Source organism: Musa acuminata, chromosome BXJ2-5 (assembly GCF_036884655.1).
Source record: "Musa acuminata AAA Group cultivar baxijiao chromosome BXJ2-5, Cavendish_Baxijiao_AAA, whole genome shotgun sequence".
NCBI lineage: Eukaryota > Viridiplantae > Streptophyta > Magnoliopsida > Zingiberales > Musaceae > Musa > Musa acuminata.
In genome coordinates this window covers 38481520-38550743 of record NC_088342.1, presented here as the reverse complement: position 1 = coordinate 38550743, position 69224 = coordinate 38481520, and the positions used below count along the sequence as shown (strand labels likewise).

Below are 69224 nucleotides of genomic sequence, written 5' to 3'. Positions count from 1 at the left end.
ATTATCCACACCTCGAATCTTGTTGGTGAATTGGGTGACGAAAAGTCCGAGAGTGTCTCCTCCTTGCCTTGTCTGAGCTCGAGAAGCATCGTTGTCGATGGCCTCGAGCACACATTCCCGAGGAAGTGGAGCTCGAACTCTTTTGTAAGTTGAGCAAAGCAGCTAATGGAGAGCAATTTTAGACGAGCGTACCACTTTCTTGCCAGGTCTCTTAAGGTGGTCGAGAAGTTACAGCTCATTAGGGCATTCGAAGTGTCATATAGTGACATTTGTGCCCAGGAGGCAACGACGTGCTCCACTAGGCCAGTAACATCGTCAAATGGGAGGTGAAAGTTTGTTGGGATCGGCTCCTCCTAGATGTCCTAGATAAATGGTGAACGACACGAGGTGGGGTAGACTTGCCCCTCACTCCTGGATAAATGGTGACCAACGTATCTCTTCCAAACGCTAGTCCATTTGCTATTGTTGGATCCTCAAAGAGTTGTCTATTAAATCGGTTGAGTGGGTCTCGGTTTCGAGTGGAGTAGGCCAGTGGTGGGGCGGTCTACTGAATTCCATCGTCAGGGAGCAAGGCGCTCCCTTGACCGGTGGTTCGGTGGGCCTCAAATGCCCATAGGATGTTGGCAACTCGTCGGGTGGGGGACCCCAACGTGGATGCATCCACGTAGCGAAGGAGTGGTTGCTGCCCTGTTTGAACAAAAGTGCTGTGAGTTGGGGGTGGAGCCTCCTCACCCGAGCGTTCATTGACAGGGTCGACTCACAGACTCTCCTATGATATCGGGCCCTTCCTCTAATGCCAAAATATTTGGGAAAAATATCGTTGACGTATTTGTCAACCCATCGTGGCCCTAATTCTTATGTGTAGGATTGTTCAATCTTGCACAAAGATCGAAGTTAGGAGAGGCTTCTCGAGCTAGTCCCTCCGACACTCAAGTTAGTTCTGAGGTCATTTTTTGTGGATCTATGTTCTTGATTTCAACGCCCCTCTACTTGGAGTTGAGGGTGTGTTTTTATACTTGACATTGGAGAGATAAAATATTCCCATGAATATTTTATAGGAGAGGCAATTTGTAACTGCCCGAGCTACTCATGGACCCATGAAGAATATTCCATTTGAGAGGTGGTTTGTAACCATTTCGAGTTGTCCCTTGGACTCCTGTCCATTCGGACAAGTGGGTGGCAGGCCGTCTAGGCTTTTTCCTTCCATGGGCCTTATGTGGCGCTTGTGTGGTGAGTGTTGATTGACTGATTGTGTGATGGGTGTTGATTGACTTATTGTATATCCACAACAATTCATATGGCATCACCCAATGGCAGCAATGAGACCAATGCACATCACAATGTTTCCTATAAGCAAAAGAAACAAAGACGCATCATATCTTCATGTTTCCAAAAATGAAAATGATTGTTCAATCCACCATTCTTTTCATGCCAATTGTAACAATGATCGTCCTTTCTGACCTTACTCCTCTCCTTTCTCCCATGCCCAACAAACAAAAAGGAACTCTTATGTGACAAGAAATAACTTCTTAAGAGATCAAATAAGTTCAAGGAATTGCAGGACATAAAACAAAACATGCATTGTGTGTGAAGCATCAACTGGTGTCTTGCGAAGCCCTGGTAATAAGATTCTCTACCATAGTGACATCAAGCTGCTACAAACTATGCTAGAAAAAGGACCAAATCTAAAGTTTTCAGCCAAGAGATACCTAAAGGCAGACTGTAAAGCAATTAAGGTTTTCTTGGCAGTAATATTTTCATCAGTGCATGCTAATCGTTTGTGATGATTTGCTGACATGATAATTGATCCACTAAGCGTTGCTAGCATGGTTGTTGATGTTAAGAAGGTTTGGGAGGTGCAGATAAGGAAGATTGACCCTTCTCCCTCGGGAAGCAAAGCATTGTTATCGACATCGAAGGTCACTCTGTTATGCTATCGACAAGCGCCTCATTCCGTCGAGGACTATGCAGAGACTATCAAGAAGTATGCGAAGCTGTAATCCATGTCACTAATTCTAAGTATGCCATGCTCCTGTCATCCAACATGTGTACCCTTTGTATGAAAACATTATATTTTTAGAGAGAATATGTTAGATGATCATCACAAGCAGCTTTCAATATTTTCTGTTTCCTGCTTACATTTTCCACTGAAGATTTAGTCCAACATCGAAGTACTCTTATAGATACCTTAATCAGCAAAAGAAAGATTGGGTAAAACACCAAAGAACTCTTACAGTGATGGTATTCCCCCCAAAAGACGACATGTTGACCTGTTCCTCTAGAGTCACCGAACAGAGAAGAGAACATTTCCATTGGTCTACATCCTTGGGGTCCACGATTCACGATCGCTAATCGAAAATACGTTTCCAGATTGGTGGCGTGAACCGAGGCACAGGATCCCGAACAGGTACCACGAGGCAGTCCTGGGAGTGGGCACTTCGGCCTTCCCCAAAGGTGTCTACGTGTCGCTTGGTTAGCGGAGGGTGTGGTTTACCTGGAGTTTGTGGTGTGCAGCTGATCCGGTCCCCCCGTCCCGCTTCCATGGAAATCTACTGGTGGTGCGTAAGAGTTCATCACCTCACTACCTTATCCACCTCTTTCTCCTCTCTCTCTCTCTCTCTCTCTCTCTCTCTCTCTTCCACTGAAGCATAGAGCATATGCTTGCAATGGATTCCCCTGTCCCTTCGAGAATTCTCTCCTCAATCCTTTGATCAAACAAATTCAGACAGAGAAGAGACGAGAGACAAAAGAAGAAGAAATGGCTTCAGCAACAGCAAGACTGGCCTTCCCTTTCCACCACCTCCACAGCCTCCACTCCTCCAAGCCCACCAAAACCAGCCTTCCTCTTCCCTGCCTCACTTCCAAGGTTTCCGCCTACCCCATTAAACCTTCGCCACACCTACACTTTGCCGTGTCCTCCGTCGATGTCTCGAAGGAGGACAAGCCCCTCTCCTCCCAACCAGACGACACCAGCAGCTCCCCTGAGCCGTCACCCCCAGAAGACGAGAAGAAGCTCGACCCTCGCCGCCTCGAGGAGCGCTTCGCGGTCCTCAACACCGGCATCTACGAGTGCCGCTCTTGCGGGTACCGCTACGACGAGGCCGCCGGCGATCCGTCGTACCCGATCCCGCCGGGGTTCCAGTTCGAGAAGCTCCCCGACGACTGGCGCTGCCCCACCTGCGGAGCCGCCAAGTCCTTCTTCGAGAGCAAGAGCGTGGAGATCGCCGGGTTCGCGCAGAACCAGCAGTTCGGGCTAGGAGGCAACTCCCTTACCTCGGGGCAGAAGGCGTTGCTGATATATGGCGGCCTCTTACTGGGCTTTCTCTTCTTCATTTCGGGTTACTTCCTGCAGTGACAAAGTTATCCGATACATTTGCCTTCATGTAATCTATTCTTTAGCTTCCCTAAATGCTGAGTGAAAATTAATGCATGTGGATGACAATTATGCCTTGTTTTATATATTGGCAAAACGTACTCAATAAGACGATGAAGAAAATTAAGTGTTATATTTAGAAGATCAAACTTTTATTTGGCCAATTAATGAATACCTCATTCCATCAAAATTAAGGTTTGTTATTTAATTGATTTTTTAATGTATAATGTTTCTTCTTTTGTTTCTTGTTATATATTTTTAATTGATTTTTGAATCAATTAATGAATCAATTGATTTTTTTAATTGATTCAGTGATATTCTCAGTTAATATATTTTATTGGCAGCTTCATCCGTCTAATATATATGTGTTTGAAAACTAATTCAAGAACATTCGCCTAAGTTTCTTGCCGCTTTTGTTTTCCACCCCACCCCCCGGCTTTAACCTCGCTCTCGTCCTCTCCCTTCGCCCGCCTCTCCGATCGAAGCCTTAGGACTCCGATCGCACTGCCCATGCCGGAGTATTCGGAGGCACACCGCCCCTTGCCGCCTCCGACACCTTATCCGTGCACTCCAGAGGGACGTCCGACCCTCTTCGCGGATGAAGTGAGGGATTCGAGGTTTAATCTGGTCGGTGCTTTGTGATCCTTGTGGCAGTTAAGGAATTTAGTGCGCTCTTATTTGTGTGGATTTCTTTGTTAGGGTTACGTCTTCGCTTTCATTGCTAAAGATAGTGGAGTAGATGAAGAACGGGCATTTGGTATGACTGGTTGCATTTTCTCTTGGAAAATCAAGATTCTATATTAGTGTTTGATGGGCAAATTTATTTGATCCTTCAATACTTCTGCGTATTGCCCTGTTTATTTGCAATAGTTTATTTTGAATTCCCTGGTGGTGCAGATTACACGATTGCTATGGTCATTAGGAATGTGCAGGTTGAAATTATAGTACAGAAGTTCAAGGTTCTCCATAAGGTTCTAAGCAGACTTTGGATAAACGATTTGTAGTATCTTATTATATTTCCTGATTGAAGCTTCCTATGATTTTGTTGTTATCTCAAGGAAATGTCAACGAGGATGATCTTGTTACAACTTTATCTGCAGGTGAATAATAAAGTTATGGTAATCTGACTTATTTTGTTCTATGGGTTTGGACATCTCACTTGGAATCAGTGAATCGTACATGCAAAGGATGTGCCCTCTTTTTTCCGAGGCCAGTTAACATTTTTCTCGAAGGTGGAAGTGCTATATCAACAGTCTTTTATATTTTTTTTTCTTCCATATAAATATAAAAATGGCTATGGTATCAATTTAATAGTTAAAATCAAGCAGCATTGCTACACAGATTTGCAGAAAAGTTGATCTCAGAGGTTCCTTCTTTGTATTTTGTTATATAGGACAAAGTTATAGTTGCTCTTCGTCACCTTCTCTGGACAATGTGACAACCTTTGTCACCCATTTCTGATGTGCAATTTTATGATCTTTCTAGCTCTTGTCTATGCAAAGTTGCCATTTATGAACATTATATGTGTAGGCTCTTTAAAATTTGAGTTGTCTCTTTCAAGAAAATATTCGTCTCAGGCACTTCTGCTATCAGTTTGTTTATCTATCTTCTTTGGATTACCTGGTCACTGAATGACTTAAATCTTTTCCATTTTCATTCCTTGTTTTACTTAAGATGGATAAGTATACTTGCCACCATTTTGATCATGGTGGTAACAGATGATTTAAATTATAGTAATTTGTATTTTCTTGTCCATTATATCTGCTTTTGTTCCAAAATTTTCTGGATTCTAGACAATGTTGAGAACAAAAGGTATCTGACTGTTCAAATGTAATTTGAGCTTTTGCTTGTGCTGGTATTGCTACCACAATTTTGGGCATTTCCTGTTGATATTCATTTGAAGTCCACAATGTGTCCCTTTTTTGGTACTTGCACCAGATATTATACATGTTGAGTTCTTCTTTGTAAATGCTATTCTCATGTTACATATATATGCTTGAGCTCCTGCTGTTGCATTAAAATAATGCTAGCTGGCGGTTATTACATAGAGCGACAATCACAAACAACGCTTTTATTATCTGGTTCACTATTTTGTAAATATGAAAACCATATTTGTTGCTAGTTTTTTTTTTTTTTTTCTGTACATTGGTCTTTAATAGAGATATTTCATGTTTTTTGCACAAACACTTTACGTTTTGTATATATTTTCCATCTGAATTGATCGATTAGTACCTCCAAGTTGAAGTCCTCACGCTTTTCTTATTGTACCAACCTTTATCTGCTGAACATTGGTCCCATGACTATAATCCTAGGTTGGCTTTGATACTGTCTTTCATGTTCTAGTCAGAAATCACTTAAGCTTTGCCTCTAGAAAGGAGCAGTTGGGTGTCACATTTTGGGCCAGGTGATAACTTATGTGCCATCTGGTATCAGTGTACCATAGGCCAAATCTGATATAGAATTACAAGAATTATCATAATTGATGTATCTTCATTTGGTACGCCATGCTTATTAATTATAACTGAAGTAACATATCATTGCATGACAGCAAAAGCAGAAATTTGAGTGCCTTTTAGACCTTAACTCCATTTACTAACAGGCTTGACATGGTGTTGAAGTCAATATCGAATCTGCGGTGAGTTACACCATGGTATATCTCAAAGCTTACTATCCGGATTATATACAAGTATTGCTAGGACCTTTGGATCTGGTTACTACTTGGATATTCGAAATTGTTTACATTGCTGAAAGTTAACTGATTCTGTATGTATGTTTTTATCCATTCCTTACTTAGCAGTTTCCAGGTATCCAATAGCATTACCTTCTAATTCCAGCTGTCATGTTTTTATACCTTTGCTATTTTAATGGCAAGAACTGAACCTTTGCTATTCTAATGGCAGGAATCAAACTGCTTTCTTATTTTCCTTGGTAAAATCACTAAAAAATTTTATACTCATATAGTGCAGTAACTTGCTTGGTATTTATGACCTTTGACTTTACAAGGAAAACTGAACAACTAAGAAGTCCAGAGAAGTTTCATTGTTTGGATAGGCATTGTATGTCTGATGGTGAAATTTACTTGTGTTTCATGGCTTATGGAATATTGATTTTTTGAAATATTATATCACAGTTATTCTTTTATTTGGATGTTTTAATTCATCATTTGCAAAGGAAAATAGTACATAACAACTACACAAACAACAAAAGAAACAATCACACAAGCATTTTGATAGGACCCCTAGGGTTTTATTATAAAAGAAGAGGAAAAAAAATGGATGATCACTTCGAGAGGATCGACCTCGTTGATCACTTTGAAGCGATCGACCTCTTAGGGTTTGCCAAAGATTGGAATACTATTTCATAGATTATGAAAAGAAACAGATACATCCATATTTATAGAGTTTTATTATGAAGTCCGTCAGGACTTGGACTCTTAATAAAATAAATTAATCTTAAATAAGCCATTATTCGACTTTTACTGGATTAGAAAAACTTAGAAAATAAAGGGGATCATAATAATTTCTCCCCTTTCAAATCAGCCTTGTCCTCAAGGCTGAGTAGCATCAAACTCTAGGAGCTTCTCTTTTAGCATTTTAGTCACAGGATATCTATGATGCATAATAACCTGTTGATTAAGTAGGGTCTTCATTTCGTGATAATATAAGCAATGGGTCGGCTTTCCGGTGTAGTAGTCATTGCAGTCTTCCGAAGAACTCTATCCATCCGATGGCTAGTGCTAGTTGTGATCTTACTTCCAGTTCTTCCCTTTAGGATCATCTGCTTTTCATTAATAAAAAAACTTCATGATTAGTTTAAAAAAATTCCAAGAAACATCACCCGGTGTTGATAGTCATTCAATTCCAAGCATCACTTCGAAGTCTTCCAAGGGTAGCAAAAATAAATCTACAAGCAATTCTTGGCCCTGTATAATTAGTTTTATCTTCGAACACTTGCTATCATAAGTTAAAATATATCCATCAGCGACCTTTACTTCGAATTTGTTACAACCTTCAATGTGTTAGGCTAATCGGTCAGCAACCTTACTATTCATAAAATTGTTAGTGCTATCAGTATCAATCAAAATCGTAACAGGTTGATGTTTCAAAGTTCTCTAACTTTCATAATTTGCGGGTTAGAGTAGTTGGCTAATGCATGCATTGTATATGTGATAGGTCCAACATCTTCATTAGAATCCATACCTTCATGATCGAAGTTCACATTGTCAACTTTCGGTTCCTCCCCAATTGGTTCAATCATCAAAAGTTGCCCTTGTTTACATTGGTGCTTCTTACTCCACTTTTCATCACAATGTAGCACAAACCCTTCGCTGATCTTTTCTTGAGTTTTTCTCGTGTTAGTCTTCGGGTATTAGGGTTTCGGTTGAGAGTAGATAGGGCGGGTGGTTTGTTGTTATCTATTTATTATCACTTTTGTTTCGACGATTCTCCCTACTTATTTTTTCCTCATGCAAACGTGCAAATAAGATCATAGCTATCATAGTACAGGGTTGGCGAGCTTTGACTTCACACCGGATATCTGGATTAAGTTATTTGATAAATGTTCCCACCAGTTATCGTTCGGACCAGTCTTTGGCTTGATTTGATAATCGTTCAAATTTGCTCTAATATTCTTGCACCGTAGAAGTCTGACGAATTTGGATGAACTGCCCATCAACATTCTTGTATTCAGATGGTCTAAAGCGAACAAGAAGTCCTCTCTTGAATTGCTCCCACGAGAGGACCCCGTGATAGGTTTCGTATTAATCATACCATTGGATTGCATCTTCATCTTGTAGGATTGAAGCTATTTCTACTTTGGATTCTTTTGGAGTTCTGTGAAAACGAAAGAATTTTTCTGCTATAGAGATCCAACTGGTTGGATCTCCATCTTCCCATCTTGGGAATTCCACCTTCATGTGTGGGTAGCAAGGTCTGTCATATCGAATCGTACCACCCGGTACGGGCGGTACGTACCGGTCCGACAGACTACCGGTACACGGACCGCCCGCTACCAGGCGGTACGCTTAAAAAAACCCCGTATCGGACGATACGGGGTAATATCGGGCGGTAACGGTCAAAATTTCGACCGTTATCGCCCGGCACCACTCGATATCGCCCGGTACCACTCGGTAACAGTCGATTTCGATCGTTACCATACTGTAGCAGTGCTACAGTTCTCCAACGGTCAATTTGACTGTTGGAGCCCTTTCTCCTCCTATTTAAACCATTCTTCTCTCCCCTATTTCATTATTCTCTCTTAAACTCTCTCTCAAACTTTTTTTTTCTCTCTTTAACTCTATAAAACAATGATTTGTGAATTCAATCGAGGCTAATTTAGGAAGATTAAGAGGAAGAACTTTCTGATCAAGAGGTATATATTCGTTTTCTTTAATTAGATAGTAATTAAGATATTTAAGATTATGATTAGTGTGTTTCATACATAGTAAATATTGAATAATATTTATGATAGTAAAATAAGTTTTATTAAAGTTATTTAATGCTGAGAATAGTCATTTTAATGATGATTTAATCGAAATTTATTCGATTTTATATCAATTCAATGCCTTTAATACCTATTAGGGTATTTGTCATGTTTATAGTGGTGAAAAAGAAGTAATTAGTGAAAAATTAGTTATATTAATCGTATAATTAGTGTAGATAAATGATGATTTTATCATAATTTGAATCATATTGGATTAAAATTACATATTTAATGTTTCTTTTATGTGTTCAACATATATATGATGGTAAAATAAGTTTAATTATGTTTTATTAAAGTTATTTAATACCGCGATTAGTTATTTTAATGATGATTTAATCGAAATTTGTTCGATTTTATGTCAATCCAATATCTTTAATACCTATTAGGGTGTTTGTCATGTTTATAGTGTTGAAAGAGAAGTAATTAGTGAAAAATTAACTATGTTAATCGCATAATTAATGTATCTAATGATTTTAATACTTCTTTTATGTATGTAACATATTTATGATGATAAAATATGATTAGTTATGTTTTAATAAAATTACTTAATGTTGCGATTAGTGATTTATGATCGATATTTGGTTAATTTAATATGTTTATACTTTATAGTTTATTTGATTTAAATTTGGTAGGATCATGGCACCAAAGGAACAGCCACATGATGATGCATGGGTTCATGCCAGAAAGCTAGATGGAAACCATCATCATTGGCAATGTATTTATTGTGAATACATTGGCAAGGGTGGAAGAATAACACGAGTGAAATCGCATTTGGCTGGTGGGTATCCTGATGTTGCAAAATGCAAAAATGTTCCAACGGAGATCTATAAATTATTTCAAAGCAAGCTTAAACAAGCAAAGGAAGATACATTAAAAAAGAAGGCAAGAGTTGAGGAAGAATATCATAGAGCTACACAGGAACCAGTTTATGATCAGTATGAGTATGAGGATTGAGGCGATGAAGTCGACCCAGATCTCACAGTTGGGATTCGTGCATCATTGGAGCATCAGTATACGGTCGATGAAGCAATGAGGCATCGACGACCTGACTCATAATTGGAGCATGGCAGTGGCAGTGGAATCCAGAGGTCAACCAGCATGAGGCAACCAACTGCTCCTCAGTTAGGTCGAACTAGTAGCATAAGGTATGGTGGACTCTGTGGTTTTATGAGAGGTCTTGGCAGGAGGTCCGCACCAGATATTGTTGATATTGATCCGCAAGCCTATCCCCCACAAACAGCGAAACAAACACGGATTGATGATGCATACACAAAAGAAAAAAAAAGGGATATTAGGAAGGCAATCTCAAAATGGTTCAACTTTCAGAGCATGGTCTCTTCTATTCAAAAGTCTGGCACGGGGATCCAACCTCCAACACCGAAAGAGATTTACGGCGTGTACTTAGATGAGGAGGTGGCAGAACTAAAGGATTGGATCAAATCCTTCAAGAGGCAATGGGACGAATATGGGGTGACATTGATGTATGACAGTTGGACAGGACCAACAAGAATGAGTATCATCAACTTTCTTGTTTATTGCAATAGAAGAGTGGTGTTTCATAAGTCCGTTAATGCTTCTGAAAAGATCCAAGATGCAAACTACATTGAGAGCTTGATGGACACTATGGTAGAGGAGATTGGACCACAGTATGTTGTCCAAATAATAACCGACAATGGAGCGAATTTCAAAAAGGTCGGTTTGCAATTGATAGTAAAAAGAAAAACTTTGTTTTGGACTCCATGTGCAGCTCATTGCATAGATCTAATGCTAAAGGATATTGGAGAGTTGGATACGGTCAAGAAATGTGTAGCTCGAGCACAATCAATTACAAAGTTTATATATAATCATCATTGGGTCCATGCATTAATGCAAAAGTATGTAAACTGTGAAATACTTCGACTTGGAATTACTCGGTTTTCTACCAATTTTATTGCATTAAAGTCATTACAACAAAAAAGGCATGGCTTGAAGGCAATGGCTAGCTCACAAGAGTGGTCTGAATCCATATATTCGAAATTGAGCGATGGAAAGAAGATAGAAAAGGCTATTCTTTCCTCTAGATTTTGGGAGACTATAGCAGAAATCATAAAAGGTGTGGAACTATTTTATATTGTCCTTCGTAAGGTCGATATGGACAAGCATCCACAGATATCGTATCTTAAATATATGCTGATTTCAGCAAGAGAGGATGTCAGGAAAGCATTCAAAGATGATTTTAAAGCCGACCAATACATACGAATCATTGATCGTCGGACCGAAGTTCATATGGATCATGATATCCATAATGCAGGTAAATTCATATTCAAAATAATTTAATTTATTATTATTTAGATAATAAAAAATCATACTAACAAAATTATGTTTTGCAACGTATTATTTAAACCCGGCAATTCAATATCGATATGCTCTCGGAACGCAAAATAATTTCCTAACGACACTACGAAATATTATATATTGGCTCTTGCCAAACACTACCGAGGCAACTGATGCTTTTATGGAGGGTCAATTATTTCGAGAAACAGTTGGTTCATTCTCCGACATTGTAGCTGTATTGTGTAGTTACACTATGGATCCTAGTGAGGAAAAGTTATGTATATTGATTATCAATTATATTTAATGTTAATTATTTGTTATGTTAATAAAATATTATTTATATCTTTTTGCAGTTGAGTGGTGGCTATAATTTGGAGGCGATGCACCACATTTAAGGAAGGTTGTTGTTCGTGTACTTTCACAGACAACAACATCTAGTGGTTGCGAACGTAATTGGTTAACGTTTGTATTGATTTATACGAAGGTCCGCAACAGACTCTCCTACAGACGGTTAGAGAAACTAGTATATATCCATTATAACATGCGGCTAAAATTACTATGTGCTGAGTTGGATAAGGAGCCAGAGGAATAAGATATTGATCCCATTGACCTCCAATTCTACAACGAAGATTCAGAACCAATGTTAGATTGGGTTGAAGCAGTAGAGAACCAAGAGGATCCTCTACTTGATGAGGCGGGAGATCCTCAGCGTCCTTCACGTTTTATCACCGAGGTAATAAAAGAAGAAGCACAACCCCAACAAGTGGAAAATCCCCCTCGATTACAACATGGTAGGAGTCAAACTGCTTGAGAAACTTCCGACACCCAACGATCACACTCGTCCGCCCAACGTGCAAAGGCAAAGGGGAAGACAGTAGCATCAGTTGCATCGTTGGAAAGAATCGAGTCGAGCGACAAGACACCTTTATAATCACATTCTCTTTCTCGCTCGGTCCAGAGACATGACAGCAACACGGACAATAGTGCCTCAACAGATGATTCATGACAATCAATCTACGATCAGCATCACAATAATGCATCAATGGCATACGGTGTATCAATACACTATGTCATGGGATCAATTTCATGATTGGGTCTTACAAACGTATTATATTGATATGTATCGGATCGAGGACCCCGATCCACCACCCGTGGAGGCCCGTCGTTCGTTTTGGTAGTAGAATCAACAATCAGGTATATCTAGATATGTGATTATTTAATTCATTTGAATTTTAGAGTTTATATTGTAACAAAATAGTCTAACAATTCAATTGATTTTTTTGTAGATATTTTAATCATAACACTATAACGGGTTGAAATACGAACCTCAAACAAATCTACCTCAAAGCCCGAAAAAGATATGTGATACTATTCTTACCTAATTTATATTGATTTTGCTAAACTTATACTATTACTATATTTATTCATAACTTGAAAACCCTATCCTAACTTTTTTTTTAATTTTCAGGTATTTTCGGAGGGTTAAATCGGTGAAATCAGGTGTACCGCTCGGTACACCGTATCGTACCAAGCCCGGGTTGAAACATCGGTACGGTACGGTATGGCGAACCTGTAGCGGTGTACCGCGTCGCTGAGGGTTGGGAGCAAGGATGGTAGTGCAGTTGGGAGTAGGGACGGTGGCGTGAGGAGTTGCTATGGATATGTCGACGATCGTGGTTGGGAGTTGGGACGGTGGCATGAGTAGGAGGCAGCGACAATCAGCGTGGGGAGTTGCCATGCTTCTGTCATTGTGATGAGGAAATGCTGAGTGATTAAGGGCTGAGGCTGTAGCGGTTATTGTCGATGCCGATGGCGAATGAGGGAAATTACAGTGATCAGCGGTTGTGACAAAAGGTGTGATGAGGCGATGGGGGTTTGCCATGTTTCTGTAGCTGCGTGGGGTGGGACGTTGGCGGCACCGAAGGATCGCGAACGATTGAGGGCTGAGGCTGTTGTTATATACTTAGCTGAAATTGCCTAAGTTGTGAGGCACCCTTGCGGCAAAGTCACGGACTTAGCTGGAGTTGCCTAAGTCGTGAAGCACCCTTGCGCCAACTCTTCGGACTTAGTTGGGATTGCCTAAGTCATGAGGCGCCCTTGTGACATATGCATCCGCAAAGGGTCAGCCTAGTTGCAAACTCGTACAGATCCTGAATGACCTACGAAACAAAAAGTTGATTAGTTTGAAAACGAGCGACGAATAAGTCCCGACGTCTCGCGAAGAGGGAAGCTTTACAAGCAATTCAGTGAGCACCTTGAGTGCAAGAGAGAATAGAGAGGAAGGAGAAAACAAAGATTTTAGAAAGTAGAACGAACAATTGTAAGTTTGCAAATAATTGTTCATCGAGTGCCAGGCGCGAAAGCAAGTTCCCATCAAATTAACATGCGAACTTGTGAAGATTGTTCAACGCCCGACACTACTTGGAAGCCTCATCCCCCCGGTGCCACCCGGGGTTCCAAGGTGCTGAGATGGTTGACGTTTTGCGTGAGCCTGCAGTCTGCAAAAAATAGGCTATGGTACGCGAAAACGAAGCCATTTTGGGCCAGTTTGGCCTAGCGCAGCGAGTGGTCGCACTGCAGCACTACGAACTATCGTTGCTTACATTTTTCAAACAAAAATACACAAAACCAAATGGAAACATGCTACCATGTATTTGTACAAGCATGCAAAAGCGATGAATGGTTCGTTGAACGAAGTTGTTGCGAGTGCGCGATGACTATTCGTGACATTCTCCCCTACTTAAACTGTCGACACCCTCGTCGACGCTTGTTGGTAGTTTTTTATGACTGTTTTTTCATGTTGTAGGGCGTCTTCGAGTTCCCAACTGGCTTCAGTTTGAGGAAGCTTTCGTCACTTCATTAAGTACTCAGTCTGCTCAGCTCCATTAGATAGCTTATCTTACGATCCGCTACAATGGTTTCAACTCGCTTCTCGTCGGAGACTCTGGTGGGGGATAATCGAGTTGAAACACTTCGGGAAGCATCTTGCGGATCTGAGTGGTAGGCTTTCACGTTGCTGGCATGAAAAACATTGTGAATTTTGAGCCACGTCGGTAGCTGCAACTTGTAGGAGACGTTGCCCACTCTACTGATAATTGGGAAGGGCCATTTATACTTGCGCACCAATCCTTTGTGTATTGGTTCGAGCTTCACTAACACCAAATCGTCGACTTTGAACTCCTATGATCGTCTGCCCAAGTTTGCCCACTTCTTCATCTTTTTGGCCGCCTTCTCCAAGTAAGCCCACACAATATCTGCATTTCAGTGCCATTCTTTTGCAAAGTGACATGCTGACGGACTACTCCTAGTATACCCGATAGCCAAGGTGTGAGGAGTCAATGATTGTTGTCCACTCTTGTTGGATGCAGAGCTTCGTTGCAAGTTGTAGGAGAATTATGCTATGTTCAATAGCTTCACGAACTGTTCCACCACGATCCACTGTACCATGTCGCCTCCTGGTGACATCTCTATTGCATTCTAATCCTTGTGGGATGAACTCGAATTGTGATCCCTCCATATGTGGCCTCTGCCAATACATCGCAGGGTCTCTTCCACCTTCGATTTTGTTCGCTCCTTTGGCAATCGACCTTCATCCACCCACTCTTGGGTCACACCTAGATGAAGCACCGCTTTGGGACAGTTCGTCGCTTAGTAGCTCCCGAAGTCCCCCGACTTCGCTGTAATTAGTGGACAATTGTCTGGATCCTGGGCCTCTACCCCTACCAGCACAGTTAGTGACTGGATCGTGGGCCTCTACCTCTACCCCTTCGCTGCAATTACTACCCACTCGGTGACCGGATCCCTTTCTGGCCTGCAGCACCACGAGGGTATAGGGTAAGAGCATGCCGTTTACAGGGTCTTAAAATGAAGTGGTGCTATAAATAGCTCAGAGGACTGAAAAAACTTTTGGTGTTAAGAGCTGGGAAAGAATGGGGAAGTATGCAACACAAGTCAGGAAAATAGCCCTGCTATTGATGGATGCCATACTGGAGAGTCTGGGTTTGGGTCCAGCGGTATGAAGGACAAACTCGAGGAAGGCATGCAGGTGACCGGCCGTGGACGGCTACTCCGAGGGCTCCCAACCAGATGTCCTGCTTGGACTTGCTCCGCATTCCGACTATGGATGCATCACCATCTTGCACCAGAGCTGCAAAAGCCTACACATCTTTGACAAGGAGAATCCTTGAGAGAGATGGCTCGTGTACCAGATACCCTGCATCGGGCAGTTGTCAATTCCCAGACGAGTATATCCATAGCCAGCATCCATTGGCCTTTTCATGAATGCGAAAGGTCACAGCTGCAAAAGAGCTGATCGATGGGCAGCACCACAAAAGATACACGGAGGGCAGCTTTCACGACTTCCTCGACTTCATATCCCCAACGAGCAAGACCGCTGGAAGGAATTTATAAACAGCCTTAAGATAACGGCAGTCTATATTTCCTTGGAGTAATGCTTATATTATTCTAAGACTAGAACGTAAAAGCTAAATAAGTTTTAGACGTTCGCTATCATGACAAGACATCGCATCAAACATGTCATTAACAGATATCAATAGCAGAAGATTGAATGCAACTGCCATTCAAAAGAAAAATTAAAAGCAGATATCAATACTTCGAGTACCTTTAAAAGTGGTGGTATTAAGAACCATTAGACCTTCGTTAATACTTCGAGTATGGCCAGAAAAGTAACACTGCCTTCTCAGCAACCATCAGACCTTACATCCAGGAGCCTGTTAAGAGGTAGGTGTCTGTAGAAGTATTTTGACAAACAAGCGTGCTAATTCAGTAAAAGAGAGTAAGTTCACGAGTAAAATTATCTTACAAAAAGCAAGTCTATTTATTTAGTTCTTTTTTTGACCTGAAAGAGAAAAAAAAAAATAGAATTCAGTATCCCCTTATGCTACCGGATGAACCTGAGGCAAAGACATGGTCCATGGTCAGAAATAATTGTAATAAGACATCTGAAACTGTGATATCAAACTCTAATGTATGATAAAGAAACACTAAAAAAAGACGTACACTAATGCTCCCACCAATAAAAGATTTGGAGAGAATCAACCTACACAATCTTATCTTTAAATATTTTTTCGAACCTTGCCCTCAGATAATCTTACTGTTATACCATGGTAAAAAAAACTCAATATTTAAAATAAATTCCCTTATGGAAGAGCATCTAATTTATGAAAAACTCTAACATCAGCACCAACTTGGCTTAAGCCACTCATCATAGCGTCTTAATGTACGATAGCACTTAGAATGAACAAACAAGTTAAAAGGATACTTTTGAGGTTTGGCTCCATGAAGCCCTCAGTTACTCAAGAATTCCTAAATAAGACTTGGACAAGGCATATTCATGATGAATTCTCTCTAACTAAAAGTCTAGCATAAGCATTTCTTTAGCTAATTAAAGCACATTTCTAACCATTCTGTGTCCTCCAGAATATAGGTATCCACATCGTTTATATAGTTTGCATGAGTGACCAGATGCACTTCAGGAATTCTATTAGAAGAACAATGATGGTTAACTCCAAGCAACCAAAGGATGACTTTATTAAACACACACAAATAAATAATCGTTCTTGGCAACAGAATATATCAAAATCACATAATCATGAATGTTCAGTAATAACCAAAGTTTATAATACCAAGTTTTAATGCTAGTATTTAATTATATTCAAAGAAATTGAAGTTTCCAGAAAAATATGTTAGGATCCCTTTTATTTTCTAAGTTTTTCTAGTCTAGTAAAAGTCGAATAGGGACTTATTTGAGATTTATTTATTTTATTAAGAATCCAAGTCCTGATGAATTCAAGGGTGGAACCCTATAAATATGGATGTATCTGTTTCTTTTCATCAGTTGTGAAATAGTATTCCAGTCTTTGGCAAACCCTAGGAGGTCGATCCCCTCGAAGTGATCATTTCATTTTTTTCCTCTTCTTCTATGATAAAACCCTAGGGGTCTAATCATCTGGTATCAGAGCAGAGCAGCGATCCTTGACATTCCCACTGCAATTGCTCACATCACTTCGCCGTAGCCATCATCAGCCTTTTCCTCAAAACAGCAGCCAACAACAACGCCCCATCCCGCTAGCGTGAGAAAGGGCCACCACCGTTGACCACCCCCACGTCGATCGCCATTGTTTCCCAGCCAATAGACCACCCTCTTGTTGCTCCTAGCCCTTGATGACGTTGCTCCCAATAGCGCCACCACCACTGCCTCTTAACCTCGGCAGCAACCTTTCCTCCATGCAACGACCAAAACAGGGCAACTCGAACGCTCGGCTACCTCATCCTGTTGTTTCCTTATTCTCCACCAACATCAACAATAGCCACAGCAGTTTGGTTGTCGCGCACCCGTAGCAACTTCGTTTAATGAACCGTTCGTCGCTTTTGCATGCTTGTATAGATACATGGTAGCATGCTTTGCCTTGGTTTTGTGTGTTTTTGCTTGAAAAATGTAAGCAACGATAGTTCGTAGCACTGCAGTACGATCGCTCACTGAGCCTAGCCAAACTACCCAAAAATGGATCTGTTTTCGCATGCCATGACCTGTTTTCTACAGACCACAAGCTCACGCAAAACGTCAGCCATCTCAACACCCTGGAACCCCCCGGGTGGCACCAGGTGGGATGGGGCTTCGGGATAGCATCGGGTGTTGAATAATCTTCACAAGTTCGCATGTTAACTTGACGAGAACTTGCCTTCACGCTCGACACCTAGTGAGTAGTTGTTTGCTTACTTGCAACTGTTCGTTCTACCTTCTAAAGTCATTGTTTTCTCCTTCCTCTCTTTTCTCTCTTGCACTCAAGGTGCTCACTGAATTGCTTATAAAGCTTCCCTCTTCACGAGATGTTGGGACTTGTCCGTCGCTTATTTTCAAACTAATCAACTTTCTGTTTCGTAGGTCCTTCAGGACCTGTACGAAATTGCAACTAGGCTGACCATATGTCGCAAGGACACCTCATGACTTAGGTAATCCCAGCTAAGTTCGAGGAGTTGGTGCAAGGGTGCTTAACAACTTAGGCAACTCCAGCTAAGTCTGCGACTTTGCCGCAAGGGTGTTATGACTTAGGCAATTCCAACTAAGTCTATGACATTGTGGTATTAGAGCAGGCAAGCAATTCGAGCAAGCATCGAAGAAACTTCGCAATCTCGTCACATGGCAAAGCATCGTGACGAATCGAGCAAGACGAGGCAAGTCGGACCATTGCCTCAAGCATCTGAAGGTGGGCTACAAGTGCAAACTCGCTCTCATGCTGTTATAGCCGCATTGAGGAGCGTGGCAACGAACATGATGAGCGAGAAGTTGACTATTCTCCGCGTGTGGAGGAGGCGTAATCTAGAGCGCCAACCGGGAAAAGGAGCCATAAGGAGAGATTCACAGTGGTGGAAACTCGCCTGGATGTTCTTGAAGCGAGCTTAGAGAAACTCTACTAAGGCCAACGAAAGCTTCTTGGGGTAGAGAGCTCGGAAGAAGTTGAATCCTGAATCGACAAGGTTGAGGCCCTAATCGATCGACTAACAGACGATACCAAAGACTCCGTGCAACATTTGCACAAAGTCGTGGCGGAACTCACTTCCAGAGTCATAGTGCTCATAAGGGCACTAAATGCGGGAGGGAGCAACACCCGCGTTGTGCCACCACAAAACTTAAGGGCACCTGAGCCTTATTGCTATGGAGGTACTAGGGACGCAAAGGAGCTCGAGAATTTCTTATTTGACATGGAACAGTACTTTCGAGCTACAAGGCCCGATTTTGAAGATATTAAAATTTCAATAGCAACCATGTATCTGAATGGGGATGCAAAACTTTTGTGGCGAACCCATTGGGAGGAGATCCAACAAGGTCGATGCCGAGCGAACACATGAGAAGACTTGAAGCGAGAGTTCGTTGCGAGGAAGCTGAGACAACTTCGCTAAAGTAATTCCATTCGAGACTACGTGAAGCAATTTTCTGCACTAATGCTGGACATACAAGATATGTCCGAGAAGGATAAGCTATTCAGCTTCCTTGATGGCCTGAAGCCATGGGCTCAATAGGAACTACATTGAAGGAATGTCACCGATGTGATCAGGGCAATTACGTCCGCAGAAAGGCTCACCGACTTTGTTTCCTCGGAGGACCCAGGGAAAAGGAAACAATCTTCAGGAAATCGCCCTCCAAAATATTCTCGAGGGAAGGAACCCGAGGGCGAGCAAAGGAAGTAGAGTTCCCACAAAGTGCCAAGCTAAAAAAACAAGGCCCCAAAACCTAGCGGATGCTTCTTGTGAAGAGGACCGCACATGATGAGGGAGAAACCACAAAAACAAGCACTCAACGCCTTAACAACTTCAATCCACCCCCCCAAATCGGACAAGGGCAAAACCGTCACTCTTAGTTCGTGTAGTTTGAAATCCAATAGCGACAATAAGGAGTCACAAGGACCCTGAATGGGAGCAATACATTTGTTAAATGCTTGCGAGGTCAAGTGGGGAAGAACATGAAGACAAAGCCACATAAAGCAGGGAGCAATGAGCTAATGTACGTGGACATCAAGCTCAATAGCCAAACAACCCGTGCAATGGTGGACACGAGCGTTATCCACAACTTTATTGCCGATCGAAAAGCAAAGAGACTTGGGTTGCTCTTGGAGAAGAACCCAAGTTGGATGAAGGCGATGAACTCGGAGGCCAAGCGGATCTCCGGGTTGGCAAAGGGAATCCCCCATCAAGATCGGAACATGGAGCGGGAGCACAAACATGATGGCAGTGCCACTGGACGACTTCCAAGTGATTCTTGGAATAAAGTTCATGCACGTGGCAAAGTTGATGCCAATATCGTTCCTGAACTCCCTATGTTTGATGGGAGGCGATGACCCCTATGTGATTCCCGTCTCTCGAAGTGGAACCAAGGACCCCCATATCGACATTACAATTAAAGAAAGGGGTACAAAAAAGAGAATTAACCTTCGTGACCGCTGTGAAGCTAGAGCCACTCGATGAGGAGGTCATTTATGAACCTGCTATGGTGACGAACATTCTGAAAGAGTTCACAGACGTTATGTCACCTGAGTTGTTGAAAACTCTACCACCACGCAGAGGTGTGGATCATCATATTGAGTTAGAGACAAGAGTGAAGGCTCCAACGAGACCACTATATCACATGTCCCCTCAGAGTTGGCAGAGCTCAGAAAGCAATTAGACGAACTGCTAAGCGATGGTCTCATCCGTAATTCCAAAGCACCATTCGAAGCTCCAGTTCTCTTCCAAAAGAAACAAAATGAGAGCCTCCGACTATGCGTCGACTATCGAGCCATCAATAAGGTGACAGTGAAGAACAAGTATCCCATCCCGCTCATCGCGGACTTGTTCGACCAATTGGGCAAAGCAAAATATTTCTCCAAACTCGACCTCCGGTCAGGGTATTGGTAGGTGGGCATTGCTGAAGGCGACAAAGCGAAGACTACCTGCGTGACCAGGTATGGAGCGTTTGAGTTCATAGTGATGCCTTTCAGCTTAACCAACGACCCGACCACATTTTGCACTCTTATGAACAAACTATTCAAGGAGTATTTGGATAAGTTTGTGATTGTCTACTTGGACGATATCGTCGTTTACAACCAAACGCTCGAGGAGCATGTCGAGCACCTTCGAACAATTTTCAGTGTTCTTAGAGAGAATACTTTGTTCGTGAAAAGGGAGAAGTGTCTTTGTTTAGACAAAGATCTTATTCTTGAGGTATCGAATCGGTGATGGTTCCATTCGAATGGACAAATCAAATGTACAAGCTATTGCGGAATGACGAACTCCAAAGAAGGTGCCGGAGTTGAGATTCTTCCTTGGCTTTGTCAACTACTATCGACGCTTCATAGTTGGGTATTCAAAGCGCACAGCTCCACTAACGGAGTTGCTAAAGGAGCAACCTTGGAGATGGCTCGACAAATGTGAAGCGGCATTCCAAGATCTAAAGGCTGCTGCTGTGTTGGAAGAACCGATGCTCAAATTGTCGGACTATGGGGAGCCCTTCGAAGTCCATATAGATGCTTCAGACTTCGCTATTGGAGAGTACTCATGCAGGAGGGTCACCCGGTGGCCTACAAGAGCCGTAAGCTCGACGAGACCGAGCGATGGTATCCGGTGCACGAGAAGGAGATGACAGTGGTGGTCCACTGTCTACGAGTTTGGCAACACTACCTTCTCGGATCGCGATTTGTATTGAGGACGAACAACATCGCTTTGAGTTACTTCCAAACTCAAAAGAAACTCTCTCTAAAGCAAGCACGATGGCAGGACTTCCTAGTCGAATTTGATATGGCAATGAAGTACAAGCCCGGAAGAGCAAATGTCGTAGCTGATTTGTTGAGCCGGAAGGTGGAGCGAGTGAATGCCATATAGTTGGAGAGCAGAGTCCAAGCAAGTCAACTACACTCAAACTTTCTTTCCAAGATCAGGGATGGACTGTACAGTGATCCCCAAGCGGTAACCCTGATGCAACTAATCAAAGAAAACAAGACACAATGATTTTGGGTCCAGGAGGGACTCGTATACACAAAAGGAAATAGGGTTTATGTTCCTTAAGTGGACAATTTGAAGCGCGAACTCTTGAGAGATTATCACGATTCCCTTAGAGCAGGACATTCAGACATTCATCGAAGGTGGGGACTGATATGAAGGAATATGTTCGAACGTGCCTTACTTGCCAACAAGATAAGGTGGAGCAGCGGAAGCCAATGAGACTTTTGGAGCCATTGCCCGTACCAAAAAGGTCGTAGGAGAGTATTTCCTTGGACTTCATATCGAGCTTATCGGTAATATGTCACGGACAAACTTCGAAACAGGATATTTGATGTAATGCTTATGTATATCCGTGTCTTTTGGTATGTTCATGCTTTGTACAACATGTAGAGGGACGGCCGAAGGCTTAATAGTCTCATTTTAGTTGGGTTGGTGGCCGCTTTAGGCTTGTAAATAAAAGTTGTGTCATCTAGACACGTGTGAGAGATTTTCGGTCTATAGTGGACCATTTTACTCTTTGTTGTGCAACTGTTCAGAGCTTGTAAAGTCTGTTTGTAATTTGCATTATCTATGAAGTGTTTTCGGAAATGTTTACTTGTGGATCTCGAATGAGGCATTTTCTTTAACCCGTTCTCTCTTTTGTGGGTCCTAAGGGACATGGGAGGCTTCGGAGAGGCTGACCTTTGCGGACGGACACGCAAGGGTGCCGCACGACTTAGGTAAAACCAACTAAGTCCGTGACAGATTGTATCAGAGCGGGACAAGCACTCATAGAAACACTTAGCATGCAAACGTGGGGGACCTAGCGGGGCAGCGTTGAGGGCAGTTAGCACACGCCCGACCGTTTGGGGGAAAACGGGCATAGAGATGTAGGGAAAAGGAGTCGCTCGGAGGAGCGGGCATCTGAGATTGGCATTCAGAGAAATGGCCAACCCTTCGAGCAAGAGGCACCACGAGAACAGGCAAGCTTGGAAGAATGTGGAGCGCACAAAGGTTGGGATGGTTGAGTTTGAGCTACGACTCAACGTTGACAACTATACTTGATGGTACTCAAGGCAAGCGAGGCGCTTGGTAAAGGATGAGACCATGCAAGGTGGAATGAGTTATTCAGTGACCGTAAGAGTTGTGCAAAGCTCACAAAGGTGAGGGGAATTGCTAACTCAAAGAATTCGGTACTCATACATGGGCTTGTATGCGGACGATGGAATGTTCGCGGCCATCCCAAGGTGACCGAAACTTGACGCCATGGAGCATTGAAACTTTCTCTTCGGCATGTGAAGGATACGTCCGTAGGAGGCTGAAGTGTGCAACGATTTCAGCATGTTGCTAGGCCTTGAGTGATGCAACGAGGGCTGTATTGACGTGGAGTCGCAATCTAGCAAGTGCGTTTGCAGGAGGCAGATCAATACACAGTTTGTTCAGCAAATCGGAGTAGTCCAAGGGGATGGTGGTCTCCGAAACGAAGAGAGATGTTGCTCCAACGGGACAGTTATCCAGGAGGGATAAGTCCCGGCCCTCCAGAGGGAGAATCATGTGGGATGGACCTCACATGTTGAGGAGGAGTACCTCAACAAACAACAACTCCACGAAGCGCAATGGACCGAGTAAGCGGCGAGGAGTCATCGCATGATCTCGCTCGAGAGAATGCATTGGTGGATGCATTGCGAGATCAAGTGGGGGAGCGATATAAAGCAACACAAATGAAGGCACACTTGGAGTCGATATGGAGATCGGACTCAAGGGAGGGCTGACCCGTGGAATGGTGGAAGCGAGGGCCACCATCAACTCAATGCAAAAACGAGGAGCGAAGTAACTTGGGTGTAACTAGGCAAAATACCCAAGCTGCATGAAGGGAGCCAGCATAGAAGATGGAACATGGAGTGGAGGCATAGTGCTTTCCTTGGACATAAGTCAAGGACATGAACTCTTGTAGAGGCAAGAGCAGGATCATGTTGTTCCATGGGTCATTCATTCTGACGGAGCGGACTCATCTTGCATGGTGCCAAAGACGAAGGGAGCTTCTGGGCATATGCACCTTATCTCGGAGAAACATTTGATGGAGGAACTAAGGCGACTCAACTTGCAGAGGCAAAGTTAGGTTCATAAGGCCTTAGCACGGGGCAAGAGGACGCGGAGGCAGGTACTCTTGAAGAATATGCCACAATGTTGTCATTCAAGTTGCCATGAAGAAAGCGGTGCACAACGGAAATTGTGCTGGTAGGGGTAGAGGCCCAGGATCCAGACAATGGTGCACTAATTGCAGCAAATTCGGGAGACTTCGGGAGCTACTATGTGACGGACTGTCCTAGAGCGGTGCTTCATCTAGGTGTGACCCAAGAGTGGGTGGATGAAGGTCGATTGCCAAAGGAGCGAACAAAATCGAAGGTGGAAGAGACCCCGCGATGTATTGGCAAAGGCCACATATGGAGGAATCACAATTTGAGTTCATCCCACAAGGATCAGAATGCAATAGAGATGTCACCAGGAGGCGACGTGGTGCAGTGGATCGTGGTGGAACAGTTCGTGACAATGCGATACACATGAATGAGTCCCGTGAGGGACTAGCTCATACGGAGGTATGATCGGGAGCTACTAGAAGCTCCACTTTGGTGAACAACACGACGACAAGAAGGGCTATGGATTCAAGGAGTGAAGGCCATGGTACCGTAGAGGTGGGTCTTCCGTGCGTGCATCGAATTTTACATCGGATGAAAGCTTTGGTCATCAGCATATGGGGGTTGTGTTCCACCAAGGGAAAAGTTCGAATGCAAGTACCAGTGAGTCCCATGGGAGGGACTTGATCATATAGAGGTATAATCGAAGCAACTAGAGAGTTGGACTGCTCCAGAGCTCATATTCGCTTAAGGGAGCCCGGTAAGTCAGAGGACAAGGTCGAGTAAGCAAACGTTGCTACCAAGGAAGCTAAGGAGAACAGAATCGGTGCAAACTCTACAATGTGATGGCAGAGGCCATGCATAGGAGTTGCAATCTGTCTTTCCATCGACCAAAAGGGAGCTGCTTGGAGAACATAGAGGTGTTGAAGCAGAGGGTCGAAAGGGACGAGGAAACGACGACGAGTCTAGAGGGACTTAGCTACCCAAAATCAAGTATCAGTTAGAATGGAGGTGGACTCAGAGGAGTGCCACAGAGACATATCTACTGATCGTGAAGAAAAGGGATGTAGATGCGAGGCGACGGATAGTAGGGCCATGGGCATGGCAGCGCCATGGTACCGCAGAGGCGGGACTTCCGTGAAAGTCATTGATCCCTTGCTCTCATGGAGGGAGAGCGCTTGGTCGTGAAAGGGGCCGAGGAGGTGGAGCATGCAGAGGTAATCTCCAAGTACCGAGACAAGGCTGAAGGGCAAAGGCCGAGGAACTTCGTAAGACCGGTGTCAATGAGCTTCTCATCAAGATAGCCGAAAGTGAAGGACTTCGAGTCATGCAAGAGTGCATAACCAAGGAACGAAGCAGGCAATATGCGGTGTTGTACCTTTGCTACTCAGTGGAGTAGGAAGCAGGGTTGATGGAGAAGACGGTACAATCCCAGAGGCGACCAAACCTATGAGAGAATTACTCCAAGTTCGGGTGAAAACTTCCTGCATTCCAGAAGTTCGATGGCATTGAGAAGGTGAATCACAGTAACTAACTCAACGCAAGGAGTGCAAACACTTCAAGTGCTTCAGAAGTGTGAGCAAAGAGCAGGCGAAGGCCAGTAACCAGCTCGATGCATGGAGTACAACCTCGAGGAGGCGGGCAAAGTCAAGTAACTTTTGCCTTCTCAACCCTTAAGAGAATGGGCGAAACCGAGTATCCCAATTCTCTTAGCTATCCAGCAGAGGAGCTCTGCACAAGTTCAAAGACCCTTCGAAGATAATGGAAGACAATAGTTATCAAATCCTCACCAACGGTGATCAGTGCTACTGAGAGTAATTGTCCGCTTCATTTCCCAACGAAATGCCAATCGAAAGCGGAAGTGATGCAAACCTACTTGGATGTGACAACTAAGTGAAAGAAGAGTCAATGAGCAAATTTTGTGGAGGAAGAACCCAAAACTTCAGAAGTTTGCGAGACGATGCTCGTTAAAGCTCCAACAAGCATCCACCCAATTCAAGCAGCATGAGGAATTTGAGAGACTGGCGTAGTAAGGATGGTCTTTTCCTTCATCTGGTGGATCCGCAGGAATCAACAAGGATCAACACAACTCAGCCAACCCCACACCAGAGTCAGAGTCATTGGTGAGTTGAAGCAGCATAGCGGATCAAAGGTTCGACTACTCAAAAAACAACAGCGGAGAGCAGCAAGGAGCCAAGAGGCGCATTGTAGCTGGAGCAGAGGATTGAAGACTCAAAGGCGAGGAGTTGCAGTGTCAACAAAGGCTTCAACGAGGACGTCGAAGGAATAAGTGGGGGAGAATGTCACGGACAAACTTCGAAACAGGATGTTTGATGTAATGCTTATGTCTGCCCGTGTCTTTTGGCATGTTCATGCCTTGTACAGCATGTAGAGGGGCGGCCGAAGGCTTAATAGTCCCATTTTAGTTGGGTTGGTGGCCTCTCTAGGCTTGTAAATAAAGGTTGTGTCATGTGGACACGTGCGAGAGATTTTCGGTTTGTAATGGATCATTTTACCCTTTGTTGTGCCACTGTTCAGAGCTTGTAAAGTCTGTTTGTAATTTACATTGTATATGAAGTGTTTTTCGGAGATGTTTGCTTGTGAATCCCGATTGAGACGTTCTCTCTAACCCGTTCTCTCTTTTGTTGGTCCTAAGGGACAATAAGAGGCTGACCTTTGCGGACGGACACGCAAGGGTGCCGCACGACTTAGGCAAAACCAGCTAAGTCCGTAACAGAGTGGGAGCGTGGTGTTTGAGCTTCGAGGGAGTATAATATAACTTGGACTCATCATCTCGTGCGGTCCGAATGGAAAATTTAGGGAAATAATTTTCTTATAATGTTTTTGAGTTTCACAGGATGATGAGTACCATTTGTAAAGTAGAGTTTTCTGCACTCCACTTCCCGGAGGATGTCATGGACTCGAGTTTGTAAACTAGAGTTTTCTGTGCCGTTTGTAGCCATCCGTTCAAGGTCGGTCACGTCGGACTGTTTTCGGTCCATGGAAAACGGAGGAGACAAAGGGGGGTATCCATCCGTTTTAGTTGTAACTTTATTTTCGATGATAATGCATTTTGAAGTTGCTTAAACTGAAAGGGAACTTACTAACCTGGGAACAGCCGAGCGTCTGACACGCGTTACAGAATTATAATATTAAGATTTGTGTTGAGATTTCCAGGGGAAGAAGCGCAATGCTTTGACAAAATTCGTTTAAAAATTGCAGTTGTCGAAATGACACAGAATTATGATATTAAGACCCTTTAGGAAGACTACCCGGATATTAAAATAACAAAAACATCCCCTTTAGAAGCGTATTATGGCATCAAAGACCCACCCGTCCATGTTACATGCACCATACTATTTCAAAAGGAAAGAATATTAAAATAACTTGTATGATTTGCAGGCGTCACCGCGACAGACGATTGGCAACAGTAAGCAATTTGGCCAAGGTCAGAAATCTACAAGTTGCAATCTAGATAAGAGTGGATCGTCCACGTTCTTTTTGTCTAGGCTCATACGTGTCTCTATCATCAACAGCAGCAGCTGCGCAGCGCAGCGCAGCGCAGCTAAAAAAATAGAAGATGGTAGGCGTTATTGCCCACTGTAATAAAAGAATCAACAGCTAAAAATTAAGAATAGCATGTAATAAATGCCTCAAATTGAATTTATTACAATGTTAATTATGGGTATGAATTTGTAGTGTTTTATTTACCAAGGTACCTTGGTTTTCGCTTCTCAGCGAATGCAGCAAGTCCCTCAAGGCGGTCTTGTGTGTCAAGAAGTTGCTCGTAACATTCTTCTTCCGCATCCAGCGCTGAGGGCATATCTACCTCCAAACCTTTGTTGATAGCTTGCTTAGCCATCCTTATAGCCAAAGGACCCTTGTTTGAGAGATAATGTCAGTAACAGATAGGTAAAATACATAATAAGTTGTGTGGCACGCTAAAACCTTAACAACCGTAAATTTTGCTGAAGCAAAAAATTTTCGTGGAAAAAAAAAAGAGAGAATTGAAACATTTTACTCTTGTACCTTCTGGTTAATGTCTCGGGCAATCTCAAGTGCTTTGTGATGTGCCTCTCCAGCAGGAACACAGTAATTGACAAGTCCTGCCACAGATAAACCTAATATGTTGATAAAGTGATGTCAAAATATTAAAAAACACAAATGTGGTCAAGTAGTAATATATCGTACCCATAGACACAGCTTCTTTGCCACTAATCCTTCTACCGGTGAATATTAGCTCCTTTGCTGCTGATCTTCCCACTATTCTAGGAAGACGTTGGGTCCCGCCAGCTCTGTTAGCATCAAGATTTGGCAAAAAAAAAAAAAATAGGACTGCCGATCAAGTTCTCTAAAACAATCTTGTTCCAAGGAGAATTTACTATTCAATAAGTTCCAAAATACAATCAATAGCAAGCTGATTGTCCACTATTCAACAAGGCAACGACATGCACTAATTCCTGATGTACATAACAATGATCATGCAGCATGCCTAGTGAAACATTATAAGTAGGCAGAACCCTTCATATGAAACATGAACAAGTAAAACTGAAAATTTTATCATATTAATGTTTGCCATTTTTTTGCTTTTTTCATATAACCCATTTAGCATACTTAGAACTAAACAAATCATATATTATCCGTAATTGGCCAAATATTTCTCAGTGAAGCATATAATATTTTTGACTACATAAGTATCAACGAAGAGATCATAGCCATCTCAGACATATATTAGAGAGAGAAACCCCTCCTTCAAGATCCAATTTCATGATCTTAGTTTCACATACCAATCTTCAATTACTATTGCAGGCATAAACTAAAGAGTTTTTTATTCATAAATTATATTACGCAAATATTCAAAGAGCCTCTATTTTAATATTCTGACCTGCAATGCAATATAAGAATTATCATTACCCTTCTTAAGGGTTCAACGTACCATTCTTTATATAATGACCAGCTAGAACACATACCCAGGAATAATTGCAAGTCCAGTCTCTGGCAAGCTAAATGTTGATTGTTCTCCTACAAGATACATATTGAAACAACTTCCAAAGTCGGTTCCCAAATGAGTAACTATATAACAAAACTGTGGCATGTTTTGTATGGATTTTGACTATTAGGCATACCACACACACGGAGATCACATGAAAGAGCCATTTCCAGCCCGCCACCTAATGCTGCTCCTTCAATAACGGCAACCGTAGGAACAGAGAGTTCCTGTGGAGATTGATTAATGCATTATATCAAATTATTTTTGCACTAGGGACACGCTAAACACAAATCTAAACAATAATTAATAGAAAAGGTAGCAAATAGTTAAAGGAAAAGAAAGAATACATTATATTGCACTTACTCAGCATTATATGTCTATTAAGTTGCTCTTCATTGGCATTGATATTAAATACATCAACACTAGCTTTATGTATTTTCAAATTCATTAGTCAGCATAAGTGAAAGCACTTTGATTGCTACAATTGTTGACCATGTCTCTAAAGTAGCAACCAGCAAGCATTTATTAATAGGATTGACTAGCTAAACATTAAAATACCAATTCTCTAACAATGTCAAAAGTGTAAGCAGACTGCAAAATAGTTGGGTAAACATGAACCTCCAAGGATGAGAATGTTGATCGTAAAGAGTTAACAAATTGCTGGACTTCAGAAGCACTCATCAGCTTTCTTTCCTGTCAAAAGATATTAAAATTTACCAATGTAAGTAGAAGAGAGATTGCTGGAGTGTAATTTAGTACAGATGAAATTTAAAGAACAAAAGAAAAAACAAGCTTATATCGTGAACGTAAGCTTTTAGGTGCCTTTTCCTATAAAAAACAAGGCACATATCTTGAACAAAAAAAGAACATTTCAAAAGTATCATAATGTGAATCGATAAATTCATTCCATTACAATTCATTATATATCTTCTATGTTCTTATATACAAGTAGCAAAATACTTTTCTCAATAATGGAGCCCTTTCTTAATTCTAAACATCCATACCACAAAAAGGACAGCTTGGGTATCACCAAGATACACAATTCATCTTCAAGCTATTGTTTCCTTGACCAAGTTTCTTTTAATTAAGCACATGCTTTTCAGCCATGTCTGTGTTTTTGCTCATTTGCTCAAAACCTAGATCTGGTTTTTGCATCGTGACAGTAGATAGCCAAATTTCTATATCCGTTTTATGTTTTATTAAACATGATGTTTCCTTCCATGTTTAGCACCCAACTTGCTGTAGGAATCTCCATGCACATAGTTGTATCAACTTCTTTAGATTCATTACATATATTTCAACTTTCTTGATATTTATCTTTGCATGGATATAAACACATTATATGCTTTTCTTTAATTGAATGGATGTGTGACTATGGCTTTGATTCCAGGGTCGAAACGAGCCCCTTCATTGGTGGCTCCATACACCATTTGTTACTTTGGTAGCCCAAAACCTAGAAGACGACTATTTTGTTACTATGTTTGCAGATCTGTGATCGTTTTGAGAGATAAAGAAGATAGTATGAATAGGAACAACCGAACAAAGAGATGTTTCAGTGCTATTACGAAAGCAATCTTAATGTTGAGACAGGAACAAGGCTGTTAGTTGCACGGTCTCCAAATGGTTGCGTTCTAGATGAAGATGAGGTGGATGATTATATCACTAGTGGCCCAAGAAAATTTCACAAATTCAGAAAATAGTTGTGTCAACTCAAACACTTGATAATCAAGTAATAGATCAAGATTCAAGTAAATTTGACATCTTCGAATTATGATTGAATTTATTAGTCTGTTGCATTTATGTATATGACCAACTTTCTCAGGAACTAGAAAATAGCTTATTGATGTCGAGATGGAGATGAAATAAATGAAAAATGAAGAAAATAACAGGTTGGATCCACTAGATAGAATCAGATAAAGAGATACAAAGTTGTAGGAGAATGTAGGAGGACAGTATTTCTCAACAAACATGACTTGGATCCAAAACCTCCAAGGCTTTTAAGACATGGTATGGTGATAGGTTTGAAACAACCCTCCAAGCATGGATAATTAATTCTACACCATTTTTCAGATCAAAATAGTGAAAACTTAATTAACCTCTCATACAATAACTAAAAGTCATCTAGGAACTCTAAAAGCAGAACTTTTTTCCAATCTTGATAGAGCAACCACCATGACTTTCAAGAGGACTAACTTTCCATAGAAAATCTAAAATTGAATTCGGTAAAATGCTTTAGATTCCTAACTAAATAAGCTTTCTAATGGCGTATGATTAATCAAACAAATAACTCATAATTCATCTTGGAATTAATGTAATATAAGTATTAAAATTTTGATTTATTGAAAATTAAAGAGCACTATCTTGACTCCTCTTGATTGAATATATGATTGGCATCTAAGCCTGTTATATGCCCTCCAAAAGTGGCAAACTCCTACATCGGGACATTTCAGGGCTAACGGATACTAACAGCAAGATATCAATAATAAGACATCTAGGAAAATTGGTCCTACGCAAGGCCTAATGTCACCAAGTTACACATGACTATGTGGAAATTGTATTCACAATAAATAAATGTAAGAGTGCAACCTTCACGACAGAACAGTGCAGACTACCTCCAACAAGAGTTCATCATGACTCAGTATTCAAGACCAACACGAATTCTTACTTTGAGGTGAAAAATCGAGCCAAAGAAGATCATAATAACTGTCAAACATGAGGGAGGGAAAAACTTACCTTAAGATCGGCTCCGGCGCAGAAAACTTTTGGAACCGAACTTGACACCACGACCACATTGGCCGACGAGTCATTGCCGATCGTTTCGATAGCGTTCTGCAGTCCTCGCAGCATCTCCTTCCCGATCGCGTTCTTCGCCTCCGGCCTGTCCAACTTCAGCTCGATAATCCCTGGACAGCACCGCCGATAAAGATTAGTAAAAGATCGTAAAAGGTAGTAGCGAGCGAACAAGATTCAAGCACAAAATTCAAGATCACCGGAATCGGAGTCGGAGAGCCGCTCTATCCTCACTGGCCCGGAAAGAGTTTGGATGATTAGGGCCCGTCGGGATCCGAAGCGGTGGAGGAGCGGTGGCGCCGCCACCACGCCGGCGGTTAGGTGGGTGGAGCGAAGGGCATGGGAAGAGGAGCGGAAGATGGAACGGCCGACGAGGGCAGGAAAACCAGGCATCGCCGCGTCTGGTTACAGGTCGGAAGATGGGTTGGGATGTTCGAAAGGGTTCCAAAAGGATGCCCGGTAAGACTGGTTCTGGGCACCGAGCCGGGCTGATTCAACCCTGAAAACTGCCAGGGTGTGATGTCACTTTTCACAGATTTATTGAGCTTTTGAGAGGCCACATCACCCCTGAGACATTTCATAGTACTACAACATGGCAGAGTGTGAACAGATTACCCCGGCGTCATGCTGCTCTAAGATGACCCTTATCCGATGAAGGGCATTCTCCGTAATCAGGAGCCGAACTCACGACCAGTCCCACGAATTTGCCTTCGCCTATGTACCACCACCACCACCGTCCATCACGTCAGAGCCGCAAAATGGAAGAGGATCAGATGCTCCAAGATTCGTGCTTGGAAGCAGCAGCGAATATCTACAAACTAAATGCAGATAGAGAAAGCTAATTAACATAAGAGTAACAATGGGTGCCGATTCGGTTGGATGCAATTTCATCAATGGGTGTCTGCTCTGATAAAGGAAATAGCATCAGATGATATATTTCAATATTAGATTAGAAAAATAATCAAATACTATGTGAAGCAAAAATGAAGATTCACAGCCTAAAAGATAGAAACTAAAATCAAACGAGGCACAAGCGAGAAAGATAAAGCAATACTAAAATTGAAGAAGAATACACATTAAACTCCTCGATTCTAGGCGACAGAGACTGACTGCATGCTGGCACCGAAGCATACATTAAGCAACATCCATCGGTGATCAACAAGAGAAGCTCAAGTTCACTACAGGGAGGCCTTATCGACGGCAACAACCAAGAGAAAATGGAAGACTTATCGTATGAACTTGCAACAAATTCCACTCGACAATCTTGTATAGTCCATGAACCAAAAAAACCAATAATCTTCGAATTCTAGCAACAAAGAAATTGTTATTTCACGTAGAAATTCCAGATTCAGTTTGAAACATTCATCAAATTGGGTCATCATTTCGTAAAGAAGAGATCCTAAAATCAAAGCTAATGCATCAAAATTTAACCTAAGACCGCGAAATCGATCGAGCCCCCTAGACGGAGGATCTTGGCGTATCACGATAACCAGAACTCGGGCCACTCCGCTAGATCTGATACATACAACTGTTCGGCATCACCGATCCAGAATTCAAACTCGTGATCAAGAACCAAACCCTGTTGCTAGACAACCAAAGGATCTTGATCTATCGGAAACTCGTTACCCCACCGCACCCGGTGAGATCATACCATAAGCCCCAGGCGCTGGATCCAAGAGATTGAGGCATTTGAAATTAAGAGACTGGGGCTTACAAACTCCGGAGAGGAAGAAGGCGCTAAGACGGCGGGTACGCTCTTTCCGAAGGTTTCTTGAAGAGAATTCACCGGCAAACGGAAGAAAACTCAGGATCGAAGGCGACGGATCTCTCCTTCTCCCCACTGGGGTCTCCGAAACTCCAAAAGAACGAGCAAAAGGATCGAATCGAGAGAGAGAGAGAGAGAGAGAGAGAGAGAGAGAGAGAGAGAGAGAGAGAACCAAGAACGGGGGACGGGGTTGAGGCGTGTAAAACGGGGACGACGAAGGGCGCGAAAGCCGACACTACGGTGTGACTAGCGCCTGAGATCGTGTCCAGTTCATCAATCCGCTCCCGCATCTCAACCGTCGAACAGTGTGAATGTCATCACAAGCTCGCGATGGACGATTAGGATACGAGGAAATCACCAAAGAAGATATCTGAGGCTCCATTTTTTTTCTTTTTTCTATAATTAAAAATTTGGAAGGATTTTAAATTTAAATGCTTATTCTTCAACAGAGAAGCTTATTTTATGATAGTTCTTTCTTTTTATTTTTAGAGGGTTTTTTTATAGTGATGAAATACAAATACTCTATCTCATGTAGGATCATGAAATATAAATACTCTTTGAGGGTTGATAAGAGTCATAAATCTTATAAATGTTTTCAGGTCATTATTAAGAAATTTGACCTTCAAACATTTTGAGCATGTTAGCTATTTAGATTGGATTGAATCAGTCAGCTATCTCATTGGATTAAATCATGATAAACATTTTATTCTTAAGTGTACAATAATGCCCTTTGAAATTAAATTCTTTCATCATATCTCTCTGTGTAATGTTGTCTTTAGAATCTTTGCTAAAGTAAATGAGTCACCTTCAACAATCATTTAGATTAAAATATTGAAGAATATAAGCTCTGTTGTGGTCATGTTGAAAGGGATTGGTGTCCATCTTCCTATTATCTCTGGATTCAAATTCCAAGTTGTCAACCATTTCCTTGTGATCAATTAGCCAAAGATTGTTATATAATATTTTGCGCTAATAAATAAGTGACAGTGATTGTTTTAAACACAAAGAAGATTGTTGAATTACTGTACTATTTCAGTCTTTTTCCTAATCATAAATTTTAAAATTGGAGACATTCAAATATACGTTTATGATTAAACATAGGGTGAATTCTTGAAAAAAAAATTATATAACATCTCAATTTTAAAAAATTCTTACAGTATGCGTCTGATTATACAAAAAATTTTTTTTATCTTTATCTTGTTCAATCTGTCATCGCTTTCATCATGTACCATTGCTTGTAACCCTTGCAAAAGAGTTGTTGTTGCCTCCACTGATATTGTTGGCTCTACACTTATACATCTCACTCATAACCCTCTTATAAGAAAAGAGGGGGCGCAAAAGTCACCACTGTCACTTGTAATCTTCATCATCATTGCTCGTAACTCTCATGTAAGGAAAAAGAGGGTACCAGACCCGTTGTCATCTCCCTGAATATCGTTAATTCCAATTGTACTTATCATCACTTTCATACATGCATTAACAATGACTCTCACACCTCCTTCTTTTTTATATTATAGTCGTCAAAGAACAAAATAAAGGTGATGAAAAAATTACTAATAGGGTAATTAATAATTTGAATCATAAAACCAGAAGAGAATGCTATATTTCCAAAATCGAAGGTATCAAAGTACATATGAGATTTGAAGAAATAATTTATAAAGCTAAAACATAAAAATTGATGTTATTAATAGGATGATCTTTCTAGAAAATATTCATATTGTAGGTATTCTTTAATCGATATTCTTCATTTTTATATTTTTAAATAGTATCCATAATTTAAAACATATCCAAATTATTCCTTAATTTTTTTACCACTTATAATTTTTTTATCCATTACACTGTTTTGATCATCATAATAAAAACACTATAAAGTTTACTTAAAAATATTATAAATGATATAAATAAACTCTTGATCTCAACCAAATTAATTAAAATCATAAAAATGTTATATTATAATAATCTATGAGCAATGACAACCAATAAGGTACGCTATGATATCATTTTTAGTGTTTTTTAATAACGTTTACAATATTTTCGGTACATCAATAAAACACTATAAATACTATAAAAAATTATTATAGACAAACTAAAGGAAAACACTATAATAATTAAAAATTAATTAAAATAGATAAAAAATTAACAAAAAATATTTGAGAAATATTTTAGATATTTTTTTAAATTAAGTTATATTTAGAAAAATATAAAAAGAGGAAGTAATTAAAAAAATAAAAATATGGAGTATTTTATAACAAAATCGTCCTTATAAATATGGGTAGAAATAATAATTTGAGGGTTGGTATATAATTAAATCAACGTCGCCCCGTCCTAGTCGGCCTGTAGTGAACTACAAGCCTTTCCAATCTTCCCCCTTTCTCTCTCTCTCTCTCTCTCTCTCGCCAATCCAACCAAAGGTTTCCCTCAAAGCTCCTCTGTGTTCCTTGTACCTTCCCTTGTCGTGCCCAAACGAAAAAGCTCCGCCTTTGGTTCCTTCTTGGGCTTTGGTTGGATCTCTTCCTCTCGTGTTTCAGCTTCCATTACAGCCATGAGTGTCGGCGGCCAGATGATCTCCGTTCACCCGGAAGAGCTCACATTCGAACGTAAGCCGATGCGATCTCCATCTCCTCTTTCTTATTTCCTCCCTTAAAGATGAAAACTTGTGTTGTGCAATGATGGAAAGTTGCCTTCTTGAGGAACAATAGTTGAGTTGGAGAAGCCGTCTTACTGCAATATCAAGGTCGCCAACAACACCGAACACCATGTCGCCTTCAAGGTATCGGAAACAATAGGTTCATTGTTCGTCTTCCCCCCCTTGATTTCCCTGCCACAGGGATTTGTTTGTGTTGTCTCTTTGACGGGAGGGGCGTGATTTGTGGTGTGGGGTTCTTTTCGGTTCAGTATCTCAGCTGGGTCGTCATAAAAATTGGAATTTTGGGTAATTGGATAGGTGAAGACGACGTCTCCCACAAAGTATTTTGTTCGGCCCAACGCGAGCGTGGTGCAGCCATGGGATTCATGTACTGTAACAGGTATCTCTGTGGATAATTTTGGTTTGATCGACAACCTTTGATGTTACATATCATGTGGAAAACTTGGTAATTCTTTTTCAGTCAGCCATCAAGCCCAAAAGGAGTACCCTCCTGACATGCAATGCAAGGATAAATTCCTCATTCAGAGTGCCAAGGTGCCCCCTAGCAGTGATATGGATGAGATCCCTTCTGACACGGTGAGCTATTGGTGATGTCATCTTGCTCATTGCTTATCAAGAATGTTACATGGTTAATTCTTGGATGTGTCTACTGACTCTGGTCCATGCAGTTCAATAAAGACAGCGCTAAGGTGATAGAAGAACTCAAACTCAGGGTTGTTTACACTTTTCCGTCACAATCTGGCCATGCAAATTCAGAAGAGGAGTCTGGTCTTGCTTCTTCAGCTTCCGGGAGACGAGGATCTGATGTAAGATATCGTACTTCTTCTGCATCATGAGCCAATTGGTTTTTCTATTTAGCTGTTTGTCATTTGTGAATTTTTTGGTTGTATTTGTCAATGCCTTTTTAATGGTTGTAATGGATAATTCATTTTCTGTGAGTTGTAGATGTTCAAGAACTCAAGCATCGAGGAGGTCAGCTACAATTTGACCAAGTTCTTTCCCCTCTTCTTTTACTCTAGAAGATCTCTTAACAAAATTACCTTGTGTTTTCGGCATTCACTCAGTTCTTTCTAAAAGCACTTTCCCCTGCATTAATGTAAATGAAAATAATCTTATATCCTTACCTGATTTAGACATTTTCTAGCTATGCATATAATTGAAATGATGAATTGAGACCTATAGGTTGGTCTAGGATAACAAAACACATGAAATAATGTCTCTGCATGTTATGTTGTCAGCACATACCCTGTATCTGGTGGTCTTCATGGTGTTTAAGATTATGTAGCATGTTTAATTTTCTGTTCTTTAGCACAAGGAACACAGACAGCTGATAAAGTTGTAAGTCTCTACCACCGAGGACCATTATATCCGTTGTGGTGAGGGTTCTTGTTCTTTTTTTTTTTCTTTACTTCTGATTTATTTTTCTCTTCTTTAGATCCAGACGTTACAACGTTTGAAGGAAGAAAGGGATGCCATTCTTCAACAAAATCATCAGTTTCAGAGGGAGTTGGTTTGTATTTAACCTCCAATCATTTCTTTTTAAATTCTTTTAGAAGCTTAAGTAATATTTTGCTGCCTTCCCTTTGTGAAGTCTATTCCATGCATGTGCAATGTTCATGTATATCTTGGTAAATGATTTGACAATTTAGTTAGTGTAGATGGCTACTTACTGTGCAAGCAAGATCATTCGGTCTGTGTTATCGATACAACCTATCGGTTGATACTGTCGATTTGCTTGCCAGTATCATACTGTATGTGCATAGTGATCACGGAGGAAGGATTAATCACTGAACGCCCAAATGTAACGACATTAAGAAGGCTTCGTCTTTGTTAAGCATGTGATGTTAAAGCTTTTTGTGTAGCTATAAGTTCATTGATGATGAAGCATTCTTCTATAGAAAAAGCTACCAGCATTTGTTCTTTAATGTAGTTCGCTAGAAGGTTAATTCCCCTATGCATCAACCCGGTTTTGTTTGGAAACTCATATGAATATCATTTCAGGACATTCTGAAGAGGCGAAGAAACCGCAAAAGTGATACTGGGTTTTCATTAACGTTTGCCGCATTTGCTGGTCTAGTGGGTATAATGGTTGGGTTCATCTTAAACCTTATATTATCGACACCACCAGCCACCGCCTAATCTACATTTGCAAACTTCAGTTGATGTGGATCTTCAACTCTTGCAAAGCATGCTATTTTTCTCAGCATTTGTTTCAGAAAGTTGTTTGTGTTGGAAGTTTCTTCAGCCTCAAATGGTGCTGTCAAGGATGTTTCTCAGCATTTTCTTGTTTAGTTCAGCGGCTTGTCGGGGTGTGTATTCTTTTGTTGTTTAACTTGTAACTATGAAAAAAAGAAACTTTGGAGGGTCTGAACTGCTTCTTTCCAGATTGTTTTGATTGTACTTTTCCTCTTCATGTATCAGATAATGGATTTGCTTAAGAATTACTTGTCACAATGATAACTTAAGAGTGGAAAGTTCATCCTCAGAAGGTTTACCCTCTTATATATCACTGTTTATATTTTAAATTTTCTTTTAACAATAAAAAATATTATTCATAATCTGAACTAAAATTTGCAATTTATATGGGGTCATGCAGTAAACAAATGGGATATAATGACACATTCGTACAAACTTTTCTTGGGGGAAAATGTAGGTTTGTGATATGATTTATCCTCCAAATATTTATTTTCCTCTTACATAGTTTTATTTTCCTTATGAAACAAAATTATCCAACATTGCGGAAAATAGATATCTAATAAACAAAAAAAAATGCGGTAAATACTCGTTCATAATGATAAAGAATTCATCATCATCATCATCATCAAGGAGACAAGAATCGTACGTGGCAGAGATTCATATGACGATCCGGTGTGTTTGCTGTTTTAGACATACACAGCGACATCCGAAGCATGATGCCATCTTGGCTTGCACGTGACACGTGGCCCGTTTAGAGGCCATAATTGAGCAAACTCCGGCCCAAGCCTCCCACCTGGAATTTCCACGCGTCTCTCGACAATTGGATACACGCATCCGATCTCCTTGCTATGCTTGTCCGTTTCTCGTTAACTGCTATCGGCTTACCAAGGTGGAACATTGCTTGTTAATCACGTCACCGTCACCACGATGCCCTTCCTTATCTTTAACCCCTCTGTCGCCGATGCGCCCCTCGTAGTGCTCGCCTACCACCGTCTCCCTAAATTTCCCATAAAGCCCCTCCTGTTTTCCCCTTGTTTCGAACCCTCGTCGTTCCCCTCCTCCGCGCCCTCCTGCATCAACCTCATGAGCTGGTTCGGCAAGTTAGGGTTCGTTCTCGGCGGCCGGGGGGCAGCGCCGCTGGCATCGTCGGCGATCGCGCAGGGGCGTGATGACGACGTGCCTGCGACCGGTCAGGAGTTCGCGCAGTTCGGCGCTGGTTGCTTCTGGGGCGTCGAGCTCGCCTTCCAGCGCGTGCCCGGGGTGACCAGGACCGAGGTCGGATACAGCCAGGGCAATCTCCACGAGCCGACCTACGAGGACGTCTGCTCCGGGACGACCAACCACTCCGAGATCGTCCGAGTGCAGTACGACCCTCGGGGGTGCAGCTATGGCGACCTGCTCAACGTCTTCTGGGCTCGGCATGACCCCACCACCGTCAATCGCCAGGTAAAACCTTTGACGCCTTGAAGAACTTTGATCTGATCGATATTTCTCTTATTACATGTTGGTACTTGATATTATTCTAGTTCTTTTGTGTTCGATTGGTACTTGATCGAACTGATAGCTTATCGGTACAACTTTTCTGGTTCTTCTCTCTATCAAGCACCTTTTGTTTTCAGATGTGACTTGACTTCTTTGCCAAGTCTTCTCGATCACTAGCAATTCCTTGTTAGATCGATCTGAAATGCAATAATAGTTCTGTTGGATGTGTAAGATGAATTGATTTGATACAACCACATACGATAGGATGTCATAGCGATAGGTTGGATATTGTTGGTGAATCTGAAAATTGAATTTCGATCGGCATATGGTGTACCTCTCATATGGGATTGCTTGATAGATGATCAAAGAAATAAGGTAACAGGGATGAGTTTCTGGATTTCTAAAAAAATCGTGCTTCTTCGAATACATGAAAGTTCTATAGGGTTTATGGTTGAGTTGCAGAGCTTTGGATAAGCTTATTACTTTAGAGAGTTTGGCATGTGTTTTTGTGGTGTATCTGTATCTTGTAGAAGCGCTGGTGAAGATTGTGTAGTCTTAAAGTGTTATTTATCTTTTGAACTCAAAACCTTGGCTTCTCGATTAGAACACAAGCACAGTGAGGGAGCATTTGGCTTTCTATGAAATCTATGAAACCCAGAGAGAGAGAGAGAGAGAGCAGTCAGGTTCAAGATAAAGGAAGTGCATTTGGCTCCTTTAGGATCTGATTTATGATCAAAGAAGCTTCAAAAAGCTTCATCAGCCTGGTCTATCTGTGTAGTAACAAGAAACCCTGTTCTCGTTTGAAAATTTTAGCCTATATGGCAAAACATCATTGATAGTTGAATTTTTTGGCTGGTATCACCATGAAGAGAATGCACGGCATGAAGAATATAACATGGCAATCAAGAACGGGCTGAAGTTTATGAAACAAAGCATGTTGAGAATGAAGTAGATACATATAGAAGGAGATATTCTATGAATAATCTTGATAAGGATTCAATTGTATCTTTGGTATTAAGAGGCAAATGAAAGCCACCATAAGTTGTAAAGGCATCCAAATAAATTTAAGAATTTAGGATCAAGTTTGACGCTGGAACTTGGAACAGGGCTAGATCTCCAAGAGTTTATTATTATATTGAACTAGTTAGGTTCCATTTAGTTTGAATCAATTAAAACAGCATAAACTTGTGCAATTAATTTGAACTCGCCACAACAAGCCTGGGATTGGTCAAAATCAAATGGAAGTGGCTGGACTAGTTGAAACTTGTCCTGTTGGAATGTGTCCCTCTGTGTTTGTTGCAATCAATTGATTTCAGTTTATTCAGATGACCATGGTTGATTTTCTATTGAACTTGACCTGATTTCACTTTCTTGAGTCCTTTGTGATTGGCTAAGACCAGTGGCAGTTGTTGGATTGTAATTCTTTAGGCATCAGTTAGTTTCATTCCAATCCTTTCCGTGGCAAGTGTCCATTTCCCTTGTGGTTGTGAATGATTCTCTCTCTCTCTCTCTCTCTCTCTCTCTCTCTCTCTCTCTCTCTCTCTCTCTCTCTCCTTCCATGGTTTTTGCAGGAAGTAACCCAGATCTTTTTCCCTGGATCTACCAAATTATACACTGAAAAAAAGTGAATTTCATTCAGTAAAGAACCAAAGTCAATATGATCCCATGATTTGTTTGGCATTCTTGTTGACGTTATGCATTAAGATATGTAAATTAAGGGCAAGTTGATGGGCCTATTTATTGTTTTGTTTACATATAACATTATAAGGTTAGGTTATGAAAGGTTTCATTGTTCTCATTTGTGCATTGCTACCTAGTGCATGACGCTCCTGCCAATACGGGGTCCGAGAAAAGTCAATGTTTGTAGTCTTATCTTTCAATAATTAAAGAGGCTGGTTTCGTGACTCGAACCGAGGCTCCCACTAATGCAGGGTTTGGAGAGGGTCAATGGGAATCAAATAGATTTACTGATGAAACCCAATAATACATGACTAATGTGTATACCTGTCGCAGTTTCTTCATTGATTGTTTAGAGATGTAGAAAATTTGAGAATTAATGATCACATGGACCATATGTCTCAGGCCTTGTTTCCAGAGTTACAAATCCAATAACTTGTGACTATGATGATGTATCGTCGTGCAAAAACATTAAGAAGTAGATTAGTTTAGATGCATGATACTGTATAACCTTGAAAAAAAAGAAAAGAGAGAAAAGGATGAACTCAGGATATGAGGTTTCAGCTAATAGTAGTTTGAGGAGAATCAACATATGCAACATTACCCTTACAAAAAGGAAAAACTATTTCCTAACTCAAACCAAACCATAGTTGTCCATACCGAAGCTTGCCCTCTACCATACAATTGGCATTCAAGTATCAACAACCTTAAAAGAATGTATACCTAGCGATTGGCATTCAAATTGTTAAAAGTCTGGTGGTGTTTACATTTGCATGCAGGGAAATGATGTTGGGACCCAGTATCGCTCTGGAATATATTTCTACACAGCAGAACAAGAAAAAGCTGCCCGAGAATCTATGGAGAGGCACCAGAAGGCCTTGAGCAGGAAGATTGTGACGGAAATCCTTCCTGCAAAGAAATTCTACAAGGCAGAGGAGTATCATCAGCAGTATCTCGAGAAAGGTGGGCGCTTTGGGCACAAACAGTCTGCATCCAAAGGTTGCTCTGACCCTATCCGCTGCTACGGATAAAAAAAAAAGGCTAGTGATAATAACAATCCCAAAACTGCAGCATAGTTTGTTCTTCCATAAAGATATGATATATATAGATAGTGTTGTGATATGAGCTCCATATATTCTGATTTGAGATCTTGAAACTGTCGATATGATATATTTAAGCTTAAAGGAAACTATTATATGTCTTGTTAGGTAGAGCCAGCAGTCATCATATTTTTCTGGCACTTATAGCTTGCATTGTGATGGGGCACACAGAGCATCTATTTCTTTTTTGATATGGTATGATGCTGGATTGCTTTGTGATTGTCCAAGTTATCTTCAGATTCATACCTGGAAACTCTCGGAACATGTTAAAAACCAAGCTGACCGGTGGTTCTGTGTTGCAGTCCATTGTTTAGCAAGTCATTTTGCCTCCTTGCTTTTTATTTTTGAAGCTCGAGTTTTCATCTCCGTGTTTCCTCGGTTTGTGACATCCTGAGTCAAGAATAACAATCAGACGGCCCTAAGCTAAGTAAAACAACAAACGTCCGGCAGATTAGAGATTGGCCTTGAGAAATATTCTCGCAAATACTCTGGAAAAACAACGATAGATGCCACCAAATAGCCAGTAAGTTTGGGTGGGGAATACACGACCAACATGACATAACTTTCAAATTGTCCCAGACGCTTGGATTAACCAAGCAAATGTCGGAGCTTAAGGAAATATATAAGAGGACGCTTGGGTTAACCAAGCAAATATCGGAGCTGAAGGAAATAAATAGGACCACTGGTCAACCATGACAATTTAAGGCAGCAAATAGTTCATCCCTACTCGTAGATCCAGGGGTGGAGGTTGCTCTGCCACTCGGCAACACCTTCAGGAAACCACAAAGCAATCTCTTTGCTCGCACTCTCGATCGAGTCGCTTCCATGAATGACATTCCTGCACAGAAGCAGCATATCTCTATGTCAGGCCACTTTGCATATCGGATTTGATTGAAGGTAAAACCCATAAGTTGTTTCTAGAAAGCATTAATTCAAAGTAGATACTGCATTATGTCCACTGAAAAGAAGCATCATTTCTGTGGGTTGCCTCTTTTCCTTCTGGATTTTACCTTTCTTGCTTCCTTGTTTTACCCTAAATCCAAAAGCACTAGCATTCATGAACAAGTCGTAGCATGACTGCAATCTTACTGTGCATGAACACCAGTAGTTGATGATGGACATAATATATCTTTGAATCCAAGGTAAAAAGAACTTTGTTCATTTACCTGTCTTAGCAAAGTAGGCTAACTTTCAAATCTATCTGACATGTACCCCTTTAATTTTGTGTCATGCAACCTGCAATGTACCCCTTTTCCAAGTCTATCATCCTGACATATTTGTATTGCTCTTCCCTTTCACTTAGCTCAAGATAGGAAGAGCATATACCGTTTGGATCAGCCACAAAATTCTTACCCAATCAAAAGGCGTTGAACTCCTCAGTGGCATGAGATAAATGAAATTGTTCTAAATTAATCGAAATGCAAAATCATGTCATATAGATAACTTGAAGACCGTAAAACCAAAATTAACCAACTGTAATCCACTCAAATACGCTACTCAAAAAGTATTCCTGCTATCTGTAACGGATCAAATTAAGATAGTAGGGAAAAGGAAATCACCTGCCGATCTCGATCGCAAGGTCCCCGCGGATGGTGCCGGGGGCGGAGTCAGCCGGGTTGGTGGCGCCGATGATCTTGCGACCAGTGACAACCACGTTCTTCCCCGCCCACACCATCGCGACCACGGGACCCGAGATGATGTACTCCACCAGTCCCGCAAAGAAAGGCTTCGCAGAGAGGTCGGCGTAGTGCTTCTCGGCGAAGGAGCGCTCCACGCTCACCATCTTCAAGCCTGATGCATGGCACCAAAACCAGATTCGATCCTCCTCTATCTTCACAAGGAACAAAACGAGCCGCGGCAGGTAACAATCTTACCTTTCAAGTAGAAACCCTTCTTCTCGAATCGGCTAATGATTTCCCCAACCTGATGCACGAATCAAAGAATTTCACTGAATCAAAAGGAAAAAAAAATCCTCGAATAGAAAAAGAAATCTACCAGTCCTCGTTGGACGCCATCAGGCTTAATCATGATAAAGGTCTGCTCCATCTCTGAGCTGGGGCTTCCTTTCCCTTCTCTCACCGACGCAACCTAAAACCCTAGCTTGAGACGAGAGAACCAAAGGCAATATAGCCTATATATATAGGCGAAGCGAGAAAGAGCCAAAGGCGGCCTACAAAACGCCAACAATAGCTTCATCCATAGAAAATTCTGGAAGCACTGTCGTAATGTGGGCTCAGCTCAATACTCGTTCATGGGCTTTAGGCCCAATTGGTAGCCCAATTATGTTCTTGATGGGCTTTCCTTTGTATAGATACATAACTTTTGCTTCTTAAGTAATTGAAGGTGTTGGCAACGTGTTAAATATGCTAAATTGGACGGAATGCCCGTAAAAATTTATACGGAAATGCGATTTATATCATGTATGTGATGTGATAACATCAAAATCATCTTTTTTTTGAAGTAACTATTATCTATTGTTCATGAAAAATCTAGGAAATGTACTTGAAATATTTCTAAGTAATAATATCTGATGTCAATATATATATATATATATATATATATATATTTATTGTGCATCTCCTCTTTTAAGAAATGGTGTACCACACGAAAGATATCTTTTAAGAAAGGGATTAAGTGCTTGGCATTTGGTCATTTAGTAGTAAGCACACAAACCCCACCCCATTCCATATTCGTTCAACCATGGAGGAGGAGATGGTGGAGAGAAGGCAAGGCTTCCCCACCTATTCACCTCATCTCCTTTTTGCCCCACCATTTAATTTGATTGCACAGTGGACTCATCCCTTCCATTGGATTGCTTAGACTCCAAATCACACCGCCCCAATCTGACCCTCTATTTTTCTATTGTTCTCTTTCTTCTTCATTCTTCCAGTCTCTCTCTATCCTTCTCTCTCCCACCTCTTTCCTCTTTCCTCTTTCCTTCCCCCTTCCCCACACTCCCTGGTCGTCTTGGACTGGGAAGAAGAATTCTAGAGTTTGGTGTTGGTGTTTATTCAAGAGCAGCCAGTGCTTGCTTTTAGTATTGGCGAGTCTTTCAGGACCCAGTGGTTTGGTTTGGGGAGGCCTGCAAGAAGATCTTGTATAAATCCTTCTAATTTTAGCGGAAATTCTCACATAAAAACACGATTTTTGTTTTTTTTAGCTTCCCTGTGTTTTGGCTCGATTTGTATTGGGATTAAAAGGGGAGGAGGAAAGGAGTGGTACGTATGGGAAAGCAAGGACCTTGCCGCCATTGTGGAGTTACAAGTGAGTTCTTATCCATGTTTATGAGCGATTTTGGATCTCTTTCTTGACTCTCTGATTTGTTTCTTTCTCTTTTTTTCTTGTTTTTTGGGTTCTATTTTTTATGTTTTAATTTATTATTATTATTATTTTTTTTCTTTCTTCTTGTTCTTCTTCCAATTAATTCTGCTCCCCCAGGTGGTTGCTTGCCTGCAGATTTAATCACCAATACTTACTGAAGGCATTTTGTGATGCAAAGGTTTCATGTTATGGTCCTAAGAATCATAGGGTTTTTGGCTGTTTCCTTCTATTTGTTGCCCCGCATCCTGTTCTTCTAAGCCTGCATATTACCAATTAAATCTAATTGAAGTCTGTTCTTCGTTTTGTTAAGTTCTACCTCTATTTTTATCATTTTAAATCCACAGGTGACGTTTTTGTACCCTTTGCAGTTTCATGACTCCAAATTGCTTCTTTGAAGCATCTCAATATCTATGCCAAACAAACATCCTCAAAATAAAGGACTTTTAGCAGTGACAGAAAAAATTATTTTAGGGAGATTCCAGTGACCTGCAATGGGGATTGCAAATTGGAGGCTGTGTTTCCTTCTTCCTGCTTTGGAAGTCAGCAGAAGACTAGGCCACTACTTGTTTAGAGTGATTTCCCTTGGTAGTTTGTCCACTGGCAGAAAAATTTAGTTTACCACAATGGAATTTGTACATTGTATTTAACTGGATGCAATTAGATGGAATTTCATAATGAAGACATTACTCACTGACTATTGTTGGGACATCCAATATCATGCCATTGGACTGGCTGCATTTGTAGGTTCTAGTTCGGTAGATATTCCAAATTCGGATGCATCCGAAAATGAAATTTGTTTGACATGTTTCCAATAATACTTAACTGGAAGAGAATGCAACAATTAAGACAAAAGTTCACAATAAATCTTATGGGAGAAGTGATGTCTCTCTAGGTTTGTGTTCCTACTCCACATTGATCTTCAAAGAGTTTATCATGTTGTACCATACTTTGGAAACACCAATTTCTTGTTCACAAAGCACATTTACTTAGAAAATAGGGCTAACTGCTATTCAGTCCATTCTGTGATGCCAAAAGCTAAACTCTTCTTTTATTGATTACTTACTATGAGCTTCATAGATGATAATAAGCATTTGATTATTTCAAGTAGCAAATGACATTCGTTGTCTGATTTTCCCTTAGTCTCCGATAAATTTTCTTTTGGTCACCCGGTTTTAGGATGTGTTTTTAGAACTCAAATCGGAAGTTATATGAATATCCATTGGTAGCATCCATGTGGTTCTGTTTTTCTTGTTTGTTAATAAGACTTCTTACTTGTCAGATAATCACACCATGCTGTGTCTGTTGGTACAGATTATAAAAGATATTTATTGATTAACAAACTTGTTATTCTCTTTTATTGTTCAAACATTATCCAAAAAATAGACAATCAAATTCGGGCATTAGGAACTTAGGATTCTAATAGCAATTCGAAGTTGATGGCCTAAGACAGGAAAAACAAATTACGCTCAGGTAATAGTCATCTAAACGGGTTTATCATGCTGGTTATGGTTCATGGTGTGCTGATTTTTATTGGATTGGTTAGGCCAATATTACATACTGTTTGCTTGCATGAGTATGGTTTCTGGAAGGATATGATCGATGCAATTCTCATGTTCTACTTCAGTTACCTTTGAACTAGCATATCTTTTCATGGGTATTGAACACTGGGTTCCTTTTGTTCATTTGTTAACATAATTCAGTCATCTTTGTCTTCATTGATAAGCTTATTGCGTTTGTCTTCCTTATTTTCACTTGTGTTTGTTTGAAGGGCAAGAAAACTTGTTTTAGTTAAGAATTTGCATTTCCATGTCACTATTCTCTTTGACTTATATAGGCTTAAGGTTTGTGTTTCTGAGCAATCATATGCTGAAGCTTAATATTGAATAGGTACCCCTCTTTGGCGGAATGGGCCACCTGAAAAACCAGTTTTATGCAATGCATGTGGTTCGAGGTGGAGGACCAAGGGTTCATTGACAAACTATGTACCACTACATGCTCGTGAAGCCTTTGATTCAGATGAGCTAAAAGTTCCAAAAATAAAAAATATATCCTTTAAGCCTAAAGAGCATAAGTTGCAAAAGAAAAAGCAAAGCAATAATATATTGGAAAGTGAATGTGAAATACAGTATTGTGATCAAAACTTTCATAAGATTGCCGAGGGAGACACAAGCAATCGATCCAGTTCTGGCTCAGCCATATCAGGTTCAGACAGCTGTGTACAATTTGGCACCACTGATGCAAGTGATGTAACAGGTTATTATTATTTTTGTTATTTGTTAGCCGTGGGCAATATTCTTTCTTGATCAAAAACTTGACTTCCTTTTTTGAGAACCTAAAAGATGTATAATGCACTGACTTTCTTGTTCTAGCTGGTTTGCTTGCATATTTCCTCTTCCTGAAGTGAAGGTTCTTATATTGCAAATTAAACAATACAGTTTTGGATTTGGCTATCAGATTTTAGTAAGTTAGATATGCATCCATTGCAAGCTAAATGAGTAAGACAAGCTTTCTTTGGTTTATTAGATTTTCTGCTATACTTTTTATTACCATGTGATGAGATATAGGTAGACACCAAAACATGGTAGTTTCATATAAGAGTTCTGGTACATAAAGGTTATTTGCAACTTTCAGCATCAAGTATCTGGAATTTCTTATTGATGTCATGTTAGGCTCTTGCCTGTCACCATAATTTATGTATTGTCATTCAAAAGCTTTTTAGTTTGCTTTTCAGGTTCAGTGCAATCAAATGTATGGGATTCACTTGTGCCATCAAAGAGGAGGACATTTGTGACTCGCCCAAAGCCTTCTCCTGTTGAAAAGCTTACAAAGGACCTATGTTCCATATTGCATGAAGAACAAGCTTCTAATTTGTCAATAACCTCAGAAGATGATTTACTTTATGAAAGTTTAACTCCATTTGACTCTTCGGAGATCGGGTATGGAGGTGTACTGATTAAACATCCAAACTCGAAATCTGTCGAGGAGGAATCAGAAGCCAGCTCACTTCCAGTGGATAAATCATATCTTCGTAATGAAAGTTATACAGGTTCATCCTTTCCAGTAAATATTGAAGGCAAAGGGACAAGTTTTCTGAATTCTGGTACTGGCACAATGAAGTCTACAACACAATTGGCTAAAGAGAATGTGAAAAGGTACTTTCTTGCATACACAAAGGAACAAGAGAGAAGCTTATCCATGGATGATGCTCTTCAGGATCAGACTTATTGAAAACAGAATATTACTTCTCGCTAAACTCATATTAGTTGCAAAATTAACCTAATTGAATCTTAAACATGCTTTGTTTCTGTCCCTTGCAGGGGTAAAATTTCACATGAAAAGTTAAAAATCCTGCGAGACAGAGAATCTCCCCTGACTTCTGCAGATTTAAATGTAAGAATGTAGTTCTTTTATGTTTTTAGTTTCTACATCAGTGCCTTATAGTCTATTTTAATGGGATCTGATTTGACCACTTTCCCTTGGTAGATTATTGTCAAGTATGATGTTTTCATGAAATACCTGACATACGAGGAACGGCAACAATTGATGAAATATCTGCCATCTATAGACACTGTGAAACCTCCTGAAAGGTTTGTTGCATATGTATAACTTTATTCTTCTAATGAGATGAAGTTGCTCTCCTGTTCTCATACTTTCTTATTCTTGATTTGGCAGCCTCAAAAACATGTTTGCCAGTCCCCAATTCCTGGAGACATTGTCTTACTTCCAGCAACTGCTTCAGGAAGGAGTTTATGATCTCTCCTTGTCAGGAGCAAATGCTGAGGAGTGTAGGAACCTGAAAAGGCTTGTACTACTAAATTGTTCAAATCTTCAATGGTTGGAGTGCTATCAAAAAATAAAGGTAAAAGAATTGGTCTTTACAAACTAAGCATAGGGTGCAAATCTGATGAGAATTTTGTATACTGAGCTCTTTGAATTTTAAATGGTTATTTGGTGTTCCGATTGATTATGAAAACCTCATTTGTTTTAGGATGCACCCTCCAAGAAGACAAGAGGAGGAAATGGAACATCTCCCAGACGGAAGCTTACTGGTCTTTCCAATTTCTCATCCCTGAAAAGGCATCATGATAAGCAAAACCGCGACTATCCAGGTTTGCTTCTTCGATGTTTCTGCTAAACAAATAAAATATGTGAATGACCTTCACAGCATTAGTTACAAAAATTGTGTATGTGAAATGGTTTGTTTTTCATATGGTAATATTATTTCCAGAGTTGGTGAAAGTTGTAAAGCTACTTTTTCTGCACAACCATGCATGATTTTGATGGTAATATCAACCAGAAAGAGAGAGATTAAATGTACATTTTTTAGAAGAGACATACATATTTATCTCGACTGTCATACATGTCGTACTGGGATACCTAGGACTTCATTTTTTTGCTTTGTTGTTTTAGTCATCAACAACAATGCATGTCCTGAATGCAACTAGCAACCTCCCCAGACTCCATATGACCCTACATGTACATGTTGTTTTAGACAATACATGTCATAGCTAGCATGACCCTCCCCAGACCCCGCGCTGGTGGGAGCCTCATAAACTGGGTACATCCTTTTTGTTTTAGTTATCAAGGGAGACAAAGTCATGCTAGCTAGAGCTTTGATCCTTTTGGGCCAGTTAGATTGCCTAATTAAAGTTTCTCGACAATGTAGGATCATGTTTATATTAGGGCATCACATTTATCTTAAGGACTGATGGAGCACGATTATGATGGTTCTGTTTTCTATAGATTCTAGAACTTCAATGAATACCACGATGCTGTAACCTAGGAATCACATATTTATCATCGTAATCTCCACTTTGAGTTGTTAAATTTTCTTTTCTTTCTATACAAGTTTTTTCCATAGAGAACAAACAATTTGTATAGTTTGTAAAGCTTTGGGATGTGACACTTAAAAAAGCAAATGCTTTTCATCTTAGATGGAAATTGTGTCAATCATAACCATTATAAAGAAATTTATAGTTTTCCATATTTAAGTATCTACTACTTTCGAAATGTGTTTTTGCAAATCAGATAGTTGACTTGTTAGTTGACTTGTCTCTCCTAACATAATTGGTAAATGAATTTCAGAGCTAAGCACCATGAGAAGCTCGAAAAAAGTATGCAAATCTGGACGCATGAGCCCTCCAAGATGTTCAACTCAGCTGGAATCTAGTATAGTTTCCAAAGTAACCGATGACACGGTGGACATTGCAGATCACGAAGGTGGTTGCTCGAGTCCAAGAAGAGTTTTGGCATCTCCTGATGATAGGAGCTCCATGCTAGCCTCGGTGCAGTTCATCGCCGACAGTCCCGAATGCGACTTGCTTCTGGATGTGCCTTCCGGTGCATCATTTGCCGAAGCGGAACTTCTGTACCATCCATGGAAACAGAAAACGAACCGGAATGGTTCCTCGACGGAGAGTGGAGTTGAAGCTTCCGACCACCCATCTTCAAGTTTCACCAACAAATAGTCAAGGCGTTGGTGGCAGACACAGTAGTATAATCGAATCGATCGTTTCCCTTTGAACATAACCGAAGGACGAGTGCCTGAAATATGGTGTTAAACAGTCTTCTTCTCTCACCTCTGATAATTCACTCTACTTTTTCCAAGTACGCTGAAAACTAAGCGTTGCCTTTCTTTTATTCCCTGGCAAGACGGTTGTAATGTAACTCGAGGAGTAAAGGAGGAGTTTGTATAAACTGTAAAGAATTGGAGTTGCGGAGTTTATATATGTTGCTCGTCACCATTCCCTGTGCTTTGAAGCGCTGTTGTACAGACACAGTCGGAAGTGTTGCAGAGTGATTGATTTGGTCATAGTGTTGCTCTGTTCCCCTGCCTTTCCCGTCCAGATTGCGGCCACTCTGTCTGCAGCTGTAGAGAAAGGCTCCCAAGGCAGAGATCTCTTTCGAGTGCAATTGGAATTCAAGGCTTGCTTCTCCGGGGATCTCTTTCCGGAGAATGGACCAATCGGAAAACGCCATGACGAGCTTAATCTACGGTGTCGGATGGCTGCTGTTATCTACTGCTGCCTCGTAAGACTTCCTCTGCGTGTTTTGGTGAGACAACTCTGGCGTTGATGGCTGGAGAACAAAGAACGCATGCTGCCCTCGAGATCCGATCAGCGTGCCTTGCACGTGCGAGTTATGGAATTCTCATAGGATGATGATGATGATGATGATGATGTTCGTGGCTGCAATTGTGGGTCCCACGTGTTCAACCGTGAATGTGATGGAGCCACGCGGGATGAGGAAGTTTTGGGGATCGATCTTTGGTAAACGCGTGACTGCGACTCCCAGCTTTTAGGGGGCTTTAATGGGGAGAAATAAAAAGGACTAAAAAAGAAAGATACGTGTTGTCATCGCCCCAAGTCCCCACCTCGGCCATCGACCTCACGTTTTCTTCTTTCTCTCCAGCGAACAGGGGAACGGAGAGCCCACAGTCTTCCCCACCACCAAGGCGGAGCACAATGGCGACCTACGGCGGCGTCCTCCGGCGCTCCGCGGCCGTCGTGGAGCGCGCCCGCGACAGCGTTCGCTTGACCCGCAAGGCCCTGGCCCGCTTCGCCCGCCCACAGTCCTTCGCGGCCCCGCCCCACGCCGAGGCCGCCGCCGTCCGCGCCGTTCGCAACCTCCGCTCCTTCCGCCTCCACTACGCCCTCCTCCTCTGGGTCCTCCTCCTCGCCTCCCTCTTCCCCCGCCACCGCGCCACCATGCTCTTCCTCATGGCCGCATCCAAGCTCGCTCTCCTCTACGGCGCCCTCCTCAAGGCCTTCCCCAATTCCGCCCTCCTCCGCCGGATCTTGGACCGCAGGATATCCGCCGCGCTCGCGCTGACCGTGATCTGCGCCGTGCTCGTGATGACGGGGGCCGTGCCGCAGTTCCTGCTCGCCATGGGCATCGGCGTGCCGCTCGTGCTGTTCCACGCCCTGTTCCGCGTGCGGGACGATCTGACGGCCAGCAGCGAGGAGACGGCTGCCGGAACCGGTGGCGATCCGAGGCCGATCTCGGAGAAGAAGGGAGATCTCGAAATGGGATCTCGGTAACAACATCCTTAATTTTTTTGTACTCTTTAACTCATTTTATCCTTTCCCTTTTCTTAATTAATCTCATTCTACTTCTACTTTCTTCAATTCATCGATCTCTTTTCATCTTACTAAATGGAACTCGCGATGTATACTGATCGGAGGAAATGTAGCAATTGGAGATGGGTTGTGATCATGAGAACGAGTGTGCAGATTGCTTTGTGATGTAATTGTTGGTAGGATCGCTGGACATGCATATTGCTCTGCATCGTCTGCAGAGCAAAAGCTGGTGCTTGTTTTGCTGATTCACCACCTGCCAGTTTGATAGTAATGAAAGAAAATGTCTTTTATTCTAATTATAAGACTGCTGTAGCAAAATAGTTAGTCACATTAACAACATTGTAGTCTAGTAGATACATGACTTCTTAGTTCCATCCAATTATGCGATTGTAGGGAACCTGATGGGCGGCTAAATGGGCTGTCTGCTTTGTCCAAGTCTGTGTGCTGTCTGTCTCATGCTGGTTGAATGAAGTGCAATGAAAACTCCGATGCAATAACTATCATGTTTATTTCCTTTGATGAACAGACAAAATATTAGGTGTGGGATTCTCAAATCGTGTTGATGATGATTGTATTTACTTGTTAGGTGTAGCATTTGGATCATAAATTGTCAAACCAGACCACTACTGCCACCACAAGTCTACTTAGTTCATGACTGCATCCTTATAATTGAATTGCATCTTATTTGACTCTATTTATTATGCTTGTTCATGTCACAACAAGGAAAGCGTCAATTGACAGATATGTGATATTGTAATATAACAAGCACAGCTGTTTGGTAAAGCAGAATGTCCCCGTCTTTTGATGAAAGATATTCAATATTACTATACAAAGCACTCTCGAGTCAATGTAACTTTTTTCATAAAGAAAAAAGAACTAATCGATGATTCTTGATGAACAATTATCTAATGATACACCATTGATTGTTAGTAGCATATAAAAGCTTGAGAGGCATTACTTCTTCTTCACTAGTGACAGCATTTGAACATATCAACTGCACACCTCATCTCTCTGAAGACAGCATTCCCGTCCAAGCTTTACCGAGATGCGGTATTCATGACCTGAACATTGTTCTGATCGAATGTTAAACAAGTGTAAACATAAATGTATCGACTTTGACTTGTATCTACCGTGATCTCTTTCATCCGGTATTCATGACCTGAACACTGTTCTGATCGTGTAAACATAAATGTATCGACTTCGACTTGTATGATCTCTTTCATCCAGCATTACTAACAAGAAGTAGGCGGTTCAAATTTCACGCTCTGACAAGTTGGGTTGTTATGCTGTCATCCTTGCTTGACCCGCTGATGTTTTGCCAGTCTTGTTTGATCCAGTCAGTCAGTCTTTTGACTTGAAGAAAACCGGTGGCACCTTGAACCGTGTCTTCAAGACTTCAACCTGATCTCTGCAAGGATCAATGGCCTTCCAATGGACAAGGAACCCAAGGTTCAACTTCCATCTGCAACATCCCTTCCTGAAAATGACCAAGGTCTAAACGACCATAAGCACATTTGATCATGAATCAAACCTCATTACCCAGGCTAGCATGGTTTTGAACACAAGGATGAACACTGAAGAGTCAAACGGCAATTTATTGGGAAGAGAATCTTTTGCTTACACAGTAGAAAGCCACTAAAACACCCTCGACACGAGAACTTACCAAGTGATTGTTGGGTTTTCATCCAAAAGATTGTTATTTTCAGTTTACAAGAGATAAAGATGAATGTAAAAGAAACACAACTTTCATGACATACTTTGAAGTATATCGATTACGTACAGTGAATCTTGCATCCGCACAAAATTGGCACAGTGCAAAACTTGCTGATGAAAATCTTGTGCAGAAGGGACTGCATTAATATTACATATTCTACAGGAATTGACAGCATTTTCCCAGAAACCACATAAGAAGGTATGTCGATGCTATAGATAACAATCAAAACTCTGCATCTAATCATGTCAGTTTAAGGTTTTCTGCAAATAGACACACCGAATGATTAAACTGATCCAAGAATAATCGATTGATCTAAGCATAATAAAGCCCACTACAAGTTAAAGTTTATCCACAGCAGATACCTCTGAAATAGTAAGATAACCATGAAATCTTGTATAAACAAGAACATATTGCTTGCGAAAAAGACTGCATCAATTGTAGAACTTGCACACCACAAAATTACAACAGTGATTGTCTCCTTATATATAAGTACTTGTACAGAGTAAAACACACGTTATTAGATAAAGTCATCAAGGCACCCTGAGAATTGTGATTACCAGCTACAGATTCATTTAATATTTGCAAGGAGCAGATTGCGGTTACCCATCATAATACTAGATATAGTTAATGATAACTTCATTCCCTAACACTAACTAACAGATAATGGCTCCTCCAATACAAATTTTGATTGTCTGAGTACCAAATGCAGTTAAACAAGTGATTTATGTGGTCATACAAAATGTCTTGCCAAACCATAAATTCACACTAGCATGATAACTCTCACCACCCAGAATTGTGTTACAAAATGATCTCTCTTGTTCTAGATTGAAAAACAAGATTCCATGTGCACCTAAGAACAGCAAAATGACAGTACAACTCGAAACATACATTTGTTCTGGTACTAAGTGTGAACTTCAAAAGCTTGCTGATAAAATCCTACCTGGTCATCAGCCCACACTTTTACTTCGGCATCTTATCATCCTACAAACATATAAGGGTCTCCTTTGTTAGCACAATCATATGCTAAATAGAGCTAAAACTCAAAATTTGTATAAGCAGAATTACCTCGAGATCATACACACCAATCTGCGACCACCAGGGAGGTGGGAAGTCTATCCCCTTCATTTTTGCAATCTCCAGTATGTCAGTGTCGGCAAACCTTGTGTTGGGTTTTCCAGCAAACATCTTAATGGCATCAAGAAGATACATCCGCAACCGGTCATCTGCAACTGCAGACACCATTGCACTCAGGTTCACAGACGATTTCTCTCGAGCATGAGATGCACAACTAGTCCCCTCCTCTGATGGAGGACTTATGATGGATGCTGGCAGCTTCCTTGGCTCTGGAGTTGCTCTGGAGGCAGCATTTTGATCGCCAACTGCAGGCACCATTGCACTCGGGTTCTCAGGTGACTTCTCTCGAGCACGAGACGCGCAACTAGTCCCTTCCTCTAGTGTAGGGCTTATGATGGAAGCAGCATCTTGGTCTCCGATGGCACGATCCAGGAGCTCCGGTGATTCACGAGATTCGCATCTTCCCGTCAAGTCACTAGTTGCGCCACGGGGGTTATTTGATGGGAGATTGAGCTGTTGATCAAATTTCGATGGTTCTTCGCGGAAACCAAACCCTAGAATCCCAATGCCTTCTGGTGGCGATTCAGCAGTAGATTCCGTGGAAGAAACCTGCGTGCTCCTCAATCGCTTCTTCGAAACCCTAACTTCCTTGTTTCCGCCACCAGGGGACCCCGAACCATCCCGGCCGGCGTGGGGAACCTCTCCGGTGGGCGCATGCAAGAGATCAGCCCCGGTGGATGTTCTTCCCTCAAGGGGCGAGGACTGTACGAGGATGCCACCGGAGGAGGCGGCATCACCGGGCGCGGCGGGAGACTGAGAAGGAGAATATGGTAAGGATAGAAAGACGACGGGGGAGTCGGCATAAGGCATGTCGCTAAGCCCGACCCCGGAGGGGGAGGCGCAGTGGGGTGGGGACGAGGAGGAGTCGCTGTACAAGTCGACACGGTGGTCGTTGAGGAAGCGGGAGCACAGAAGGCGGTCTTCCTGAGAGGCGGAAACCTCATGACACTCGAGCTCGACGGAGGCAAAGAGGTCCATGGTACCTTATCGTCACCGCGACGCTTCTATCGTTATACCCTAATGGTTATTTAACTGATTTGATTTAAATATTAAAAATAATAATATCTAAAATACTTCTAACTATTTTTACGTACTTATTAAAGAAAATGATATTATTAATTAGTTTTTATCTGGAAATATTTTTTATTAATTTAATAAAGTGCCAACAGCGAAAGTAACATTACTACAAAAAAAAAAAAAGAAAAAAAGAAAAAAGGAAAGATGAGAGAGCGATGAATACGATAATGATCGACGACATATATTAATTAATGAAGATGAAAAAATATTTTCATCAAAGTAAAAATAAAAATCTCATATAAAAACTAATAATGGATCATCATCTCATCTTATAAAAACTTAATATCGAAGATTTTTTAAGATAAAATATCTAAAAACATTTATATTTATTTATAATTTTGATTAAATAATCAAGAGATAGATATCAACTAGTTACCAGCTTTTAGAGCATATATATCAAATTGACATGGTTAAATAAAAATTCAATGTAATATACATGCAATTTTATCTATTTATTTGAAGCGATGCTTTTGGATTGAAATGGGCGTTCGTGGAGGGATTTTACAGCTTAAACCTACTACGTTGGCCGTCGTCTCCTAATTAAGACTGCACCGGAATCAAAGATAATATTATTAGATTATATGATCCTTTATAATTAGATAAAATATATAATAAAATTAATTAAATCAAACGTCAAACTCATATGCACTCATGAACGAGAAGTTGGGAAAGAGAGACTATTCGGAGAATACCAGCAACTATAGTGCAAATTGAACTTAAATTTCCTGTTGCTCGAGTTCTCATATTTTCCGAAAGCTTCGTACTTGTGTTTGCCGGCGGGCAAACTCCAGCAAGTTGTGGCAGAAAGCAGAAAACTTCGAGGCACAAAGATGAAATGTTTTGTATAGAATGTTTAAATTAATATCATTTTTATATCAATTTTTTATTAAGTGGGGAGCAATATAATTATGCATGATCTTTTTCTCCCTTAATATAAATTAATTATCATAAAAATATTTTATTTTATTTAAATTATTAACTTTATTATGTGTATAATATGATTAAAGAAATAATTAAAATTGATTTCCTTAATTGCATGTATAAATTAGTAATTTTATCAATTAATTAAATCATTAATTAATTTTGTTTTTAATGATTGATATATTTTTTGAAAGTAAATAATTTAAATTGAAATATTACAATTCTATCTTTGTCTTAAAAAATAAATTAAAATTTAAAATTAAATTATTACTTACCTGTTTTGAAAAGGATAAGCCATGGCCCATAATAAGACTCAGCCTAACTTGTTAGTGAGGCTCAACCAATCTTGCGAAATTAGGTCCACCCAGCTATGTGACCGGCCTAAATTTATCGATGCCTCTTTTTTCAATCCATTGTATCTCAATCTAATATCTAAGATAGGCATGTATAGTGCATGTGATCTATCCAAGACTTAGATGAGTTGATTCAATCTAGGATAGCAATGATGTGATATATTTTAATTTTTTAATTTGAACTCGTTGATTGATTGAATCAATGTTTGATTGGCTTAAGTTGGTTCAAAGTGACTCTAGACTAACTTGATAAGTTTTAACCGACTTGATCTATTTGAAATCAATTAAATCTAAAATAGATCAATCTAGGGTGATTTCAAACCATTTGAGGTTGATTTTATTAGGTCATAAGTGAATTGAGTTTAGTTTAGGTTAATTGGGCTATTTCGATTAGAGTTCTAGTTGATTGAATATGATAATTGATTGAATACGAGAGAATGATGCCTCATATATTTATTATTTGATGAATTTAAAAATTTTATCTAAAGGTATCATTTAGAAATAATTATTAATTTTTTAAATTAAATTGATGATACTGATTATTACCTTGTAATATATATAACTATACTGAGTGGTCTATATTGGAAGTATTATATATATATATATATATTAGGCATCAATCTCTCAATAGTTTTCAATCAACTAGAATCCTAATTGGGATAGCCCAATTAACTTAAACTAAACTCAATTCAATTAGGATCTAATAATATCAGCCTTAAATCTTTATAGAACCGATCTGAAATCACTGGTTTATTTTAAATTTTATTAATTTTAATTAGGCCAAGTAAGCTAAAACTTATCAAGTTTGTCTAAAATCATCCTAAATCAGTTTGAACCGATCAAACACTAATTTAGTCAATTAACAAGCTCAAATAAATAAAGGATAGCTCAACTAACAAGCTATCCTAGATCAAATCGACACATCTTAATCTTGGACGATTCATGCGTGTCACACATGTCTGCCTTAGGTAATAAGTTGGGCTAAGGTTCAACAGGTTAGATAGGGCGGCAATAATATATTTAGCGCCAATTATTTAGTTGGGTGGGTTACTTCACAAGCTAAGTTGAATCTCACTTATAAATTAGGTTGAGTATTACCAATAAATTGGGCCATGCTTAACTCATGTGTTGGGTTATGCTTGGTCATATTTGTTGAGTTATAATTGACCATATGGATTACGCCACACTTAGTTACATGAGTTGGGTCTTGCTTGACCACATATGCTAAGTTATGCTTGATCATATTAGTTACACCACACTTGACCATCATGGGCTGGGTTATACCTAACAACATAGGTTGAGTTGTATATGGTCAGATGGATTGGGTCATATCTAATCACATGGGCTAGGTTATACCAAACCATATGAGCTAGATTATACCAAACCATATGAGCTAATTTATACTTAATCACATGGGTTGGATTATACTTGATCACTTAGGTCGGGTTTTATTTAGCCATATGAGTTGAGTTGTACATAGCTACATGAGTTAGGTCATGCCTAACCATATGGGCTAGTTTATACTTGACATGTAAGTTGAACCAGTCATATAGGTTGGATCATACTTGATCATATGAGCTAAATCATGCTTAGTCATATGATATACTAGGCTACATGGGCTGGATCATACTCGATCACATGGGTTGGCTAATATAGCCAATCAACTTAATAATTTGATCTCTCTTATTAAATTAAATTTTATTATTTTAAGAAATATTTTAAGATATTATAAACTAATAATTAATCTCAAATTTATTTTTTTTCATAAATTAACTAATTTAGATTCATGATTCCAAATATAAAACTAACTAAAATTAATTAAATAAAAAATTAAATTAATTAATAAATTTTGAACTTATCCATGTGATTAAGAAAACCAATTTTAATTATTTCTTTTACCATACTTCACAACCAAGAAAGTTAAAAAAAAAATTATTTATGATAATTAACTTATATCAAAGGAGAAAAAATCATCTATGATTGTATTCCTTCCCATTTAATAAAAAAATTGATCCCAACTTTGATACGAAAAATGACATTAATTTAAGTATTCTATACAAGACATTTCATTTCTGTGCGTCAGTGTTTTCTGTGTTCTTCCACAACTTGCTGGAGTTTACCTGCTGGCAGACACAAGTACGAAGCTTTAGGAATATATTTGAACTCCAGCAAGTGGAAATTAAGTTCAATTGGCACTATTGCTGCTGCTAATATTCTCTGACCTTTACCTATAGTCTCTCTTTGCCAGCTTCCCGTTCATCTTTTGCGTACATTTGCTTTGGTTTGATGTTTGATGAATGTGGTCTTTTATCATGCTGTACATGAGTTGTTCATGGGTGCCACATTCGTCTCAAGTCCCTCCAAGGTCTTACCAATAATCTAATTTTGGTTTGATGTATGTGGTCAAGTGAGTCTTTATTTATCGAGTTACTCGTGGGTGTCACATTCTTCTTAAAGTCCTCTCAGGGTCTTAAGAATAATCTAATTTGCAAAAGGAAAAGATATCTTTATCTATCTTTTATTTAAATAAATTTGATTAATTTAAATATTATTTTACATAGGTGAGAATAATTCTAATCTAGTTTCATAATTTACTCAAAAAATAGAAAATATTTAAAAAATTAAAATAAATCAAATTTGATTATGATTGAAGACTATAAATTCTAATAGAAGATTTTGTAAACACTTATCTTTACCGGGACAGGGGCTTATCAAATGGAGAATGTTAGCTTATTTCAAATTTGATTTGATGTAATTATAAATTTTTTAATATTTTATATTTAGATTAACAAAGAGGACTAGCATATTATATATAGAGTACATCGATGATAAGAAGATCAATGAATTGAGTGAGTTATTTTACTATTAATTGCTCTTTCAATAGAATAATTTCATCGTTCAACGAGATATACAGAAGTCTCTCTCCATGAGTTAGTTAGAGTGAGAATGATAATTATCCTTTATTTGTTTCTATTATTTTTTAATTATTATTATTATTATTTTCTCTTTCTTCTTTTTATTTTTCTGATCGACGGTACTAAGTATAAGCTAAAACATTTCATCCCGCACCGTTGCTTTAAACGAGTACGGGGAGCATTTTATAATATGGAACTCTACACATATCGACAAGTTGTTGGAAAAAAATATGTTAAAGTGGAATATTCTTTTTCCTCTTTCTGTATCAAAATATCAACTTATATCCAAATAAAAATATCAACCAGCACAGTATAAATAATAGAGCAAAAAAAATCTCTAGTAGATCATCATATAGGATGGATCTCCTCAAAAGAGAATTCTATGTCTCACAGAGTGGATATAATAGGAAAGTACCTTAGAGAGGGTAAACTGTAGATCAACATCATTAGAATTATAGAGTTTGCTGCAAGAATTCTCCACTTAAAATTTGGGCCATAGATCGTCAAGTATAAAACTCAGAAACCTTAGTTTCTTTCTCTATTTCTCTCTCGGAATTCTCCACTTAAAATTTGGGCCCATAGATCGTCAAGTATAAAACTCAGAAACCTTAGTTTCTTTCTCTATTTCTCTCTCCTCTTTTCTCTACACTTCGCCGTCGCACTGTACGCACGAAAAAACTTTTCTCACTCTCATGTTTTATCCTGTCTCATATCTTTTAATTAATAATTTGATTTCTTTGATTTGGGCTCAAACGGTCCAATTTGTCTAAGCACACATATGGGCTGAACTTAATAATTCTCCCCCTTCAGTTTATATGGTGGGCTGTACCAAGTCAGTTCTTCGTCTACATGCTTCAAGCTTCTCTTTAGGCAAAAACTTTGTTAACATATCTGAACTATTCTCATTAGTATGCACTTTTTCTAACTGTAATTTTTTCATCTCAAACACATCACGAATCTAGTAATATCTCACATAAATATGCTTGGATCTAGAATGGTATGTTGAATTCTTGGATAGGTGAATGATGCTCTGACTATTAAACAGTATATCCTTCCTATTTCAAGCCCAATTCTTGTAGAAACTTTTTCATCCATAAAGTTTCCTTGCAGGCTTCATCCATATAGTATATCCTTACTATATATTCTGCTTCTGTGGTTGATAGAGCAACACACTTCTGTAACTTAGACTGCCAAGAAACTGCTCCTCTTGCAAATGTCATCAAGAACCCCGAAGTAGATTTCCTAGAATCAGTATCACCTGCCATGTCTGCATCTGTGTAATCTTCTAACACAGGTTCATCATTACTAAAACATAAACATAACCTGGAAGTACCTCTTAGATATCTTAATACCCATTTCATTGCTGTCCAATGTTCCTTTCCAGGATTTGAGAGAAATCGACTAACAACTCCAACTACATGAGCTATATCTGGCCTAGTACAAACCATAACATACATCAAACTACCTACTGCATATGAGTAAGGCACTCTGGACATTTCTTTTTCTTTCTCACTTGTAGGATATTGTTTCGAACTAAGCTTGAAATGACCTGCAAGAGGAGAACAAACTGCTTTGGCTTTACTCATGTTGAATCTTTCAAGAACCTTTTCAATGTAAGTCTCCTGAGATAGCCAAATCTTCCTTTTTTTTCTATCACGAAGAATCTTCATGCCAAGTATTTGTTTCACCGATCCCAAGTCTTTCATGGCAAAAGACTTACTTAGCTCTCCTTTAAGCTTTCCGATTTTTCCAACATCATGGCCAACAATCAGCATATCATCAACATATAGCAGTAAAATAATAAAATCATCATCTAAAAATTTCTTCGTAAACACACAATAATCAGATATGGTTCTATCATACCCTTGGCTCATCATAAAGGAATCAAACTTTTTATACCATTGTCTAAGTGTCTGTTTGAGTCCATATAAGCTTTTCTTAAGCTTACACACCATATTTTCTTTTCCCTTGACTTTGAAACCTTCTGGTTGCTCTATGTAAATTTCTTCTTCTAAGTCACCATGAAGAAATGCTGTTTTTACATCAAGTTGCTCAACTTCTAAATTCAAGCGGGCAATCAAACCAAGAACAACTCGGATAGAGGACATTTTTACAATTGGAGAAAATATTTCTTCACAATCAATTCCTTTCTTATGACTGAATCCTTTCACAACTAATCGTGTCTTGTATATTTATTGTGAGCTATTGTTTTCAATCTTCAATTTATAAACCCACTTATTCTTGAGAGCTTTCTTCTCTTTAGGTAATTTTACCAAGTCATAGGTGTGGTTCTCAAGCAAGGATCTCATCTCTTCTTGCATGGCTTTAATCTACTCATTCTTATTCTCATGTAGAATAGCTTCTTAGTAAGTTTCTAGCTCTCCCCTGTCAGTAAGCATAACATACTCATGTGGAGGATATCTGGTAGATGGTTGTCGCTCTCTAGTGAATCTTCTCAATGGAATCTCAACTGGTGGTGGAGGTGCTTGTTCAGCATCATCAACTGTAGGTATATCATCACTGGTATTCTCACCACAATCTTCTTGTTCATCTTCCCCATGATCATCATGAACTACAAGTAAAGGAACTGGACCCAGACTCCAAGGAATATAAACAAAGGTTTCTGGCTTCTCAATATTATCACCATCATCAAACAATTGGTCTTCAAGAAACACAACATCTCTGCTTCTAATAATCTTCTTATTCACTGGATCCCATAATCTGTACCCAAACTCTTCATGACCATATCCCAAGAAGATACATGCTTTTACTTTACTATCAAGCTTGGACCTCTCATCTTTGAGAATATGAACAAATGCTTTACACCCAAAGACTCTTAAGTGATTATAAGATATATCTTTTCCTCTCCATACTCTCTCTGGAACATCACCTTTCAAAGGAACTGATGTAGAAAGATTTATCAGATCAACTGTAGTTCTCATAGCCTCCCCCCAAAATGACTTTGGTAACTTGGCGTCGGAAAGCATACACCTAATCCTTTCTTCAATTGTTCTGTTCATCCTTTTTGCCACACCGTTCTGTTGAGAAGTTTTAGGAACTATTTTCTCAAGCCTATACCATGGATCCTACAATAATTCTCAAAAGGAACCCTGAACTCGCCACCATTATCTGATCGAATACACTTTAGTTTTCTATCAATCTCTTTTTCAACACTAACATGAAACTCCTTGAAAACATCGAGTACTTGGTCTTTAGATTTCAAAGCAAAAGCCCACACTTTTCTAGAATAATCATCAATAAAAGTAACAAAATAAAGAGTACCTCCAAGAGTTCTAGTTTGCATAGTACAAACATTAGTATGAACTAAATCAATAACATTTGATCTTCTAGATATGTCTGAAATGCAACTCTATGTGTTTTTTTAGCTAAGCAATGATCACAAGATTTAAGAGATGTACTTTGCAACTCTAGTAGGAACTACTTTCTAGCAAGAGTTTGAAGTCTCTTCTCATTGATATGTCCAAGCCTCTTATGTCAAAGATCTATACTTTCACCTTTTTGAATTGCATTAATCTCTCCTTTGTGTAGCTTAGCTTCCATGACATAAAAAAAGTTAAGTTTCTTTCCTCTCGCCACAATCAGAGAACCTTTAGTGAGTTTTCATTTGCTTTCACCAAAATAGTGTGCAAAGCCCTCATCATCAAGTCTACTTGTAGATATTAAGTTAAGACGAATATCTGGAACATGTCTTACATCTTTGAGTATCAATTTGCTCCCAATATTGGTCTCTAAGCAAATATCTCCAATACCCACAATCTTAGATGTACGACTGTTTCCCATTCTGACATTACCAAAATCACCAGCAGTGTAAGATCTAAAGAAATCACCATGAGAAGTAACATGAAATGAAGCACCAGAGTCAATTACCCAATTACTGTCCTGAGTTACAAGACTAACACAACCTTCATCACAGACAATAGTGATATTACCTCCAGCAACAACTGTATTGGTCTCTTTCTCATTTTTCTTCATTTTATTCTGTTCTTACTTCCAAAACCTACACTCTTTCTTCATGTGACATGGCCTGTTATAGTGAAAATATTTGATATCTCTTCTAGACTTGGATCTTCCTCTATATCCATGTGGGTTTCTACTATGATTTCTTCCACGCCTTTCTTGTTTTTGAGTAACAAATGCCCCAGAAGAAGATTCACCCTGTTCTTTCCTTCTGGCATCTTCATTTAGCAAACTGTCTTTAACCATATCTATAGTTAGAGTCCCCTCTGGCGTAGAGTTGCAAATAGTCACCACATACGTTTCTCAACTTTCTGGTAAAGAGTTGAGAAGTAATAATCCTTGCATCTCATCATCTATATTCATTTTCATAGCAACCAACTTGTTTGCAAGACTCTGAAATAGGCTTATGTGCTCAACAATGTTACCACCATCTTTATACTTCAAATTTACAAGCCTTCCGAGGAGAGAAATTTTATTTCTCACTATCTTTTTCGCAAAGAGATTTTCTAACCTTTGCCAAACAATATCAGCTGTGGTTTTATCTGAAATATGCTTATGTAAGTTTATCTCCATCCATCTTCTAATATAGGCAATAATTTTTCTATGTTAAACTTCTCATTCTTCATCGTCCATAGTAAAAGGTTTATCTTTAACCTTAATAGGCTTATACAAATCTTTGCAATAAAGCAAATCTTCCATCAGACGCCTCCAAGTGGAATAATTTGATGAGTTTAATTTAATCATACCATATGACTGCTCCATTTCAATCAAACAAGAAAAACTAATACTAAATAACATGTTGCTCTGATACCACTTGTTGGGAAAAAACCTGTTAAAGCGGAATATTCTTTTCCCTCTTTATGTATCAAAATGGGTTCCTCATCAAAATACCAACTTGATATCCAAATAAAAATATCAACCAGCACAGTATAAATACGAGCAAAAAAATCAATCACACAATGAGACCAAATCTTTTAACGTGGAAAACCCAATATGAAAAAAATCACGGGACTATAGTCCACCTCAAACTTCCACTATCAATAGTGATGATAACATATATAAAATAGGTCTTCTCTAGAATAATCAGATGATCAAAATAACATCAAGTATCTTCTCAAAAGAGAATTCTAGATCTCATAGAGTGGATATAACAGGAAAGTATCTTAGAAAAGGGTAAACTATAGATCAACACCGTTAGGATTGTAGAGTTTGCTGCAAGGATTCTACATATAAAATTTGGGCCAAAACTGATAACGTTTGGCCACCGATCGTCAAACAAAAAACTCAGAAATCTTATTTTCTCTATTTCTTTCTTCTCTTTTCTCTACACGCCGCCGCATTGTACGCATCAAATATGTATCTCGAGTTGTGAACACACGGAAACCCTGGGTCATCTGACCTTGTTCAGCTCAGTGCTTTGTGGCAGTATGCTTGGTGGCGGTGTCGTGCAAGCAGATTCCCTTGACCGGAGGCCATGCAGTAGTCGTAGCATTTGATGTGCCATTCGAGTTGTTAACCTTCCAAGCTTCTAGCACACATCTCAGGTCTATGAGCTTAGCTTTCATGCTGGCACAACAGTTCGCATGAACCGTAATCACTTTCCTCAAGTCCTGACTCATTTGACAGAACCCACTAAAATAGGTAGTCTCCAAGGCCCTCACTCTCAACCCCAGCCGCGTGAACGCGCCCTCCTTCTTCATCTTCTGCAGCACATCTTGATCTTTCATGCCTTTCGAGTTGTTCCTCCACGCATACCACTCGTCGAACAGTGCTATGGTCTTGTTGTTTGCTGTCACGAAATAGAAGCCGGTGTTGAAGAAGGAGTTATCGAATGGGTTGCAGGAGCAGCAATCACTGCTCATCTGAAGGTCCTCTCCATCACGATGCAACTGTGAGAACGGATTCCGTAGCCACATGACATCCATATCCTGATAGCAAAGACAACATAAGAAATGTCGCAGTAATATACAATCACCAGGATGGCTTAATATGACTTACGGTGAAGATGAAGCTGTATCCGCGCCGGAGGACATCTCCGAGGAAGAGAGTTCTTCTCCACATCATGTTGTTGAATGCATCAGACATGTAGAAGACCTCCTTGGAGAAGTCGACGCCCTCGGTTACGAGATTGTAGCAGTGAAGCTCCAGGGTGCGGCATCTGTTGAAGGCCCTCTGGTCGACGGCGACGAAGAGAAGGTGGTCGACGAAGAATTCGGTGTCCTCCCCTTCTCCAAGACTTTGCAAGAACAGATCCAGCATCGCGTTCTGCTCCACGTACGCCTTGTTCAGTATCGCGATGATCAAAGTCCGGTTCTCCATGGCGACCCCCTCTAGTGCTGCTTCCAGTTCATCTTTTGGGGTAATCTCCGTCTGACCACACGCAAAATACAAGCTAGTTTCTGAGCTCTCTGTGCGTACTGTTCGGCATATACTGTGTGTGGATTAACTTACAGTATTTGCACCATGTTGCAAGCGGAAGAAAGCTGTGGGTACTCCAAGCGGCCATAAGCAGGCATAGATGACGACCAAAACGAGAAGAGGGGCGACGACGATGGACGCGGTGGCACGGTAGGCGATGGCGCCGGGGAAGCTCATGGCAAGGATCGAGGTGCAGGGGAGATCGGAGAACTCCACTCTGATCTGTAAAGATCAGCAGCTCAGACTCCTCCTACATCGACACGCGGCACATGGCTAAGAAGCTGTAACCACCACCGAGTCCTTTCATTCAATTGTTTAGGTATAGGTTCGCGCCGGTGATCGAGAAAGGCAGTAGTTCAAAGGTGACGTGCCTCTTTTGGCTTCTTTCCATTGAGATCTGAGGCATTTGACGATCCAAAAACTGGGGGCGGACAGATCGACGAAGGCTTAAGAACTGTTGGTATCACATAAGCATCTCCGGTGTTCACTTTTGTGGAAGACAGGAGGAAGTCGGGTTGGGAGTTGGTGGATTTTTTAGTGCCTTGATCGTTACCATTTATACTGCTTTGCATGTGCAAAAGAAATAATAACTGTCTATATGACGTCTTCTACAACCACCTCGGATAGGCTTTAGCGTTATATATATGTATATATATATATATATATATATATATATATATATGTATATATATATAATATATATATATATGTATGTATATATATATATGTATGTATATATATATATGTATGTATATATATATGTATATATATATATACATACATATATATATATATATATATATATATATATATATATATACATATATATATATATATATATATATATATATATATATATATACATATATATATATATATGTATATGTATATATGTATATATATATATGTATATGTATATATGTATATATATATATATATGTATATATATATATGTATATGTATATATGTATATATATATATATATATATGCATATATATATATATGCATATATATATATATATATATATATGCATATATATATATATGCATATATATATATATATATATATATATATGCATATATATATATATATATATATATATATATATATATATATATATATATATATATATGTATGTATGTATGTATATATATATGTGTATATATATATGTATATATATATATACATATATATATATGATAGGGGTAAAAAACTGATTTGACGTAACCCCCGTATTTGACGTAATACACCCCCACGTCGGACACCCTGGGCGACGCACTGCCCCAGAACGAGCATTAACAACGACACGACACGCACCCACACCCACCGTACCCGAATAACCTCCTCGGCTGACCCCTCACGGTCGGCCGAGGCAGGCGAAGGCGTTGACTGACACCCCCCATACCCTGCGGCAGCTCGGCCTTCCACGCGACGTCCATGACGACGACAGACGCCGTCAGAGGTACGACCCTGCCCCGGCAGGATGGCACATCAGGTAACATCAAACCCACTTATAAATACCCCCTGGCTCCCAACGGGCAAAGGGAGATAACTAAAAAAACTCCTCTCCACCACCACTAACTTGATCGTCGGAGGGGTCGGGCCGAGCAACCGACCCGACCTGTGTGCAGGTACTCGACCGCTGCTGAATCCACTTGGCGCCGCAGAACTTTCCAGCCAGATCCCCTGTGTCCGCCACCACAACATCCTGAGGGAAGCCATGTCTGATCTTAGCCATTCGGAGTCCTGAATCAGCCGCATCGACCCAGAGGTCACGGCTAAAAAAGTTACTAATCCGTAACAGATTGGCGCTAGAAGGAGGGCCTCCAAATGTCAGGCGATTAGCGAATCCACCCCGGTGGATCCTCAACTGCTGAGCTCCCCGCCTT

The 69224-nt window shown here is 40.1% G+C and overlaps 10 protein-coding genes across 15 annotated transcripts in view; 6 read left to right on the top strand and 4 right to left on the bottom strand.

The window, feature by feature from the left end:
* LOC135612708 (1,4-dihydroxy-2-naphthoyl-CoA thioesterase 1-like) overlaps positions 1 to 2101 on the top strand; it is a 13254-nt gene extending 11153 nt beyond the window's left edge. Inside the window, exon 3 of the mRNA XM_065109310.1 lies at positions 1848 to 2101. Coding sequence (XP_064965382.1) covers positions 1848 to 2000 — 153 coding nt within the window. The 3' untranslated portion in view covers positions 2001 to 2101. The remainder of the gene's footprint in view (positions 1 to 1847) is intronic.
* A 496-nt stretch (positions 2102 to 2597) lies between these two features.
* Positions 2598 to 3506, top strand: LOC103985846 (uncharacterized). Its single transcript, XM_009403703.3, has one exon. It carries the CDS (start codon positions 2759 to 2761, stop codon positions 3353 to 3355), a length of 597 nt encoding a protein of 198 aa, XP_009401978.2. The 5' UTR covers positions 2598 to 2758; the 3' UTR covers positions 3356 to 3506.
* A 23548-nt stretch (positions 3507 to 27054) lies between these two features.
* On the bottom strand, positions 27055 to 33447 carry LOC103985847 (probable enoyl-CoA hydratase 2, mitochondrial). 3 transcript variants are annotated; one of them, XM_065109306.1, is made up of 11 exons: positions 33270 to 33447; positions 32171 to 32373; positions 31756 to 32061; positions 31499 to 31668; positions 29384 to 29458; positions 28902 to 28992; positions 28746 to 28797; positions 27967 to 28070; positions 27805 to 27881; positions 27495 to 27655; positions 27055 to 27340 (listed from the first exon to the last, which is right to left on the bottom strand). In XM_065109306.1, exons 3-11 carry the CDS (start codon positions 31946 to 31948, stop codon positions 27247 to 27249), a joined length of 1017 nt encoding a protein of 338 aa, XP_064965378.1. In that variant the 5' UTR covers positions 31949 to 32061; positions 32171 to 32373; positions 33270 to 33447; the 3' UTR covers positions 27055 to 27246. The 3 variants fall into 3 exon arrangements, with proteins under 3 accessions (XP_064965378.1, XP_064965379.1, XP_064965381.1); XM_065109307.1 differs by having other exon boundaries at positions 31756 to 32054; XM_065109309.1 differs by having other exon boundaries at positions 27144 to 27375; positions 33270 to 33446.
* Positions 33448 to 35654: 2207 nt separating this feature from the next.
* LOC103985848 (vesicle-associated protein 2-1) lies at positions 35655 to 38421 on the top strand. Its single transcript, XM_009403707.3, has 8 exons — positions 35655 to 35917; positions 36020 to 36090; positions 36265 to 36346; positions 36428 to 36543; positions 36636 to 36773; positions 36913 to 36939; positions 37403 to 37477; positions 37969 to 38421. Exons 1-8 carry the CDS (start codon positions 35863 to 35865, stop codon positions 38104 to 38106), a joined length of 702 nt encoding a protein of 233 aa, XP_009401982.2. The 5' UTR covers positions 35655 to 35862; the 3' UTR covers positions 38107 to 38421.
* A 654-nt stretch (positions 38422 to 39075) lies between these two features.
* Positions 39076 to 42533, top strand: LOC103985849 (peptide methionine sulfoxide reductase A3). Its single transcript, XM_009403708.3, has 2 exons — positions 39076 to 39609; positions 42102 to 42533. The coding sequence occupies exons 1-2, from the start codon at positions 39091 to 39093 to the stop codon at positions 42351 to 42353; spliced, it is 771 nt and encodes a 256-aa protein (XP_009401983.2). The 5' UTR covers positions 39076 to 39090; the 3' UTR covers positions 42354 to 42533.
* Positions 42534 to 42911: 378 nt separating this feature from the next.
* LOC103985851 (nucleoside diphosphate kinase 1) lies at positions 42912 to 44540 on the bottom strand. Its single transcript, XM_009403709.3, has 4 exons — positions 44418 to 44540; positions 44297 to 44345; positions 43982 to 44213; positions 42912 to 43260 (listed from the first exon to the last, which is right to left on the bottom strand). Exons 1-4 carry the CDS (start codon positions 44466 to 44468, stop codon positions 43146 to 43148), a joined length of 447 nt encoding a protein of 148 aa, XP_009401984.2. The 5' UTR covers positions 44469 to 44540; the 3' UTR covers positions 42912 to 43145.
* A 616-nt stretch (positions 44541 to 45156) lies between these two features.
* LOC103985852 (GATA transcription factor 26) lies at positions 45157 to 51490 on the top strand. Of its 2 annotated transcripts, none has more exons than XM_009403710.3 (8): positions 45157 to 45686; positions 47631 to 47996; positions 48463 to 48895; positions 49061 to 49133; positions 49227 to 49330; positions 49416 to 49602; positions 49732 to 49852; positions 50829 to 51490. In XM_009403710.3, the coding sequence occupies exons 1-8, from the start codon at positions 45647 to 45649 to the stop codon at positions 51209 to 51211; spliced, it is 1707 nt and encodes a 568-aa protein (XP_009401985.2). In that variant the 5' UTR covers positions 45157 to 45646; the 3' UTR covers positions 51212 to 51490. The 2 variants fall into 2 exon arrangements, with proteins under 2 accessions (XP_009401985.2, XP_009401986.2); XM_009403711.3 differs by having other exon boundaries at positions 45160 to 45686; positions 48475 to 48895.
* A 587-nt stretch (positions 51491 to 52077) lies between these two features.
* On the top strand, positions 52078 to 52917 carry LOC103985853 (uncharacterized). The gene has a single exon (XM_009403713.3). The coding sequence runs from the start codon at positions 52208 to 52210 to the stop codon at positions 52781 to 52783; it is 576 nt and encodes a 191-aa protein (XP_009401988.2). The 5' UTR covers positions 52078 to 52207; the 3' UTR covers positions 52784 to 52917.
* Positions 52918 to 53615: 698 nt separating this feature from the next.
* Positions 53616 to 56662, bottom strand: LOC135612706 (uncharacterized). Of its 3 annotated transcripts, none has more exons than XM_065109305.1 (3): positions 55602 to 56662; positions 55477 to 55517; positions 53616 to 54316 (listed from the first exon to the last, which is right to left on the bottom strand). In XM_065109305.1, the coding sequence occupies exons 1-2, from the start codon at positions 56646 to 56648 to the stop codon at positions 55497 to 55499; spliced, it is 1068 nt and encodes a 355-aa protein (XP_064965377.1). In that variant the 5' UTR covers positions 56649 to 56662; the 3' UTR covers positions 53616 to 54316; positions 55477 to 55496. The 3 variants fall into 3 exon arrangements, with proteins under 3 accessions (XP_064965377.1, XP_064965376.1, XP_064965375.1); XM_065109304.1 differs by having other exon boundaries at positions 53616 to 54299; XM_065109303.1 differs by lacking the exon at positions 53616 to 54316 and having other exon boundaries at positions 54552 to 55517.
* Positions 56663 to 66015: 9353 nt separating this feature from the next.
* LOC103985980 (uncharacterized protein At1g28695) lies at positions 66016 to 67765 on the bottom strand. Its single transcript, XM_065109300.1, has 3 exons — positions 67366 to 67765; positions 66913 to 67284; positions 66016 to 66842 (listed from the first exon to the last, which is right to left on the bottom strand). Exons 1-3 carry the CDS (start codon positions 67507 to 67509, stop codon positions 66324 to 66326), a joined length of 1035 nt encoding a protein of 344 aa, XP_064965372.1. The 5' UTR covers positions 67510 to 67765; the 3' UTR covers positions 66016 to 66323.
* Positions 67766 to 69224: the final 1459 nt, after the last annotated feature.

Coding starts and splice junctions, on each gene's coding strand:
- LOC103985847 (XM_065109306.1), bottom strand. CDS start 31,948: ATGCCTGGTTTTCCTGCCCTCGTCGGCCGTTCCATCTTCCGCTCCTCT. Junction 31,669..31,755: donor GCTCTCCGACTCCGATTCCG/GTGATCTTGAAT, acceptor GGTGCTGTCCAG/GGATTATCGAGCTGAAGTTG. Junction 27,656..27,804: donor CCCGAGACATTAACCAGAAG/GTACAAGAGTAA, acceptor CTCTCAAACAAG/GGTCCTTTGGCTATAAGGAT.
- LOC103985849 (XM_009403708.3), top strand. CDS start 39,091: ATGCCCTTCCTTATCTTTAACCCCTCTGTCGCCGATGCGCCCCTCGTA. Junction 39,610..42,101: donor CCACCACCGTCAATCGCCAG/GTAAAACCTTTG, acceptor ATTTGCATGCAG/GGAAATGATGTTGGGACCCA.
- LOC103985852 (XM_009403710.3), top strand. CDS start 45,647: ATGGGAAAGCAAGGACCTTGCCGCCATTGTGGAGTTACAA. Junction 47,997..48,462: donor TGATGCAAGTGATGTAACAG/GTTATTATTATT, acceptor AAAGCTTTTTAG/TTTGCTTTTCAGGTTCAGTG. Junction 49,853..50,828: donor GCAAAACCGCGACTATCCAG/GTTTGCTTCTTC, acceptor AATGAATTTCAG/AGCTAAGCACCATGAGAAGC.
- LOC135612706 (XM_065109305.1), bottom strand. CDS start 56,648: ATGGACCTCTTTGCCTCCGTCGAGCTCGAGTGTCATGAGGTTTCCGCC. Junction 55,518..55,601: donor TTGGTGTGTATGATCTCGAG/GTAATTCTGCTT, acceptor ATATGTTTGTAG/GATGATAAGATGCCGAAGTA.
- LOC103985848 (XM_009403707.3), top strand. CDS start 35,863: ATGAGTGTCGGCGGCCAGATGATCTCCGTTCACCCGGAAGAGCTCACA. Junction 35,918..36,019: donor GGAAGAGCTCACATTCGAAC/GTAAGCCGATGC, acceptor GAGGAACAATAG/TTGAGTTGGAGAAGCCGTCT. Junction 36,347..36,427: donor GGATTCATGTACTGTAACAG/GTATCTCTGTGG, acceptor ATTCTTTTTCAG/TCAGCCATCAAGCCCAAAAG.
- LOC103985853 (XM_009403713.3), top strand. CDS start 52,208: ATGGCGACCTACGGCGGCGTCCTCCGGCGCTCCGCGGCCGTCGTGGAG.
- LOC103985846 (XM_009403703.3), top strand. CDS start 2,759: ATGGCTTCAGCAACAGCAAGACTGGCCTTCCCTTTCCACCACCTCCAC.
- LOC103985851 (XM_009403709.3), bottom strand. CDS start 44,468: ATGGAGCAGACCTTTATCATGATTAAGCCTGATGGCGTCCAACGAGGA. Junction 44,214..44,296: donor GAAGGGTTTCTACTTGAAAG/GTAAGATTGTTA, acceptor GCCATGCATCAG/GCTTGAAGATGGTGAGCGTG. Junction 43,261..43,981: donor CTTGCGATCGAGATCGGCAG/GTGATTTCCTTT, acceptor GCTTCTGTGCAG/GAATGTCATTCATGGAAGCG.
- LOC103985980 (XM_065109300.1), bottom strand. CDS start 67,509: ATGAGCTTCCCCGGCGCCATCGCCTACCGTGCCACCGCGTCCATCGTC. Junction 67,285..67,365: donor TGCAACATGGTGCAAATACT/GTAAGTTAATCC, acceptor GCGTGTGGTCAG/ACGGAGATTACCCCAAAAGA. Junction 66,843..66,912: donor GATACAGCTTCATCTTCACC/GTAAGTCATATT, acceptor CTTTGCTATCAG/GATATGGATGTCATGTGGCT.